Source organism: Musca domestica, unplaced genomic scaffold (assembly GCF_030504385.1).
Source record: "Musca domestica strain aabys unplaced genomic scaffold, Musca_domestica.polishedcontigs.V.1.1 31, whole genome shotgun sequence".
Taxonomy (NCBI): domain Eukaryota; kingdom Metazoa; phylum Arthropoda; class Insecta; order Diptera; family Muscidae; genus Musca; species Musca domestica.
In genome coordinates, this window is record NW_026712309.1 from 6,516,183 (window position 1) to 6,588,271 (window position 72,089).

Below are 72,089 nucleotides of genomic sequence, written 5' to 3' on the forward strand. Positions count from 1 at the left end.
CAACAATACAGTCTCTTTTGAAAAATAAAAATAAAGAACATATCTCAGTATTGAGCGCCAATACCTTTGTATATTAAATTTTTCTTAAAAAATATTTATTTTCAGAAATGGTTTACAAAAATGTTTAGATATCCAGATTATTTAATAATTGAGCCCCATTTGTTGTTCCATAATAATTCATTTAAGACGAAATACCATCATTAGTGAAATTAACAAACATCAACCCTGTTGCTGTTTGCCATCAAACCAAGCGTAATAAGTCAAAAATGACATTTAGTTCAACGGCTGTCTTAAAAACAAGAATTTCTTTGTTAATATTTAGTTATTTGACTATGGTATGACGTTGCAGTTGCTTTCGAACCTTTAAGCTTCGAACTCACATTTCGAACATGATGTTGGTATACCCTCTAGCAAGTAAGTATGAAACACACCATCAATCCGAACCCAAGGCAATAAATAAATGTGTATCTTCGAGATACATTACCTGTTAGTCCGTCATACACTTGTGTGTATGAGTGGCCGTGCAACACATGCACCACACAACATAAACACAACATGCAACAAATAAACATTACTGCCCAATGATGAATGCCAAGCAAGAGGTTCGTTGGTTTGTTTCTGGTAGAAGGCATCAAACGTTAAATACATCTCGAACGTTTAACACACATTCAACGGATTGTCGTCGTAGTCGTCTCGCGTTCTTAACACACCGGACCAAGAACCAAACTCCCATCCATCCATCATTGGCTTGTGGTGGAAAACAAAAACATTGAAGCGAAGCAGAGCAGAGGGAACCTGAAGTTGCGTTCGGGTGTGTGTGAGTTGGTTGCTTGTGTGTGCTAACAAACTCCGGCTGCGACTGCGGCTCTGTGTCGTCACAAACTTCAATCCCATCAGTTGAGTTTTAACTTCGAACTGGCTATGTTGGCCTTTGGCATAGAAGCGCACCGCTGAGATAGATAGTAGATCTGTTCTGCTTATTTTCGATTTTCCAAAAGAGTGGGTTTTTGTGAAAACACCACCAAAGCGATTTCAATTCGATAGTCTGTTTGTTTTGTTGCCAGTGACTTGAATTGACTGTTACACCAATCGACCGGTTTTGTGTGTGATTTGGTAACAAGTGCTAAACTCTAACATTTTTAAATATTGAAAGGCCGGAATTAATGGCCTGGCTTTGTGTTCGTGCGTATTTACGTGGGTTAAAAGCCCGCTCGTAATGGCCCTAAGAGCCCAGTTGTGTGTGGATTGAAAAAAAAAAAGATTTTTTTTTAACTTTGAAGAAGAATAATAAAACATAATAATTGGTGTGATGATATGATAATGCTAACGAAAGCCAAAAACAAAACAAAAAGCGAACGACAAAACAAATCAATGAATCGATGAATGAATTTTATGAATGAATGAACAAAATCGACGTGAATTCAAAACGAATAATTAAGTAAATATTCGAAAAGAAAAAAAATACGTTGGCGTTAGCACTCCATGGCAAGCCAGTGAATTGAAAAGACAAACAACATTAGTTTTTTGTGACAAAAGAAAAATTTCAAAAAATAAATAAAAGTGCTCTAATTTTTCCTGCAATCAATCCAATAACAAAAAAATATATATGGAACCTCTCCAATACAATTGAAAGTGAATTTACCACAACAAAAACAACAATATGGTCGTTCTAGCCATTTAAGGAATAAACTTGTTTTTCACCAGAAAATCCTTAGCAGAGGAGAAAAAAGGGAGACATAATTGAACCCACAAAAAAATACGAACAAAAAAACTTGATCTCCTTCAGTTGCTGTCGTCGTCGTCGTTGTTGCCTGGTGCTTGAACTAAGAAAGACATTCAGTTTGTTTGCCACAGCAGCAGCTTGCAACATTTAATGCCACAAGATGCATCTGCCGTTAACACATTTTCGGATAACTTTGACATTTACGTTGCTAGCGGGTAAGTCATAACATAACTTGTATCAACTCCACATGCAGACAAACGAGCAGATGGACAGACAGACGGACAGACGGACTAACAGATGAAATTCAAGTCAACAGAGTATTGCCAAAGCTCAAATTGCTGGCTAGCTCTCCTCCTGCTGCTGCTGCTGCTTAAACCCGGTGCCCATTGTTGCATTGTGTTGATATTTTGAGCAGACAGGCCAGACAAATGACACCTTCCTGCCTTCGCTTGTTGCTCCCCTTGAGTCCTAACTTTGTTCGTTGTTTGGCTGGCTGGCTGTTTGGTTGATAAGTCGCTTGTCTGCATTGCATATGCGGCATTTGTTTCCTTCTCATGTTGTTTCTGTTGTTGTTTTTGCTACTGCTTCTTTAAGCCATTATATTGTCATTATTCTTTGTTGGCAACGTTAGCAGCAGGCGGCAGAAGCTTTATTCTCACTTTTTGTCCTACTGCCGTCTGTCTGCCTCTCTGTCCGTCCAACGTTATTGTGGTTAACTCAGGGCCTTTTGCCACCAGAAGGGGATACTTCTGTCTAAGTAACAAAAACGCATTAATTTGTATAAAATTATGACCTTTTACATACTACGTACGAACGTACTTCGTAAAACAAACCATTTTCGTTGACGATGGCCAGCCAGTGCCTTGCGATGAGGGTCGTCAGCGGCACCATCACCACCACCACCATCTTTGTCATCATCATCATCACCATCAGCAGCAGTTTTTCAATTTGTATGGGCGGCAAATGTATGATTCGAAGGAAGTTGGTCTTGGCACGTTGTCGGTGTGTGTAGGTGTTGTTACAAAGCTTAACGGAGAAGAAAAAGAAGAAGCGTCTAGCTGTTGTCTTTACAACTAAGAAATTGTTTTTTTTTTTGCGTTAAACGCTAAATTTATTTTTAAAAATGAGTTTTTAATAGAACTTTATGAAAATGAAGTAAATCGAAAAACAAATGCAGTGCGCTACCTGTTACACCGCCAAGGAGAGGGGGTGGGGGAGGTTTGTATGTAACACCGAAATAAAATAGGAGTTACAATACTTGACTAGCTTAGAGCATCAAAATAACTGAAAGACGAACTTTTTACCGTTTGGATTTTGTTCAAATTATCTTGACTAGTCAAATTCGACTTCATTTCATCTTCAATTTCGATTAAGGTGGATTAACTGGCATCTCATTTTTAAAGCAATAAGTAGTGGTTTTACAAAACCCCAAATGCCTTGAACTAAAAAAAGCAGAAAAATAATATTTTCTTTTTGGGATTGAGTTTGCTTCTCTGGCTTTTTGTCGTCATCAAGAGTTTAGCTGAGTTTTGTTAAAAGTGAGCAAAACAAAATTCCCAATTATTTCCACAATATAGTCGCTAAAAAGCTCTTTTATTTGGGGGAAAATGTTGCCCCATATATATTTAACAATAAATAGCTGAAAAATTAAACCATTTGATATAAGGTCCAAATTCTTGCATTCGATATCGACAAATTTGTGTACTGCATTCGTGTACTCGCATTTAAGATAAATAAGAATGTATGATTGAAAAAAAAAACTGGGATTAACTCAAACATCCAATATTCGAATATTTTTTATGAGAAACCCAAAAACCTGTTCCATGGATCACAGCATAATTTTAACCCTTTTGAAGATCATTTAGTTTTTGTTTTTTATTCTTTCTTTGAAAAAAATGTACAAGAATTGATCCGATCCGGTTGTTCCGATTTGATCTTATTTTTCAAAGCACATATATTAACTATTTTTTTTGTGGACAGACTTGATTTTTTCATAGGAAGTAGTATCCATTATGAACTCCAAATACCAAATTTGAAATAATTCCTGTGAAAAGCGTCATCAAAATATGGAATATCTGAAGGTACAGTTATATGGGGACCTATGTACATATGTAGACAGTTCTACATGCTGGAAACACAAACCGCCATTGCTGAACCGTTATAGGGGGTTTTTTTACCTAAACCTGGACCAATTGGCCCATTTTCAAGTCCTGCAGACAATAAAATACATCTGAGTAAAATTTGGTGAACAGACGGGCATAACTAAATCAACATAGAATTTATTTTATACTGATCAAGAATATACATACTTTGTGGGGATTAAAATGTATATTTCGAGGTTTCACAAACGGAATGACAAACTTATGGTTGAGGGTATAAAAATATTTGAAAAGGTGTTTTTTATGAAAAAATTAAATTGAAATCGAAGACTTTACCACACACAGTCCGATCTCAAATATACACGAAGGGGTTCATCGGTTGCACAACATTTATATTTCATAAAAAAAAATATTTTGCAATTGATTTTTTTTAATTTTTTTCGAACCCCTTTAAAGGTCGCCAAATATATGGAACTAATTTTTTGTTGCAAGTTCGAACCAAAACATAGAATTTTTATTTTTGTTGGCATAGGAAGAGGATTAAACATTATAAATTTAATTGTGGTTTTTAAATATTACTTTAAGTCTCTTTGTTGTACCCCCAGAACGGTGGGAACCATTGACGCTTTTGGCTAGTTTTGTAAAAGCGATTCGTTTGATAGAAGTTGTAACAACCTTTACTTTTTTTTAATTTAAATTAAAATAACCCGGATTTTTTTTTAACAATGGGATATAGTCCTAATTCGAATAATTATTCATAATTCTTATGGGAACGTTTAGAAAAACGTGGAAAGTTCAGTATAATGTGTAGTCTGTATAACAGTATCTTCTGCCAAAATGTGGAGGTCAAAAACCTACCTATATGAAGTATTACCTATCTAAAATAATATTACTGTTTTATATAGTTTTCTAGTAAATCTGTACAGTTTCGTGGTTTAAAATCTCGAAGTAGGTTAGAAAGGGGGCCCTACATTATGTTTTCCACCCTAATGTTTTTGAAAGCTATTTTAAGATTTCGAACAATACATAATACAAATAGGCTTCAAAAAATAAATAAATAAATAAAGTAATATAAATATTGAAATAAGCAAAACAATATGTAAACAAAAAATAAATAAACATAAAACAAAGAATAAAACATTAAAACAAGTCAATAATAAATTAAAAAATAAATTAATTAAAAAATAACATTTAATTATTAACTTGTGGTAAAATACTTTATTTCTTCATTGATGATGAGAGCGCATTCGTGGTTTTCAAAATACATTGGCAAATGGACCCTAGTATTAAGGATTATACCCACTCCCCTAATCTATTCCAATACAAGATAGCCGCTTCATCTCAAAGACCCCGTATAAATATAGGTTCAGGCATGATGAGGTACCGCTTCATTATCCATATTTTCAAAAAAACACAGTTTTTTTTCTTAACGTAGCACCCTGTCCAGCCATAACGCCTCTATTAAAACATTTAAATTTTTAACAAATTCAAACTCACCTTCAAACATTTCCCTGTGACATTTAATTCAAATGCAATTTTTCTTCAGTTTTAATTTTCACAAATAGTTTTGAAGCTAGTCTTTTTTTACATTGTGCATAGCCTGTAGTTTTTGTGCTAAAAGTAATTTCCCAAAAAAAAGACGAATAATTTCAATTATTAATTTTTAACAATGCTCGACTGACTGCCTGTCGGTTTTTAGTTTTGCTCCATTTTCCCCGCATATGGTTTTTATGGGGATTTCTGCTGTTGGCCTGACATACGTGAGCAATTTAATTCTATTAAAATTAACAAATTTTCTGATAGGTAAGCTTTGTGGTGCGGAAAGAGTTTTTCCTTTTTGGTTCTGGGAAATCGTAAAAACTATAAATGTTGTTGTTTTTCTATTTTGGTTGCTGTATTTCTTTAGCTATTTTTCTGCCATATTTGTGTACGTGTGTACGTGTGTGCATTCGAAACAAAACATATGAGATTGTTGGAGAAAACCCATTGACAAAAACAATAACAACAACGAGAAAACCGAGTGAAAAATATGCAAAACTCCTAACCAGGGTTCATGACATTATTATCGGCTTTTGAGTGCTGTGATGTTGCCACACCAACACACAATTGCCATGCTGCTCCTCATTGGGCTGGATGCTGTTTCTGCTGCTGCCGTGGCTGCCACCGCATTTCGCATTTGGATGCACAGAAATATTTTTGCACTTTGTCTGCCAGCTATTGATGTTGTTTTTCGCCACACAATATTTACTTTTTTCCCCTCTGTTTGCTGTTATGTGTATTTAATAATTCAGTTGTTTTTGTTGTGGAATGTGTTGTAGTTGTTGTTGCAGTTGCTGCTGCCGTTATTATTACCACCGATCAAATGTTGGCATTTTAAAAAAGTTTGCACCCTGGGCTATGTGAATGACAAAGGTAAATAAAAATGTATTTTTATGGCGGAAAAGTTTTTAAATGTAAACCAAAAACAAAACAAAAAAGAATTGAAAAGTTAAAAACCCTAAATTATAATAAAATTAAATTAAATAAGGTTGGCGTTTTTCCAATTAAAACCCTTGGTGTTGGGAATTTTGTTTTTGGGTGTAATGACAAATTCCAAAGGGCCACTTATCATAGTTTCCACCTCAACCAAATTTCCAATTAATTTGTTTTTTTTTTTTATCTGAATTACAACAACAATCGAAAAGAAAACAAATTTAAATCTTATTTTGCAAAGAAATTCTTTATTTTCCAAATGTTATCTTGTGCGGCTTAAATGTTTAGGAACTTATTTATTTGAGGCTTTATCACTCATGCCCTGCCAGGCCTGGAGGGTCGTCTTCGGTGTCTCTTTCGAATTTATTTACCAACTTCTTGGCAAAGTTTTAATCTGGTTTTGGTAATTGTTAATTTGATTTTTTTGTACAATTTTAATTTTCTTTTGACAGTCGGGGTAATACTCTCTTCCCTCTCTCCATCTCCGCCCCCTGACTTTAGTTGAGCACGTGTAGAAATTTGAAATTAGAAAATTGTTTTTCTAAATACTTGACGTGGTGTTGTTTATTTACAAGATTTTGGTTTATTTTTACAATGTCAACACTTTGCCAGGACATTTTTCTTTAACTAACTTCTTATTCTTCAAATATCTGGGAAATGCAAGGCCATGTGAGTGTGCGTCTGTGTGTGTTTCTCTGAATCCTTGAAGGGCGTTATAATTCAGTGAATGTCACACATGTTGTTCATATGACACTCTCATTCATATTGGGTTTTTGGCCTGGGTAAGCAAATGTGTAAGTGTGTGTGTGTGTTTAGTTTTTGTTTTCCTGTAACGAAAGGATTTGAAATGTCCTTGAGAGTGATGAAAGATCTAACAGATATTTGTTTATGTCAAATGCATGCCACTGAATTGTTTTTTTTTTCTGGTTAGTTTTGACTCGAAATATATTCATAGTCTGAAAGTAATTGAATAGTTTTAAAGAATGTGTTTTTTTTTCTATCTTCTCTTCTATAAAACCATTTAGTTTTATTTATCAACTTGAAGTAGTTGTTAACTAGAATATTCTATCAGAAATTTATATATTTGGAAGTCAAATATGGACATATGTATGTTTAAAAATATACAAAAAGTTCAGTGGTTTATTTTTGTTGTTATTTTGATGAAAATGAAAAAAAAAAACATGGAGTAAATATTGGCAGAGCGAGAGGTTTTAAAGGTTCTAAAAAATTAATGGAATATTTTATTATTCGTCAAGTATTCGAATAACAATTAATGGTAGGTCTTAGGTTGGCATAACAAAGTCTCAATGGGGTTGGCCGTTCCTAATGGCAGTTGCTCCGTACTGAGTAAGTTCGTTATAGAATAGTTCGACTAAATATTGTATAGGTTTAAAACGGTATATTAATTTGTATTATAATTATTAATAATAGGAGTGTACTTAATAATATGTACAAACCAAAATTGTCCGAAACTTCGAAAATGCTCTCAGTAAGAATTATCCATTGTAAGCTGATGGAAAATCAGCTGTGTTGCAGCTGATGTGAAATGTAATTTCTTGCTGGATTTCAGGCATCAGGGACTTATTACACATTACTTGGTAAGATGAAAGAAAGTGGTACCTTTGCTTACTTTAGGCTGGATAGCCCATCGTGTTTATACCCTCCACCATTTTATGGAGGGGGTATTAGCTTTGTCATTCCGTTTGTAACTCCTTGAAATATTCATGATAGACCCTGGATCAGAGTAAAGAGTGTTCGAAATTTCGTTTTTGAATATTTTAATGGGTACTACAGCCTATGACAAAAATTACTTATGCAGATTCGCGTTTTCGTATTTTTCAGGATTTGTTGAAATTTTTCAAGTTCCTTCCAAATTGTGAAGGGCATTAAAAGTTCGGCCTGGCCGAACTTAGCTGTTTTTTACACGTTTCATTCAGTTTTTTTTTGGAAATTAATCCATTATTTTGAATGTAACTACCTTCCAACGAGCTATTCCGCTTTTGTGGCTGCCAATTTGTTGCAGGGTTACAAGTGTCCCTTGTCTTTTCGACAACTGTATCATTTTCACAAACATTCTAATTAAAACACACGCTGGGGGATCTATGGACATTATTGGTGTCGTTGTTTTTTCCTTTTCCTTTGTACCATTTTCCTCCATATTTCTCCCCCCCCCTCCCCTTTATTTTCGAAATATTAGCTCAACAACAAAATTGTTTAATTTTTATAAATTAAAGAAGCTATCTCTACGTGTGCAGGAGCGGAGAATATCATAGCACAACTGGAACGATATGCTTTGATCTCCATTTGGAGGAAGGGGTAGGGGAGGGGTTGATTTTGATATGAGCACTTGAATGGAAATACTTTGGACTGGCCAAGCAAATAAAGACGTTTGTGGTCGATGACAGCCGAAGTTGTTGTTGTTCTATTTGTTGTTGCTGCTGTTGTTTTTGATGATGATGTTGTTGATTTTCAAACGGAATCTCCCACAGTGCATAATTATGGTCTATCAAATGGACGTTGTTGTTGCTGTTGTTGTTTATAGCTGCTGTGTTTCGTACGGGAGAGCTTGGTAACCAATTTTTTTTCTTTTTTTGGTTTTTTTTCGCCTTCGTTGTATGACAGCACTGAGAAACAGCAAGAAGTCAGCAAACAGCATTTATCGAGTTCAGTTTTATGCTTTCATCTGGTTGTAGTTTTGTTTGCTACTTTTGCTGTTGGTGTTGTTGTTTTTGTTTTTGCTGTCGTTTGTCTATACATTATTATTGGCAATAAAATGCAATTGGCAAAGTTATGTCATGCGATGCTGTTTTTCTTTTTTTTTTTCGTTGAGTTTTGCTGGCGCTGGGAGGAGGGGCTGTTGTTGTTTGGTGCCAGTCGCTGTAGCCGAAAAGACGAAAACGCCAAAAACCCAACTCCAACAAATGTTCAAAAACAGAAACTCTCAGAAAAGCAAAAGCAAAAAAAATATCATTGCGGGGGGATATTTTCAACATTTTGGTGCAGTTGATTGGTTTGTGGTGGTCTGGTGACTAGTTTTTTTTTTTTTTTGGGGAGGCCATTGCTGCTGTTGTAGCATCATAATCTATTGGCGCACTCACCACTAGCTAGTGATGCCAGTCATAGAGAGACGGAGACAAGAGCGTTTGGCACTTTTGCTGGTGCTAAAATCAAACACCTCGTGTGGAAAATATGCAATAGCCTGTTTTAAAGTTTTTGCATCTTGAATTGAATTCATGGGTGGACTGGGTAAAGGAAGAGGAAAACAACAACCAACCTTTGCCAGAGCTTTTGGGTTTGTTGGGAACGTTTGCTACAAAATCTGGCTGGGTATGTATGTGTTTGTGTTTCAAAATAGTTTTCTGAAAATGTCATTGGCTTTGATTTATCTAATAAAATAAGTACAGAGATACATACAAACACAAACACACATATACATATGTGTGTAGGTATGTTGGAATGTAAGTATGCCTGGTATGTTTCCAATGACGATGATGGTATTCACCTAATTTAATGGCATACATAAATATTCTGGGCTTTGGATGCTAAACTCTGCTCGTTCTGGTTGTTGTTGTTGCTGCTGCTGCCGTCCCAATTGTTTATATTGACAATTGCTGCAAAACATTAGGCGTGTTTTTATTTGACAGCTTAACATTTTCAAATAGACGAGTGTTGGACAATTTTGTATAAATGTATTTGGAAAATTGTATAACAATAATGAGGCGTTTGTTGTTGAAAGTTTCAAATCGGTATGAAATTTTGTTAAGCTGAGTTGGAATTGTATCATTTTTGAAAATTTGCCCATGTACATATTTTTTAAATTTTGAAATAATTGCAAAATTGGTTGAGAATATTAGATGATCATGAGATATCTGTTTCGTGAAGAGAAATACTTACTCAAAAAACATGGAACTGTTTAGCGGGATTTAGCACAGGCCAGCATAGACTAATTAAGGTATAGTCCTAAATTTTCGTTGCAAACCCTAAAATATATATATTCATGATCAGCATAAAATTCTAAGTCCGTCTACCTGTCTGTTGGAATCACGATATAGCCACAAAATTTGGCAGGAAAATTTGCATTCCGTCTAGGATGGTTGGTATTGAAAATGAGATATGTCGGTCCACGTTTTGGTATAGCCGCCATATAACGGTGTTTTGATGATTTTTATGACATTTTTCCACGGATTTGCCTAAAAATTGGTATTTGTAGGTTATTATGGGTTCTAGCATCGATGGCGGAACAAGTATATATGTAGGTCCACGTTTTGGTATAGCCGCCATATAACGGTATCTCCCGATATTCGGTGTTTTGATGATTTTTACGACATTTTTCCACGGATTTGTCCAGAAGTTGGTATTTGTAGTTCGTAATGGATTCTAGCTCCCGTGGCAGAACATTGAATAGTTAGGTCTACGTATTCCTATAGAACATATAAAACGATACCCACCGATATTCGGTATTTTGATATTCCTAGTCACATTTACCGACGAAATTTTTTCAAACTTGGCATTTAAAAAGATTTGGTAGATTCCATTCCTTGAAGTATAAAATTGTCTATTGAAGTTTCGGTTTTGGTATGGCCCCCATATAACGGCCTCATTCATTTTATGGTTTTTTTAACTATTTTAACAGTATTATTCAAACGGCCTTACCGGTATTTGTAGTTTAAAGTGGAACACGTTTGAATTCAGATTTCTGGTAAAAAGTTGTCAAATGGGAAAAGTTGAAGGCTTTGAAAAATATGTTACCCATGAAATAACTATTCCATTTCCACTAAAAATTGCCATTTTGGAGAGAAAATTAGTTTCTTTACTTTTTAATGGAAAATCAAGGATAAGAGTGAAATGTGAAACTCCATCTGAGAGAAATAGTTGAGAACTGGAAAAAAAATAAAATTGTGTCGCAAACCTTCAAAATCGCCATATCAGCCAAAAAGAAGCTGGCAATCATGTTTCTGCTGTATACTCTGCCAAATTTGCATAGCAGAAGATCACGTCATATTTATTTGTGCTCTTTCAAAATCTAAATTTTTTTTAAATTTTTGAGTAAGAGAACGGGACTCTGGAAAAAATTGTGAAAATGTCAAAAATTGAAAGCTATGAAAAATGTATTACTCATGAAATTACAATTTAATTTCCTCTCAAAATCTCCTTTTTTAAAAAATGCCTTCGCTATGTAATCTCAAAATGGGATGACTAGAATCCCCTCAAGTAGAACAGTCTGTGGACTACACAATAGCTTATCTGACATTTGTTTGCTTCTATTCAAATATTTTACTTCAATTAGATTTCCCTGTAAGTACCTTAGGGTCCACATCACATTTCCCTACCTTTCCACATCACATGTCAAAAACCTTGCCTGATGCATTTCCCTTATGATATTTTTGACCCAATTCATAGTCTCTTATTAAGATAAGATAAGAGTTACGATAAGACGTTACTTTTTATATCAAAATCTAAATATTTTAAATTTTGAGATGCGCTGATGCATTTAAGAAATGAAGCTGCTCAAAAAAATAGTTTACAACGAAAATCCATATTTGTTATGAAACATTGTATACCTCTGAGTTGAAACAATAAAAAATCTCTTTGTTTACTTCCTACTCCAATTTAAATAAGATATGCCTACAAGCCCAACCATTTATTTGCCTACCTGACATGATGACAAATATAAGTTTGGAATGCTGACTTTAGTTTGAAGTTTGATTACTTGCTGTTGTTGTTGTTTTAAAATAAACTGCGACATTATGTTGTGTGTCAACCTGTGATAAGCCATGTCTCTACATTTAAATACCATGAAAAGAAACGTGAAAAAGAAGCGATTGTCTGGTTGGCCCATCAAAAGCCATAAACTTGCCAGAATATGTGTGGAACTTAAGAAATGGAAGGCGGCAGCAATTATGGTTTCGTAGAATTATTGGGAGTCGCAACGATTCCCAAGTCCTTGATATTCAACTGGGTCTTTTGGTGTTTTACTTTGTGGCGGTTACATTAATTTGCTGGTGGCATTGGTTGGGGCCCGATTTGCCCGGCTGTTGGGTGCTGGCGTTGTCTGTCTGACTGTTTTGTTAATGTGCTGAAACGTAATTTTATGCTTATTATTTATGAAAATGAAATACGATTTTAAGCATAAATTATAAATGCGAACACTAATTAAATAATTTATAATGTATATACATACTTTTTATGGTCGCTTGTATTTTTTTTGTGTGTGTGTGTGTGTTTTTGCTCTCATTAGACGCGGGTTGGTTAGTCATTACCCGTTCTCCGTTCTCCGTACACTTCATCCTCTGCCTTTTTACCGGCCACTGGAAAAGCAAGAACAAAACACGTGTAGCTCCATTTGAGGCTGATACTTTGTCACAGTTTAACGCCCAGGCAGGCAACTAATTCAGGTCTTTTGGCCATTGGGTGTTTGGACATTTTTTGCTTTCGTCGTTTTTATGACGACTTGCGATTCTAGTTCAACGTTTGAACGTTGGCGTAGATTGTAATCTCTCATAAAAACGTATTTCTATTATCGGCAAGCCATTTTGATCGACTTGGCTACTTGGCATTCGAATCGATATTCAAAAAACCCCTTCGCCCCACACAAACACACACACACAGTCATAAATTGCTCCCAATCGTTAACTGTCAGACATGGTGGCACTAATGAAAATTTACCCAGTTCTATGAGTGTTGCAGTTTTTTGTTTGCTTCGGTTTTCTTCAGAATATTAAATTCAATTCAATTCGAACCACAACCAGCATCACAACAGAAAACACAACAACAACAATGACCATATTTAAATTACAAAATAACAAAAACCTGTTAACCTTTATCGGGTGTTTATCATGCTGAGAACTTTATAACTTTACTAAAGTTTTAAAGTTGTTCTTTGTTTGTTTGTCGTTTTTTTTGTGTGTGGTTCCTCTAATTTTCGAGTTTTTGTGTGGAGGTTTTTCAAAAAAGAAAAAAAAAGAAAAAAACCTTACAATGGTGCCATAAAGTCAAACTTTGAGACAGTTATGTTAGGGGGGGGGGGGGGGTATTTTGGTATGGCTATTCGATATCCACTTTTGAATTCGTATCATTTGTTAATTAATGATTTATCGATTTCCATGTTAATTGAACTGAAAATTCGCACACAAAACGGGCAGAACAGACCGCTTCTAAAGAATTGAATAGCAATGACCGTTACAAAGGTGTTTCAAATTCAATGAACCATTAAATATGTCAGCCAAAAACAAAAAACACTCAAATAGACACAAACACACACACACATACTCACAAAACAACGAACTGACACAATATGTAGTTGCAATTTATGTATGAATGTCCATATGTAGTTTCGGAGAACAACAACAAAAACAACCTTTGTTGGCTTTGTCCAAAAATGTGTCTCTTCATTAGCTTTAGCCCTAAATTATCACAGGCTTAGTTGTTACAGGTGAATGATAGCTATTTTTTTAAATAAATTGCCCTAATATTGAGTACGAAAAGTTTGTATAGAAATTAAGTGTTGGCCATAGTTAAGAGATTATCCTAGTTTAAAAGCCTGTCGGACACACACACACGGAGCACTGAAGTCAATCAATATTGATGGCAATGAATTAAATGCGGACAATGGCATGGTGTTTTTTGTTTTTTCCCAAACTTAAGTGGATTATGAAATTTTATGAGATTTTTGTCAAAATTCATTAAATGATGGAACACATATCAATCAAAGGTGGGCAGGGAGCATGGGAAGTGATAAATGGTGTCATAATCGGAGTTGAATTGGATAGTTCAAAATTTCAATTCTTAAAAAGGGGAAAAACAATAAAAAGCATTTTTTGGACTTTTCTGAAAATTATTATACACTCTATCCTTCAGCTTTGTCAGTTAGTAGCTTGTAACACTTTGAAATATTTATAATAGACCCTAGAAGGTATATATATTCTGGATAAGCATAAAATTCTAAGACGAGTTATTGATGTCGGTCTGTCTGTCTGTCTTTCGAACGAATTAGGATAAAAGTATTTTGCCAGTAGACAGGTACAATTCGTACATGGGTCATGTCGGTTCACGTTTTCGTATAGCGCCCATATAACAGTACCTCCCGATATTCGGTATTTTTATGAGTTTAACGACATAATTCACTCTAATTGTTCTCGAAATTTCATATTCGAAGTTTGCATTGATTACAACAGCCTATCCCTAAAAAATCGTATGCAGGTTCACGTCTTCGTATATAACCTAAGTCTGGTATACAGGGTGAGATAAAAAAATGCAACAAAGTCAAACGCCATAATTTTTAAATTTTTTTTAATTTTATTGAATGAAAGCAAACAATGTCGGAAATAGTTTTAGAAAAAGTTTAGATTTGTCAGAATTGGTCACCTTTGACACGAATTGTGACCTTAAAACTGTCAATGAAACCGTTACATGCTGCCCTTATGTTGCTCTGCGGTATTTTGGCCCATTCCCGGCGAAGCGCTTGCTTGAGGTAATCGACTATTTGGTATTTTTTAGTGCCAACCTTGCTTTCCAAAATACTCCAGATACAATAGTCCAACGGATGGGTATCCGGAGATTTTGGTGGCCATTGTGCGCTGAAAATGAAACAAGGAATCTCATTGTGTAACCATTCTTGGGTGGCGCGTGCTGAGTGCGATGGTGCTGAGTCCTGAATGATGCTGAGTCCCTCCCGAATATTTTCGCGATAATATTGGACATTTATTCTGATGCCATGGTTGATTAATACAAGCGGAAAGGGACCATCGGCTTTTATGGCGGCCCACATGGCCGGCGCCTGAGTTCTGGTGGCCAAACGAAGGTGCACGTTTTCATCTGACCTCTTTGGAAAGTAAATAGATCATTTTGTTTGTTTAAAAACTGCTGGAAAACGAATGTTTTTTCACCGGAAAAAACCAAATTCGGCAGTACACCACTTTCGGCCAAGCGAAGCAACTCTTTAGCTCTTTTGAGTCCATTTTCTTTCTGTGGCGCTGTAAGTTCTTGCACTTTATGGAATTTCAATGGCTTTACCCCAAACTCATTCTTTAATATTTGTCGAATGGAATATTGCGATATGTTCAGCTCACGAGCCACTTTTCGGCTACTTCCTTGGCGTCGGTCTATGCTACCAGTACCACGGTAACGAGCGATGGTCGAGACACAAAATATTTATTCACATTTAAATGATGGAGTCATCTAACGATAGCCACTTGTGGTTTTCCAGCCAAATAGAAAGAAATCACACTGTCACGCTTGAATTCCATCACGATTAACTTTTTTTCTGGAAAATTCTCACCAAAGTGCTTTTGTACACTTGTAAACAATATAATGAGCTGTCACTAGAATAATTTTAACAGCTGTTGGACGAGTGGCTTTGAAATGACAGCAGTCTGAAATTGGTTGCAGTTTTTTCATCTCACCCTGTACAAGGTGACATGGCAGGTTAGCTGATGTTGTTAACATTACTTTGTAATGGGTTATATAAGCCATATATATCTGTCGACTTTGTGTTGTGAACAAAGGTTAAAATAAAATCGCAGCAAGAAATAACTGCTTCGTCCTTATAAAAGTAGTTTGTTGGAGAGAAGTCTTTTTATGACACCCAACGTTTTAACAGCAAAGCGTTCTAAAAATAAAGCAAAGAGGCGATGCAAATGTTAACCAATATAATTTCATCATTTATCCTTTATCCCGGCTCATAAAAATTACTCTTAATACCTCACCCTTCCTTTCTTCCTAGCACGCGAAAATCCCCTCTTTTATGTCATTGCCCCGCAACTTGATCTAATACATCCTAGCCACAATTAAGAGCAACATTCACTTGTTCCAGTTTTTATTGTCTTCTTATTCTACCTCTCCTTAGATGTGGTTACACTTTGCGAAATTACCGGCAAGGCTAGAGTTAATTATTGGATTAGCATTTGAGCGTTTTTTATTACCAATACGAGCAGGGAGGAATGTGGCTCCCTGTCGCAGCCCCTTTGCATTAATCTCCTTAGCTTGGAATATAGCATGACTTGTGGTTGGAAGCCAGCCGACTTGGCCGATGTCTTGGTACGCACATTAACAACGCCGACATTGCGACACTATTTGTTTGGCTAAGTAGTAATTAAGTTGCATGTCAGTCACTCACTTGCCTGCCTGCCTGGCTTCCTTGCCACTTCTCACTGTGGCAAGTAGCAAGCTCGCAAGAAAGAGTAGAAGAAATAAAATGCCACATATGTATACACATTTACATACTCACATATTTCTGTGTGTATATATATTTACACTAAAAATGCAAGCAATAAACCACACAAGTATATACATATATTTGTATATACCTAGCTGTTGTCCAATCTATCCATTTGCCATTTGTCCGCCTCGGCATAGGCGCTGGCCGGCCCGTAAGCCAGCAACAACTCCATGGTGTTGCTATTTTTATACGCAAAACACACCTCGAAGATAAAAATTCTTTAATTAATGTCGATTTTCTTGCCTTTTTTCTTTATGTCAATTTGTGTTGTTTTTGTTGTTGTATCATTTTTTTTTTGCTGTTATCACATCAGCATTTATTTATTCAAGTCATTTTCCTTACACTGATGGATATAAGGGCTGCCAGCCTCTCCAGCAGAAACGGCAAAAAAACATCAACCCAACACAGATGGATACACCAGATTGAGATTCATTAATGTTGGTCAGGCTGTTTTATACACATGTTGTTATTGTTGTTGGCGTTCATGAGAAATAACGTTTTTTTGTTGTTGCTGCTGTTGTTGTTATTCCTGTGTCCAACCTATCTATAGACACATATGTTACATGTGTTGCCCTAACCATGTACATATGTAATCTGACCTTAGCCATACAGCATGTGAGAGCCTGTTTATCTTTGCTCTCATCCTCTTGAGAGACATAATTAGCTACGACTATATTTACAGGATATTAAATGACCCCTTTTTTCTTTCCCTGTTTCTGATGTTGCTGCGTCTGCTGCTGCTGCGTTCAAGCCTCAGTACCGGGAAACCAACATTTAATGGAGATTTATTTCTTTCAGTCATTGTTTGTCATAACAACAACTTAATACGATTTTCCAATAACTTCATCATCATCAGCAGCAGCACCATCAGCATTGTTTTTATCCTGTTCTTCATACACATGATGGTTTACCTTGAATCCCAAGGAATTTGTATGGCCATTGTTGCCACATATATATTTTTGCGTTTTTAAGAGAGAGCAACATAAATTATTCAAATTTAATTGTTTCTCTCCGTTTTTGGTTTTTGTTTAATTAAATAATTAGCCAGCTAATAAAGAAATTAAATGTGAAGTCCATCTATCTTAATTATGTTTTGGATTTTTTCTCTCGCTCTCTCTCATTCCCTCTCACATTCTGTCCGCCAGCTTTCAATACTCATTTTTATCAGATGCCAATTTGTAAAGGTGCGGAAAGGTCAATATACATCCTTTCGCCTGTTATTAAGTTAATATTTTATTTATTGGTGGGGTGAAGTGCTGTTGTTGTTGTTTGGTTTTTTTTTGTTGTGCCTGGCCATAAAAGGATGTGTTTACATCAATGTAATGTGTAAAGGAAAATATGCAATATCCTTTACACGATGGCAATATTGAAATATGATCTGTCAACAAACATAACACATAAGTGGAATGGAAAATCAGAGAAAAAATAATGATGATGATATACTTTCGATGTGTGTGTGAGTGAGTGAAGATGTTTGCGGCAGATGGGGAAAAGGCAAAAAAGAAAATGGGGAAAATTAAATTGTGTACAATTTGTGTGCAAGGTTGCATTAAAGGGTCTTGATTCCAATGGAAATTGAAACAATTATGGCATTGAATTTTATCTTCAGATTTTAAGGGCATCCCCTCTGGGAAGAGGAGTTTTATTACGAATGATGAAGTCTAGAAGTAATAGCTTTTCCATGACAAGTATTCAAGAAATTTCAGAAAAGTAAACATTTTCAGCCTATGAGCTGTTGCATATGTTTATACCAAAGATATCCGATCAAAATATGTGAAATCGATTATCAAAGAACTACAAAAAAAAAAAAAAAACTACGTGAATATTTTAAAACAATCTTCATTCTTTCTTTGCTTGGTATTCCTTGAAAAAGTATTTTTTATAAAAAAATTATCCCTAAAAAAATTGTTCTTATGCTAAAAAGTCCTTTGTAGTAATCCAGTAATTTGTTCAGGGATTTATATCAGGAATTCCCTACGATTATATGATATTAAAATATTTGAAAAATTTTAAAATTCCTGATTTTTGGAAAGGAGAACCTTGGATTTGATTTTCTAAAAGCTGAAAGATGTTTGGTCAGGAGGATATAAAACTTTTTGTAAAAAATCCGCTATTTTTAACAGGAAGTCTTTAAAAATATATTCGTAAAAACATATAAGGATTGAAAAAAAATTAAGAAAAAAAATTACAGAGTTCCTCCCTCTTTGAAAATAATACAAATTGATAAGATAAAATCGAAAAGGTTTCACTTTTCCTTCAACTTCGTGTTTATATATCATTGGACCAACTTAATACACCACTCTAAGAATTTAAGCCCAAAACAAAATCCACAACAACAAAGTTGACAACTAGAATTATTCCACTGACCTGAAGTTACAACAATGTTGTTGACACATTATCAACCTTTATGTATAAGCTACATGGCTGCAAAAATATATATACCTGCGGCATCTAGAATAGTTCCAACTACTTAGTGGCTGGTTGGTTATACACATACATATGTACATTGAAATACATACATATATACATTTGTATGTCATTGGAGGCGTGTGTCTGTCTGTCTGTCTGGCAAAAAGGAATTTAGATCTAGAATTTGCAAGAGTCTCTTTTTTTTAGTCTCTGCTGGTGTTGTTGCACTGCTACTTGTGTCAACCAAGTTGTTAAGTTTCATAAAATCCAACGTAAATAAGTATGCCTCAAGCCTACCTACAGACTCATGCATAATTTGGGGACACACACTTACGTATACTATTTCCATATGTATGTATGTGTGGTTGTGCTCATATCCGGTGTAGATGTTGTTGGTTAACATTAAAGCCAACTGCGAAACTAAACTAATGTAAAACAACTTTTTTTTGTTACTGTTGCCACAACTAAATAATGTTGTTAGTTGTTGAAAGTCTTTTGTTGTGTTAACGGCTAATAAAACATAAAAAAATCTCACAAAGTCACTGACAGTGTGTGTGTGTGATTGTATTTGTGTGCGAAAGAAGTAAGCCCAAAAGAAACAACATAAAAGAAAAGGAACACAGAAAACCAGAATTTTTGCAAATTCACTTCCGCTGAAGATGTAACCAACAAAGAAGCAAAAAAATCGAAGAAGAAGCAAAGATATAGCAACAACAACAAATACAAAAAAAGCCAGAAAACTTTACATTTTATTATTTACACAATCACTGCGGTTGGAGTCTTTGGTTTGATATTTCATTTTGAGGTTATTTTATGAGAGAGTTGAGGAAGACCAAGCAACACAAAAAAAAAAAAAAAAAAACGGAAAAAACCAACACACACACACTCATACATAAAGGATGAGAGAGATATACGTTGCTATGCTAGCCAATACATAGAATAGAAAACATTACTTTATGGTCCTTTTTTAAATTCTATTGAAGTTTTTTCTTTATGATTTTTTGCAACTATGCTGCCGTAGCTGCTCTGCTTTTCTGCCATTACACCCCAATACATAACTTATAATACGATTTATAAAAGTATATTTTTGTGTATTGTTACTGTTTTGCCATTTCTTTTTGCTTTTTGTTGTTGTTGTGTGTGAAAATTTGCCAAATAACTGACTTTTCCTGTTTGCTGTTGTGCATAACTATTAAAAAAAAGACAGAAAAGAAAAACAAGAAATTTTGTAAGTCAACGTAGCACTGCACAGTGGGCGATTATTGCACACATGTTTTAGCTCGGTACGAAAAAATGTAGCTATTACATATGTATTCCACATGGCAGGGTGTTATTTTTATGTGATTCCAAAAAGAAGGGAGGCGCCAGTGGTGGTAAAAATGCCAGCCACTTCATTTTGAGATTTATTGTTTTATGCAACAACAACAAAAACGATATTAACGATCGGTCATGGCACTGCAAAAATTTGGTGGCTTCACAGACATTTGAACATCTTTGAAAATTCTTGAGCCCCGACCTGAGACTGTCATTTTCAATTGAAGCTCCAAAGAGGAAGACAATTTCTTTTTTGGGGAAATTAAAGAAAACAAAGACATCAATCAATTAAATAAAGTTGATTTTTGTAGAATTTTGCATCTTTTATTTAAATTTGTATATTTATGAACTGAACAAAACAAACTGTCATCGTCAATCATTTGTAGCAGATTTATCTCGTTTTTTGAATATTTATGAGCCCTCTGGCATTCTTTGAATGACGAAACTAGTATTTGTTCGAATTGATGATCAGTTTATGCATCGTTTTAATGGCTCAATAAAGATATTTTAAATATTAATAAAAAAAAACTAAGCGGATTACCAAATACGATTTCATGTGGAATTTTTACAATTTGTCTATGTGTCGGTGTGTGTGTGCGTTGAGATTTTTTTTTGTTTTTACAAATTTGGATAAATGCGATGTATGATAACTGTTCAGTGGATGTGAGTTAGAATATCAGATTTTTACCAAGTAAGGTGAATATTGAAATTTAATTAGATTTTCTGAGAGAGAGAGAGAGAGAATTTCGAATTTGAAATGATATTATTCGAAATAAAAATTACAAGTAAGAACGCCCTCAATTAGAATGATTCAAATAAAAATAGAAACATTCGAACAAAAATGAAATACTTCGAATTTTAAATGGAATTTTACAAATTACAAATTGAATTTTTGAATTACGATTGAAATGTTTCGAATTATAAATGGAATTCTCGAATTTCAATTAAAATTTCACGAATCACAAATGGAATTACAATTAAAATGTATCGAATTACAACTAAAATGTTTCGAATTACGTCTGAAAAAGATGTACTTATGATATCTGTTAATAATGATATAAAAGTTTTTGTGGGCCTCGAAATTTTACTTTGAAACTATCTGTTTGCAAAAATGTCAGCATTGGAACATTCACGAATCCTTCCTATGGATTATTTTTTAATGAAGCAGTCTTTTTGGGATCTTAACCCGATTTTCTTCCCCTTTGCTCTACTGTGTATTGAAAATATTATACATTTCTTTACATTACGTTTATGTCTTTTGGACAAGTAATTTCCAAGGTTTTCTTTTAAAATTTCTTACTGGACAAAAAAGAAGAGAAATTTTTATTTATTTGTTTTAATTTGTGTACAACAAGTAAAGTAAAAAACAATAAAACAAATACTTGGCCGGAACAAAAAACGTTATTGCCAAAAAATGAAATGTTGTTTAGTTTTTAAGGTGTTGACATTTTAAATATTCACAAAACAGAAAAACACACACACGAACTCCATGGGTGTTCCCTAGCCAAGTGAGTATTGCAATAACAACAAACTTGGAAAAAACATTTAAATATATTTTAACATACTTTCATATACTTATGTAGGTATGTAGAACATACATTTGCACTTACTCAAATCAAGGGCCCTCTTTCTTTTTTAAATAACGCCCTTGTGGAAAGCAAGAAAACGAAAGAAAAACAAACAGGAAATACGATATTTGATTTACATTTGGCAAATGAAGCTTAAACGTCGTAAAATTTTCAATTCCGACAAGTTGCTCTGTGTGAGTGTTAGTGTGTGTGTGTGTTTTGTGTTTGTACAAGTTTCGATTTCATCGCCATGGCAGCCTTCCGACTTCAACATTTTGCATTTGGCAAAGTGTGAACTTGTAAATGTGCCTGCATCGCCGAATGAAACCTGGCAGCAACAGCAGGTTGCAAAAGTTTACAATTTGATTGCGTTGCGTTTCATCAGCCAGCGAAAAAAAAGAAACACAACATCTTTTCTGCTTGTTTGATTTATTTACATCTTAAAAGGAAAAGTTTAACATGTTCCATGTATTCGTTGTTGTTGTTTTTTTTTTTTGGCAAAGAAATTTCTCCCAGCTTTTCGTTTATTTTCATTTGGGCAAAAGTTTTGTTGCTGCAGCCTCCATCATCAACATCAACATCATTCTGTGTTTTTCGCTGGTACCCATCAAAAGTTATGGCAATTTCTTGTTTTTTTTTTTTTTTTTGCTGTGCATTAACTTTTTTCCATAAACACATTATGTTCACCCTTAAGAAATCAAACATATTTCAGATATTGCGGTTGCCAAAGTAATTGCTTTGCAGGAAAGGTGATGTCGAAACGAAAAATGCCGCAGTATTAATATTGTTACCATCACCGTCATCATCATCATCATTGCCAAGGTAACTTGCTAAGGCTAAAACCTTGTAAGCAGGGAAAACATACGCACACACAGCCATAGACGTACACACACACACACGCACACAAAGTACATCATTTACACAATATGTAATCATGAATGTCCAAAATAAATACCTTGTAAATACGCAACAAATTCGGGCACATTTATGGCCAACGGCAGGCTGGCAGTCAAAACCAGCATTTCAAAAAAATGTTTTTTTTTTTTTTAACAAGACGTGTACTTTCCCCCTCCCCCTCCTTTCCCTCAACCATTATTTGCCAGCGAAGTGGGGTAAATTTCATGAAAAATATCTTTATTCTGGGAAATTAATGTAAAAGTCAAATATATATTTGCAGCATATGTAAACATATGTATGTGTGTGTATGAGTGCGTCTGTGTGTGTGGGCATAATATTTCATATGTTTGCAAAGGTAAATAAATCGTCCTTTTATATAGAATTTTGTGGTTTTAATAAATCGTATTTTAAAACAAACAAATTGAAAATTCCATTATTTATTGCGTAGTTTTTTTTTGGGAAATATAGTCGGGACTTTGTAGAACAAATTGATGGAAATTTAAGTCTTTTGGAGGGAATGAGGCATTCAAAATCAGTGTTGAGTCTAAATATTGCCAGTAGGGGGTTTTCATGATGTAAAGTTAAACATGTAAAAAGGCGTTAAATTCGACCGCCAGAAGGTAAATAATATCGCGAAAAAAATAGTAGATTGGATAATCGCAGGTGTTACCGTTAAGAGGGAAAAGACTACGTCTGGGATATTTGCAAGAATATTGACTACTCTCTAGGATATTACAAACATCTAAATAGCAACCTATTCATCAGGATCTTAAAATATCATAAAGCAACAATTTTGTTGAAAACAGTGCAAAAATCCACCGATTATCAGATGGACTGTGGGGCCTCAGCACTGATCTATATAAATTATTTTAAATAAATTATTTCCTTATAGATTAACAAATTAAATTAAAATTTTATTGCTCTTAAAAACTGTATAACAAGATTATTTCGAGGAGTTACAAACGAAAGGACAAAGCCCATGAGGGAGGATATTAAAATATGAAATCCACTCTTTCGAGAGAATTTTAAAACATTGAGTTAGTTTGAGGAGAGTCTACAAAATCTTTTTAATTTCTTTAATTTGAAGTCTTATCCCAATAAAAACTTCCATTACCTAAAAAGGGATTTCCTTTTCATTTTGAGCAATCATAACTACTTACAAATCAGGTTACTAATCCATTATTTCTAAATGTGCCCGAAATTTCGAAATATAGCCCCGAAATTTGTATTTTTTTTGTTGGCTTTTAACCAATGTTCCATTTTCCTATTTTCACTATTAAATTTGTCCTCTGCCGGTACAGAACTCGCAATCTTTTGATTAGTTGTTAAACACCCTACACACCGCGCCACCGTGTAGAATATTACATCTATATTTACAAGTCATCATATTCTACACCGAGTCGCAACCATCGATTTTGTAGACGGACACGCACACTCTGTGCCGACTTCATTCATTACTTGTTAATGAGCAAAGTAAGTCCTTTTCTTTGTACTTTTTAGGAATAACCCATAATATTCAATCTACTGAAGGATTTTTCTTATGCATTAACTTGGACTATGTTATTGACCAACGATTATATACAAAAGTTATAGTATGATGTTTAGACTTGATTACAATGGACCGAAAGGTCTTTGAATGTCATTCTGTAGGCTAATTTCTCTCTCTCTCTTTCTTTCTCAAATCATCAGCAAAGCTTTGTGATTTGTTTTGGTTTTCATTGGTTGGCTTTAGCTCTTAAGTCGTGAATGAGCAACATAAAGAGGAAATATGTGTTGGTTGTATATAATTCTCATATATATTTTACAAATCACTTGGGTATACATTTTTGAGGAATTTTTAAATTTTCACATAATGTTATAGCATGACTTGAGAGGCTATTCTTGTTTTACATAATTATATAATACCATCTCTTATAAAAAATACAAAAGTCTTAAGAACATATTTGTTATTACAAATTTTCTTAGAATAAAAAACCCCACCTACGCTTGGCGTTGGGAATGTTGTTCTTAATTTCTCCGTCTTGGAAATTTTTGCTTATATGAGGAATAGCGGATTCCGACACACTCGGTAAATGCTCAAACCTTCGTCTTCATCCATGGTCAACACACACAGGTAACTCCAATATCAAGTTCTCAATTATGAGATAAATTAACAGGCGATTCTGTTGTCCAGAAAAAAATAGTATTTCAAATGTTTATTAGATTCCGAATCAATATTAAACCAATTATTGACATATTTACATCTTAAAACCAATTTTTTTCCAAACAAAATGTTTGTGAAAACGTTTCATTTGGTCTCAAAAAACAACCAACTTTGAAAATATTAAATATTGAATAATAGCTTCTCCTCCCATATTAACTAAACAAAAAATATTTGCAATGATTGACACTGAGATATTGGGAACATCTCTTTATTACCAATTCCAATACCGCATGCTATTGTGTGTGGCTGGTATTTAGAGTCCAGCATAAGCGACGCCAACATCAACCGCAACACAGCATCATTACGAGACATGATTGTTACAAAGCGTTTGTTTGTCGGCTGGTCGTTTCAGTCGCTTGCTTGGAAATGTTACTCTGGCTTAATGTTTATTTGGCTCGAATGGGTTCGGTGCTGCTGCATTCAATGCGTGAATAAATATACACTGCTTAATGAGCAAAAACATCGAGAAAAGAAACAACAAAAGAAAATGCACATTGTGCCACAGTCAGTCACTCTGACCGATCATCATCAGCAACAGCAGTGGGCTCTCTGTTATTATTGACCATCATTTAACGGTACATTCGTTTTTTCTTTAATAAATACTTAAATAATGCCATGCACGCGCAAAACGCTCCATTAAGCAATTGTTGGTTGGCCGGCCGGTTGGTCGGTCGGTCTTACGGTCACACATATATACATCATGCAAATGATAGTGGCACAGTAATCATCATCTGCTGCGCCTGCATTGCTCCCCCCCCCACCATATTCCTTGTTCATTGATTGTTTTGTTTTCACCATCATTTAATTGGCCATATTTACTTTAATTATTTTAATGGATCCAATAAACTATGGCCTTTTACTACCACTGGTAACAATTTAATAAATAATTTCACAAGGCAAAGAATCAATTTTTGTCAAAAAAAAAAAAAAAAAAAAACAACGAAAAGACCAGTCAGCTTCCAAAATCTTTAAAGCAGCAACAACAACAAACAAACAAACTTGTTCAAAAGGCTTCTCAACTGCCGTCATTGTTATTTACACAACAGGCATACAAAATTAAAGTTTTTAAAACAAATTGCAAACTATTAAATTTTGTTCACACTTCACAGGTATTAAAGTATTTCAGTGTGTATGTTCGCATGTGTGTATATGTTTGTTGGTGTCTGTTGAAGAGGATATTTTACATGTGAAGTGTAATTTGCCCTGAAAAGATGAACAAGAAAAAAAAATGACTTGAAAAACTTTCCCAAAACGCACAGATTCTCATTCAGCTATACAATCACTGGCTACATACACATACACAATTACACTAACTCATATACACACGCATACATACATACATACATACTTATTGCAGTCAGTACAAATGTCCTTATGTTGTGTTATATGAGATGAAATGTAAGAGTATCTCAACGGATCGCATCGCAAGGGCATGGCAGCAGAGCAGAGCAGAGTACATGGTATCGCATCGCATCATATCACATCATCACTTAGGGGTTTATAGTATTTAATTTAATTTTTTCTTGTTAATGTTGTTGTTTTTTTTTTTGCAAAGCAACACCAACAACATCTAAATGCACAGATTTATGTTATCAATGCCATTGGATAGTTTAAGGCCATGTTTTGCCAAGGATATTTTAAGTGTTGCATGTGAAATTTATGACACCCTCTTATCGGCCCATAAATGTTTAACTTGCACGACAAGCTTTAATGGTAGGCCATAATAATTTATTGTAAAACAAGAAGTAAAAAATATTTCAAAATCAAAAGTAATATTTTGAAATTGCATAAAATTTGTGATTTTGAAAGCACTTTTTGTGATACTGAGGGCCAATGAAAAATTTGGCATTCACTGGATAAAAGATATTTTCCATTTATTTTTCAAACTTCTCCCCTCTCTCAACATCTTATGTTAAATAGACCACTTGTTCGGCCCATTGAGAGTATATTTTCCCTCAGGACTTTCTTTAACAGATCTCGCGAAAGTTTTTTTAATGAGTAGACATTCGAACCACGCACCATTTTTTTTCTTGAAATATAGCCACGAACTCATTAAGGTTCTTTAAATATAATATTATCTCCTGGCATAATATTCGAAGGCATAATCGCAATAAATTTCCAGTTAAAGGCTGGCCAGTAATGTCATCAATTACCAAGCCATTGTTAATTAGCACCTTGTTGTGAATTATGAGATATTAATGTCCTAAACTAATTTTAACACCACTTATTCGACTGACAACGACTGGTGGTAGTGGTAGTGGTGTTGTGGTGTCTGTGTCTTGGACTGTTTACCACTTCTTGAAGGCAAGACAGACGACGTTTATTTTTGGCGAAATAAAGCAAACCTCAAAACAAAGTTATTAGCCTTTTCTCATCATTTGTCAAAATAAAATATACATTTTGATGGAATATCGTTAAACTTGGTACAGAAATAAAAACGCCAACAACAGCAACAACAAATAAAATCATTAACAAATTCACGAAAAAGACCGTTAAAACTGCAGGTGTTGAGGAGGATCCCGATGAACTGGACAGAGGGGGGAATACGACCCTAAAAAGCATTAACAACGGCCATTGTCTAACAAAATATTATGTTTCATTTATCAATGGAAGAGCGAGCAGCTTGGCCAAAACAAATAACCACCATGGCCAGAGCCACAACCAAAGCCAACGTCTAAAATGGAAACGGAACTTGGGGTATATTTAAGTATCATTATGACTGTTTGGTGCCTTAATGGTGGTATTTATTGACGCAGAGGAACTGCACCTTGCCTGCTTCCTTAAAGTCGTAATAAAAGAAACTGGCAACACACAGCGAGAGATATCAGCTAACCCTTATAAATGTGTCTATGTGTGTGTGTGTGCGTGTGTGCCTGCGTGTGCTAGGGAAGATCTTTGCCATTATGGAAACAAATACCATCCCATTCATTAAGTCAGCTAGTCAGTCAATGATAGCGCTACTATATCAACCCCATTTTATGACCTTTTTCCCTTTTGCTTCTTCGTTTTTTCTTCTTTTGCTATTTTCTTTGTTTTTTTTTTCTCTGGTTCTCGTTCATCAGAATTATTGAATAATGTTATGCATGTCTGCTCTCCGACAGTTCCCATCCATTTACTTTGCATATGAGTTCACTTGGCCAGTACACACACACTGGCACAGGCACAGGCACACGCACATGTACATAACACTGACAGCTTTTTAAAGGGATGCATGACTCTCCTGACAATGACTTGTTTGGCGCTGGTGTTGCTGTAGCTGTAGCTGTTGGTGCTGCTGCTGGTGCTATGAAGAAACTTTTAATTGAAGAAAACGCACTGAATATTTACTGAGAACTGGGCGAATGCACAAGAAGTCAAGACGCTAGCGAATTTATAATTCATCGTCTTGGCAGCAAACTGTAAAGAAAAAAGGAAAACCGGCTTGCATTTGGAAAGGGGCCGGGAGGGGGGAAGGAGATACAGAGCTACAGAAGTGGAAATAAGAGTGCAACACTTGTCTGTTTAAGTTTTCACTGCACATGACTTGGACATATTGCGGGTTGTTTAGCAACAGCATGGGTCCAAGGAATTGGGATAACGTAGTTGATGGACGTGTTTGTGAAGATGTTAGTTTTGTTAGCGTTTTATGGATTAAAATGCCACTGGGACTTGTTTAAGACGTAATTTTCTACGAAATTTTTAGGGAAATTTAAGTTTTTGGGGGCAACTCAAAGGTTTCGAATGCCTTTACGAGACATACAAATATGAATGTGAAAATATGCCTAAAAACTACTTTTATTCTTTCCATCGATGTTGCGAATTCAGATTGGTCCTTAACCAAATTCTGATAAAACAAGTTCTATGAAAAATGATCATAGAAGAGCTTTTCCATAAGAAAAAATATCTGACGAATTTTTCTCAAAGAAAACTGATCAATAACTTATTTTTTTATAACAAAATTCATGCCAGATAAACTTCTGCCCGGTATATATCATGTCCAATAAACTTTTCTAGAATAAAATTATGATATTTTCTAGTTTTAAAAGATATTTTCTATAATTTCTATAAAAAATTAATAAGTGATAATAGAAACCTATAAAAAAGTCGTCAAATATTAAATTTTCCTAAAAATTAATCGACGAGGAACTTTTCGACACAAAATTATAGCTTTAATAACCTTTCTATAAAATGAATGAACTTTCTATAAAAATACGCTATCTTGGATATGCTCTTATTAAATGAATGTCAACAGTGATGAAGCGTTCTAGGCGGGACTAATCATAAATTATATTTCCAGTGAAAATTTATCTCGGATGAATTCTTCTACAAGAAAGGTCATCAACGACGAACTTTCTAGGAAATCTTGAAATTTGGTCTGATGCTCCCTTTTTGCCTGAGTTGCAGTATTCCTACAATGTCCATAAGTAAGACCAAGTCCACAAAACATCCTGTAACCAAATTATAAACTTTTTATAATTTTTTTGGCAATAGGAACTACTTACAAATAAACTTATTTTATTTGTAGAGTCTACTCTTCTCCTTTAGGTTTTTTTCCGCTGCTGCTGAAGTTAAACACGCGCAAAGGCCAGCAAAAACTTTCCTCACCAAAAATGTTGTTCCCTATAATTTCCTTTGAAATCGTAACTCATTACACATCACCCTACCAACCCATTACTTTTACAATGGTATGACGCCGGAAACAGACAGTGGTCCATCATCAAAAGTCATCATTTTTTAAGGAAGGTGCAGGAGGTAGTTTGTTTATATTACCCTTTATTTGGCTTCAACTTAGCCGATTCGAATACTGACTAACTCCCTCTCTCTCGCTCTCCTTATATTACTCTCTCTCTCAGAAATGTAACAATTTCCAAACTTTTCATAGATTTTCATTAATTCTCGTAGTTAAGGGATTCTCTGGACTTTTTTTTCCTTTCCAGGAATTGTTCCTATTTTAATATGCAGGGTCCTAAGCAACTTAGCTAGTGAATATATAAGGCATTCGTCTTCCATGTCCACTACTGTTTAAATTAAAGTTGCTATTCTTGTTGTTGTTGTTGTTGTCTTCGCCTCACTCCCTGTGTGTGTGTGTAAATGATGTACATATGTTTGTTGTTGACCGGGAGATTATTCACTGTTGGTAATAACACATTGGCTATCTGTTCCAACAATATTCCTGATGCAGTTGTTGTGCTTGCTGCTGTTGTTGTTGCTGTTGCAGTGTTATGGAAACTTTTCGATGTGCACCTGCTCAAGTTTAGTGGCCATTGGTAAACATGTTGGTCAGGTCGATTGGTCTTTCGAGCTGTCTGTCCGCCCGTCTGTCTGCCACTCTGTCGCTTGGTTTCTTTCTGGCAATTTTTTCTCGTTTAGCTTCGAATCTGGTTTAGACGTTCATTGATGTTTTCAGCTTTGCTGTTCTGTTTTTCATTTTGCGCTCTCTGTTCACTTTTTTTCTGGGCCATCGAATATTTTTCTCCAGATTTTTGTCAGTGTTTTTTTTTCTTCTGTGTTTCTGCGTTTCTTTCGCAAGCAGTTTATATTGATGGGAGTCAGATTTTTTACTTGCCGAGGATCATCTGTGTGTGTGTGTCTGTCGGTGTTTCAACTTTGCTGACTGTTCCTGTTATAGTCGAACGGTATTTCATATAGCAAAACTAAAAAAGGAAGACAGCAGCTCCACCAAAGTCCCAAGAAGTTAACACATGCTTCATTCAGTTCAGCGTATAAAGTTACTTTGAAACAGAGTAACTTTTTTTTCCTTTTGCTGGCTCCCTCTTTGCCTGGGAATGGCAAGGATGATGACGCTCAGATGCTGATAATGATGATGGTTGGTAGTGGTGTGGTGGTGATGGTGGCAGTGTTGATGATGATATAAGGAGTTGCAGTGATTTTGTGATACGTTCCTGCAAACAGTTGCTCTGTATATATGTGTGTGTGTGTGCGTTTGAGATTCTTTTTTCAATTTCCTTTAATTTCCTTTTTGCCCGTCTGCATCTGCTGCTGATGGTGTTGTTGAGATTGAAGTTTGTGTTTTTTTGGCTTTGTTTTGTTGGGTTGCCTGTTTCTTTGGCTGGGTATGGTTTAGGTTTACAACTTGGCTGCTTTTCTGCTTCGTCGGTTCGCTGGTTGCTTCGTCGGTTGGTTAGCTGGGTAAGTTAATATGAAGATGATAAAAATAATAATAATAATGACGTCGACATTGATTGCTTCCTGTGCTGCTAACGACTTGCATCGAAGCCGGTACTTCTTGTTCGTATGTTGTAAGCTGCTGGTGGCAGGTTTTTGGGCTGCCTCTTGCGTATCAGTCCCATGTATCATTAGCGCTTTTTAAGCTTACAAGGGCCTACCAATAGTGTTTTTGTTGTTATTTTATTGATGGTCATGTTATTGTACCATTCACTGAACGCTTAAGTGCCTGTGCATTGTCCAGTTGTTTGGTTTGTGCGATTGGCCCACATGCATTTGTATTTGTGTAGAGTTGTGTTTTATTCTGGTTCTTGGGCAATTTGTTGGATTTCAGCATGTTGCAAGTGCGTAATATGGACGGGATTTTTATGAATGAACTGTTGGGGATTAAAGAACGCACACATACTTTTGCATCCATTTCAATATCGTCATCAATGACAAAAACTATGCTTTATTATGGCAAAAAAAAAGAAGGAAAAAAATAAACAGCCAACAAAACAACATTATTTCAAGTTGGTATTAATGCTGTTGCACTGATAGCAAACCGCATTAAGTTTGTTGTTGTTTGTTTTTATTGCTTGCAACAGCACTCGGATGCAGAGGAAGTAATAAATTAATGGCGATAACTTTGGCTATAAATGCAAAAAATCAACAACAACAATAACATCGCAAAAAACGACACCTTAATACACTTGAATGTTGAGTTTTACCCTCTTGTGCACACATACGCACAATCACACGTACACACACGCATATATACACCTGATTGTAAGCTAATACCCAATGCAATGATCCGGCCATACATCCATCCGACCGTCCGTCCGTCCATTCATCCATCCATCCACCTGATCATTGATTACTTTCCCATGTTTGGTGGTGGCACATAAGGCCTATGGTGTTAATTAAAATGAATTTTATTTAATTCAATATCTTTCCGGCTGCATAAATATGATTTTTTGTTTAATGCTGTTGCATGTTGCTGCGGTATTGACGGACAGACAGACAGCCATTGGTCATTGAATTAGTCCTGAAAACTATGGGAATTTGCGTTTCTGAGAACAAAAGTTTTGGTTTGCCGAAGGGGTGTAGGATTTTTCTTAGGATATTGGAAACATAATTGATGTTGAGAATTTTGCTTTAGATGACCTAACAAGCTTTCCATATTTGCTTTTATTGAATTTAAAAATAATTTTTTGTTGTTGAAATTTTCCTTTGTTTCCACTTTTTTAATTAATTTCAATAATCTACCGAAACGATCACAGGAAGGACTGGATTTTGACAATTAATACCATTTTGATTGGTTATTTTTAATGCTTCTCACATTACTGCGATAATTTGCATGGCATTGTATATTCGCAGAAAAATAATGTCAAAAACTGCAACAACAACAACAACAACAGCAATATCCTCATGTCGAACATTGCAATCAACAGCAGAATTGAAATTCAACAACATGTTTATGTTTCCCATATTAATAACAACAATGATGCCGATAATGACAACTGAACAACAATTAGCATCAATCACGGAATTGTTGGAATTCGATTTTGTATCATTTGGTTTCGTTTTTCTTAATTGATTAATAAAAATAAAAATAAAGAAAAAAATTAAAAAAAAAACCGGACAACATTACTGTTTGGCTTGATTGAGATCAAAACGTTTGATTGTCTACCGGTTACAACGACCGGCCGTCCAACCGACCAGGGGTGATTAAATATTCAATATTATGTTGGCCGGTAAAACGATGGGAATTCTCTGTGTCCCTCATTCAATAAAACTGTGTTTGGTTTAAGGTCAATACACACACATATCCGCTACTCACTTGTGTGTGTAGTTTTTTTAATTAAAGCGCTAGAAAACCCCTTATCAACATCTTCATCTGCCATGATAATTATAATATAAATTTAAATTTTTTCTTAAAGGGGTTTTTGAATTTTTATCATCGATGCTAGATAAGACCCATCACAAAACAGAAAAAGGAAAAGTGAAATAAGAAGTTCGTGCCGCAAATTAGTACCGAAACATATGGTATTTCCTTGGCAAAATTGCTCATTACCGATTGATTCTTAGTCATCACTTTTTCTTTTGGCCCAACATAAGTTCGCCTTTCATCCTCATCAGCACTAGCCCCATTTATTATGATTTGAAAATTTTATGATTTTTAATAGTTTTTCAAACGGAAGCAACCAGTGAGAATTCTATAAATACAAAATATGAAGAAGAAAGGGTGTACATGTTATCTCATGATTAGAGCATCCGGTGATTGCCGAACGTTTGACGTTCGCTAGCAACGAACTTAAAGCCAGTCAGAAAATTGTTTGGCAGACAAACCGACTGACTGGCTGACTGACTGACAGACAGGTAACGAAAGCATTGCACGTGTCTAACTACGCATAGCCATGGCTTTTAATTTATTCATAAGAATTGGCAGTAGGTAAATGAAGAAAATTGTGTTGAAAAGAAAACTTCAGAATTTGTTGTTTGAAAATTATTCTCGTCGTTCTTGTTGTTGTTGTCGATTGGCAAGTTTTGTTTGGACAGTGTTTTATGTTTTTACTTCCGGAAGTTCTGGGTAAAGTGAAATTTTGTAACAAAAATAGGAAATAATTTAATAGATACGTTTTTTTCTTCGTTCGTTGCCGAAATATGTATTTTGTATTAAATGTTACGTTTCGTTTTTTGTTTCGAAACTTTTAAAGAAGTGTTATGGCTAGCAGGCATTCTTTGAAAATTGTTTACAAAGTGGAAAATGGTTTTGGAGTCTTGAAGTTAAGTTAATGCTAAATTTTATATGTAAAAAAAATATGAGGAAAAATATTCTTTTAAAAATCAAATAATGGATATTTTTCAATTAAATCAGTGGTAGATAGGAATAGAGTGATATTTTTCTTTGGGGTTTGACTTGGAAAATGTCACATTTTGTTCAGTGGCCAACAATTTATGGATGTATTATAGAGACCACAAGGGATATTGTATCTGGAAATTTTAAAAATATTTGAGCTATTATTGATCTAAAAATATGACATTGATAATTGGAATCTAATCAGTATGCGATATGTTTCGATATTGGTTAGGGGCTAGACAAAGACCAATTTCGGAGAGTCTTTGTCATTATGTCATTTGTCATAATGCTCCTCATTTAATTCCACGATTTTCTTGAAATTGAATATTGAAACCAAGATCTTCATCTAGTTTCACAGCATTTCTTATTGATGTAAAACATTTTCCCTGTATTAACATTTTTTTAACATCTACCAGTTTTTGCACTGAAACAAATTTATTTCCTTTTTTATTTTTCCATTTAATTTGCCTAATAATAACCACAAGCCGTTAGAATAAAATCTTGTTTTATTTATTTTCTTTTTCGGCTGACCATAAACTGGAAATATTAAATTTTTATTACACATCTCACAGAGAGTTCTACAGGGTTTTTTTGAACTAAAATTATGATATCATTCGGTTGTTTAACACAATTATGGCCAGTCATGGCAAGGCAAATTCTACTAAATGCTCTCCAAGCCAGACTTTTATGGTCATTTCAAGACGACAACGGTCGATGATGATTATTTTCATTTGGCATAAACAAATTATTTCATAAATTTTAAGCTCCAACTCATATTTGGCATGGGAAGATTTATAAAATCAGAGTTGTTGGCCATTAGGAATAACAAAAACAACAACAGCAATAAAATAATTAATACCAACGCATTATTCTTTCCAAACAGACAAAGAAACTGAATGTTTTTTTATTTTCAAATGTAATATTCATCATTAATGGCTATCATTCACTTACAGTTAAATGATCTGTTAAAAACTTAATCAGAGACCAAAAGGCCAGCACCAGCCCCAGCCCCACCATCTTACCTTTGCTCCAACAGAATTGTAAGCTCAAGAAGACGACCCAAACCAAATAACTAATTAACATTTCCACACGGCCAAACTATTAATCAGTTGGTTGGGTGACCATCATTAGGATATTCCCCCCTGCGCTTAATTTGTACGCTAGATCCATGGCACACACATGTGCCAGCTATGTGTAGCTATCTTGGATACCCGCACCTTAACTCGTCGTCGTGAGCACAGAAATGAAGAGACAAAAATTAAGAATTATCTTAACATTTGCAGACGTAATGTTGCAGAGGAGACAGTTATTAGATGAATCTCTGGGCCAATATAATAGCTGGATTTACATCATTATGTTGTGGCCACACACACACTCTCACGCACATGAAGAATCAAGAAAACACACAAAAAAACTTCCATCGGATGCTTGAAAAAAAGAGCTTTACAAAAGAGAAGAAAAAACTCTAATCAACAAACACTCTATGAAACCAGTCCAACAACAACCCACGGATTGTTGCTATCGAGTGTGTGTGTGTGTGTGTGTGTTGGTAGTAGTGCGAGTAGTTGAAAAGCCTGACTCTGGTGGCAGGTTTTTGTGCCATATTCTGAAGCCGGCCACCACCACATTCAGCCATAATCGTTTACTACCAAACGACGGCATCAAGCCGTCGTTTGTTTTCTGGCCTTTATGAATGAACAAATGAATGAATCTCTGTGTGTGGATGGAGATGGTGAGCGCGGGCATCGCTGCTGCTGTCTTAAATATCGGTTACAAGCAAACAACAAATGCTGATGAAAAAAAAGCACAGCAAGCAAGCAGGCAATCAAGCGGGGAACAGTAGAAAATAAAAACACAGTGATTTGTAATGAGTAATCACAGATGAAGCGGATAGATTTGAAAAGGTTTAGATATTCCGGAAGTCAAATTTAATTTTAATTTTTAAATGAGTACAAGTATAATTTTCTTTTGTGTGTTTTGGCCGAGAGATGGGTCAAGTGTTGTTTTGTAACCTTTTGGAATGGTGGGGAGGGAAAAGTTAAGATGGGTGAAGGTTTTCGTAAAAATGAGGAAATATATTGGAATAAATACTCTGGTCCGTAATATGTTTCAAAGGATATATTGGGTTCTGAAGTAAGAAATATCTTGCGAAGACAACCTGTTTTGAGGCAAAGAATCAATCAACCCAACTCTTTTATATTCTCTTTTGGAATAAAATGCTGTTCATTAGGGGTATAGGGGGAAGTCTAAGTATGGATCATTTGTCGTCGAAGCAACAAACATTGGGTCGACTTTATTCATTACTTGGTAATGAGAAAAATAATTTCTTTTGCTTTGTATAGTTTTTTTTTAATGGGCTGTTTTCAACTACTGGTAATACAGAAGCTAGAGTGTTTAAATTACCACCACCCCAAAAGCTTCCAAGTTTATCTGGCTGGTCCTATCGATTTTTCATTTCTTGCTTTAATGGAACGATCAGCTCCTCTGTGATCGTCTGGTCCGATAAGTAGCACTGGCTTCATTATTATTTATATTAGGCTTTGATATGCCTCTTTGATTGGGCCTTAAAAACTTACTCTTTTGTGGAAAATGTGTATAACTGCTTACAAAGCCTATTACTTTGCATGTTAAATGTAATGCATTTGAAAAGCAACCACTGTCTCCAAACCAGATTGTGTCAAGATCTCTTTCTCTCTCTCGGGTTATCGGTGAAGTAATTTATAAACGATTGACTCACACTTTTACAAAGAATAAATCACATTAGTCATATCTCTCGTTCTCTCCCTCCCTCTCTTTATCTCCCTGAAGCGTATTAAAAAGCTGAATTTATTTCTCCTTATTCTGAAGCTGAATACTAAGAAAAAATCGCATTACCAAATTATTGTTTTATCAAGTAATTTTGACAATGGTGACTTCTTACCAAGTAGCATACCTTACCCATTCTTTCGAAATGGATTTGTCATAGGAAGCAAGTCTTTTGTATTGCTTCTATTTCTCGTGCGTTTAATTTTACCACTGATTTCAGATTTGTAGTTTATCACATTTTTTTTAATAACTCATTATTGTTAAATATTTTGGTAATGAACATTGTAGATATTTCACATTACCTGGTAAGGGATACGCCAACTGCTAACTTTTGGGACATATCTATATGAAAGTAGGAAAAAGCTCTAAGAAAAACTTCCCTAAATTTAATTTCGTCCAAAATTTCCAATTTGATGGATCTTGTCCATCCTGTGTAATGCACTAATGTGTTGGCCATGGGTTCTCACCGAGCTTAATTTGAATTTGAAAATCAAAGAATATGAGTGAATAAATGTGCCCAGCACTTTTTTTGCCAACTTTGCTGGCCTAGTAGTCGTGTGTGTGTGTGTGTTCGCTTTTGGTTCTTTTTCTTTTCTTGTTTCATGCTATAGCTTCGCCATGTCCAATACGCACCTGGCCATAAAAAAGTATAATGATGCCTTAAGCCATGGCTTGGGTTCGACGGCTGTCTAGCTGAGCCAGTTGTTGCTGTTGATTTGGCTTAGAGTTTATCTTGAATGGAAACGGGGGGATGTATGTATATATGTACATTTGGGCTAAGCCGAGCTTCTTGGTTTTTCTTTCAGCTGTGTTATTATGTGTTGGTTGTTGCTGTTGTTGGATTTTGATGCTTTTGCGCAACAACTAGTAAAACATGTTGTAGTTTACAAATGCGAAATGTTTATATCTTTGATTGTGATGTTATGGTTGCTGCTGTTGCTGTTGTTGGGGTTTTACTTGTAATTGTTTTTTTTTTCGTCGTTGTTTTTTGTTGTTGCTGTTCGTTTAGAAAAAAGAAGTGGTCTTAAATTGTAGCGAAATTTTGCTAAAGATGTTGGGAGGTCAACATCTGAGAATGTTTTATTCATATATTACAGTTCTTGATTTTGTTCTGTCATAGTTTGTTGTAGTTGTTGTTTTTTTGTCTTGCTAAAGCCAGCTTACAAATAATTTGCTTAAATGGTGTATCTGTATGTCTACATAAGTCCAGTTTTATAGCTGGAAGCTGTATTTAAATTCAGGTTTCTTATTCATGTACATGAATGAGCAAACATGTAGCACAATTTTTGTAGAAATAAAGCCAAATTCTTAAAAAAATACGGAAAATATCTAGGTTGGTCAATTTGATTCCATACACAACCACTCTGGCTACGTACAGAAATGGAACAATGAATTGGAATCGATTTTGATAACATTATTCTATTCTGGGGTTTATATGATTCGACGTACCAAAAGTAATTGATATTGGGATCGTATAACGGTTTTCAGGGAGCATAAAGTTCATACCAGCTGCAACATATATGTAGGAGTTATATTAATATCTGAATCGACTTTCAGCAAAATTTGATAGACTTACTTTTATGCTAAATTCAAATTCATGTGTTGAAATTTATCTCATTTTGGTCATGCATTAGGCATTCGGTGCGCAAATAAACATAGAATCGGATGAAGATATATGTGAGTTCTTCTTTGGGCCAAAGAAATAAAACTAGAATTATTTTTAAAAAATCCAGAATTATTTTCCTTTTCAAAATTTAATAAGAATATAAAATGGCGGTATCATACCTGGCCTATGACAGAGGTATTATCTAGTTACTTTTTTTGACAACAATAAATTTTGAATTGAGCTCGCAATGTGTAAACTATCCAGTATAAGTTTTCTGGTATGTGAAATGGGGTACTTGAGAAATATCCTCATGTTCAGTTTTTCCTAATCATCTTTTCAGAACATTACTGTTGACCGCCCGGAATTTATTGACAAGTTCTGGTAGGTCAAACGCTCAAAATTCAAGTTGGGCCTCATTTCCGTCGGAAGTTAAGTCCGCGCGATATTCCTTATATGCTCATCTGTATTTTCAACATCATCACTTGACTCATTGCATTTTGAAATAAAGTCATGTATCATTTTAATTATTTTGTCCAATTTCCTTAATTTTCTTTGGAATTAGTTTATCACATATGTAGATGTATAAGTGTGAGTGTGCATGTGTATGTATATATTTCGTGTAACAAGTGTAATTGATACTTGCATCGGTTTGACCAGCGACCATACCCATGAGAATTTATATGTTCTATTTGGTGTTGTGTTTTGTTTGGTCTGTTGTCTGTCAATTCTGTCCTCGGCCATTGTCGGGTCGGCTGATTGCTTTAAAGCTTGTCTCAGTTTATTTACCATTGAGTTTTACTCTTAGATACCGTTGCCATATTTACACCAATCGTTCGATGATTGCCTGCTTGTATGCATGCATGCCGGCCAAATGGCCAGACAGTCAGCCATCCAACTGCATTTGAAAAGTTAATCGCATAGAATTTATTTTACTATTCCAACAACATTCAAATCACCTATTGGCTCTAACACTCACACACACATACACGTATACTGTGCTCACTGGATGACTGGCCAGAGATGAAACAGAGCAGCAGTAGAATAGGAAAAAAGAGCACTTGTTGTTGTGTATTTAGGAAATGTAATGATTTTTAAATGCCACTATTGGTATTTAAATGCTGCCTCCGGCCAGACTAACTAACGCTGTTGCTGCCGCTGCTGTTGGATGTCAATTGCCATTCAGCCAAGCTAGCAAACAACCAACCAACCAACAAACAATGGAGAAAAAAGGCCAAATCAAGCAAAAAAGCAAACAAAAAAAGAAACAATGCCAATAAGTAACAAATAAACGACAAGCTCGGAAAAAACAATTGAAATATTTATTATGGTAAAAAGACCAAATGTTCAATGTTTAGAATACAGTGGATGCAAAATAAAATCGTTGTATTTTTGATTTTTAGAATCAGGCAAATGGCGGTAGTTTGTATTGAGATGTTTGGTCTTCGAAATGGCAAGGCAAATTTCCCGGCAACCCCCACTGTGTGTGCCTTGAGATTTGTCTTTGATATTTCCATGGAATTATCAAATTTAATGCTGCTTCATTATTTGAAAAAAAGTATCTGCTGCTGGTTGTTAACCGCTGTACAAGCGTGGAAACAACTGTGGCCGCTGGTGTTCTGGCGAACATGGCGTTTGCATTGGTGGTGGCATGGTCACACAAATCGTCATAAGAGAAACTTCAATTAAAAGGTCAACTGTTTTTTTTCGTTTCACGACATAAAACGCTTCAATGTTTTAGTTTTCAAACCAATCGCCCCTCCTCCCCTCCACCTCCGGTCTCTAGAAACCAAAAGCAAACCAAAAAAATGTGAAACATAAATTTAGAGTTCTTAATGGCAGCAGCGGAACAATCATCAACCGTTGCCACAACAACCTTGGACTGTAAGCGTTGCATGCTGCATTCCTTTATGGTTGTTGCAGTTGAGCGGTATGCTTGTTGCATGCCTGAGTGTTCAAAATGCATTTGAGTTTTAGTTAAGCAAGTGTTTGGCTTTAAAATACCGCGTGTGTGGTTGCCACAATGAGGATGATGATGATGTCGATGTTGATCACTTTAATGATGATGGCAGTGGTGGTGGTAGAAATATTCTAAATTATTTTTATGGGTTCACACGAAAAGGTCATTTTTTAATTTGTTAAAGTCTTTCATATTTCGTCAGTGGTGTTGTTGTTGCTGTTGCTGCAAACCGAGCAAATGAAAATAACGTCTTTTGGGTTCACTGCTTCTCAAAGCATTAATTATCTTTCATAAAGTTCAACAGTGTTTTTGTTTTTGTTGTCGTTGTTATTGTTATTGTTGTTTTGTTTCATTTCAGTTCCTTTCCCTTAGCCAGTTGCTGGTTATTTTTTTTCTCTATTTCATCTCTCTGTAATTAGTCCCAAATCTACAGGCAACAATGAAGGGGAAATGGACTTTTCATATTTCCATTTCAAATGAACAAAAAAAAAAAAAAAAAAGCAGGGAATTAAACAAAACACAATTTTCCCAAAAGGTACAACAAAAAAAAATGTTATTGAATTGAATTTAAGAACAAGTTGCTGCCACTCACCCCTACTGCTCAACAAGTGGCTATTATCAAACGAAGAAAGCCACCACTTATACCAGCTACCACCACCACCACCAGTAACAGTAGCGGCAGCTGGCCGCTAAGATATGGCCTAAACCGTTGACGGTTTTATTTTTCGTTTTGTCCATTGACCGTAGAGGGAAACTCTGTAGAACTTTTCTTTTTTGGGGTGATGGATTGTTTTTATTGTTCCCATTATGTTCGATTATTACGCTGTTTGCTTCTGTCCCCCGATGGCGATGATGATTTAATAGAAATTTAGAATTTTGAAATTTTGGGATTCTTTGATTCTCTTCTATTGAAAAGATTGAAATTGATTTATCAGGGAAATGTCATAACCAGAATATAAAATGAAGTTATGCCATAGACTTTGTTGTAGTTTTTCTATTTTTTTAAGGGGGATATTCATCAAGGCATCAATGGGCAGCTGGCTGATGGATTGATATGCCATGACAAAAAATGAGACCACCAATTGTTGCCAGTCAATGGGACCAATGGAGCATTTAAATGAAGATATCATTGAAGGGTTTCATTTTCTTAACAAAAAAAAGAAAAAAAAAAAAACACAAACAAAGAAAACCAATTGGAGACATTCATCATGGAGTTTCCATAAAAAATATAAAGCTACTATTTGAATGCCATATGAAAGGGGGGAAATCTCCCTTTATATTCAGCAATTCTTTAGAAAAAAGGCAATATGACTTTATTTCTTTTATTTTTCTGGATAGATAAAAGGGTTAAATAAATATAACACTGCCTGTATGAATTGAAGGTAATGATACTCTCTCCCCCTCTCCCTCTCTCTCTCTTCACAAACATATTGCCACGACTTGAAGTTACTAGTTACTCATGCATTTCATGGAGATAACTCCCCATTCAATTTCTTCTCAATAAAACTACTTAATTAATTTAATTAGAAAACTATGCTTCTGCTCATCAACTCAGATTTAAATTCTTGTCTGTCTGGCCTAATTTGTTTTAAAGTCACAAAAACCCCAAGTGACTGTCAATCATTCAAATTAGCATCAAAATATGTATTTCACATAAATTCGTTTCAATAAAAACTCCCGCCCCATTGAACGAAAGCGAAAATAAAATTTCGTAGAATTAATAACGCTAATCAGAGAAGACAGGCGAAATTTGCTGCAGGCAAAGAAAAATCATGTGGTAGCTCAGCATACTTTAGATTATTAATAATAAATAAAAACTAATTTAAAGATCAAAGTTGAACGGAGTGCTGAAGAAGAGGCCGACGATGAAGGGGAAGCGGTACGTACTTGCCAGCCGTGGCAGTGGCCACAATAATTGATTCATGACTGACACTCAGGCCGACACCAATCCACGACACACAACACGACACAACGCCACATCACACCAACGCCAGTTAAGTTTCATGCACGCAATCTTTCAAAATGCCACAAAACCCACACACACATACCCCCTTGGCATCTCATGGAGCATCATCACCAACATTTTGGCTGGTCGGTCGAAAACGCAAGTTAGGGAAATTTAGGCTGACGAATACAATGTCGGTCGGCCTGTCTGTCTGGCTGTCTCTTTGTTTCACAGCAAAGTACCCCAGACTCCCAGACACAGTGACTTGGTTTTGAATGCTGGCTGGTGATGTTGTTGTTGTCGTTTTTGTTGACTTGTCTTATACGCTTAATAACGTGTTGTTGTAATTTCGATGGGAGTAAAAGTTAATGTAGCCTTACGCTCCCCCACGCACATAAATGGTGTAAATGTACTTACATACATACATAAACATATATCAATACTAATTGAAGGTCTAATGAATGGATATCAAATTGACAAATATCTGTGTGTATTCGTCATTATTATTATTAAAGATGTTAATGTTGAAGGCAGTCAGTCAGTCAGTCATAAAGCCCACAATGACACTTTAAATAAAATTTAAAAACAATGTGGACTTTGAACTGTCAAAGCAAAAAAGACATGGAATCTCTAGACCATAAAAAGAGGGTTCACTTTCTATTGATTTTTGAAGGAAGGGTTAAGTCCACGGGATATATTCATTCCAATACTCCAATACACTGAGTTAAATACTGAAATTCCTATTTCAAATTGAACTTAATTTTCCTTTGGAATTTATTATTTTAATTAGTTAGCTGTCTGTACTCTTCAAATCTATCCGGCTTTGTTGAGGGAACTTTTTGTAGATGTATGTATGTTTGTTTTTATTTGCGTATTAGCGGTGGAGGGTGGAAGTAAAATGCCTACATAAATAAAGTCAGTAAGTTAAAATAATTATTTCAATTTGTTAAACAACAACTACAACAAGAAGAACATCATTAATATTCCTCCTTTTATATCCCCATGCTGAATGGGGGAAGAGGGGGCGTTTGAAGGCTGTAAGGAATATCCTCTCCGTAGGAGGAAGAGAATGACAATATTTGCTATAACAGCTCAATGGATAAATAAATTACCGCTCTCACTCGTTGTTGCTGTTCTTATCGTCTTCGTCGGTGGGGTAAATGAGGGCTGTGGCCCTCCAACTCCAACACCATTGTTTGATTCCAAATAAAGGCAAGGGATGCTGACCCAGTTTTATCTAATTACCAATATTATTATTAACATTATTTAGGCAGCAAACAGAAATTCCCATCCTCTCGTTACAAAGCAGCTGCCTCATTAGGCTTATTAATTTTATTTCATATGTTAATGCGTTCCAGGGGAAAAGTAAATTTTTATGTGGAAGAAGAAAAGTATTCAAATGGGATTAGCTGGAGAAAAAAAAGGAATTGACTTGACATTCAAAGACATTACAGTTTCCATGGGTGAAAATCATAAAAACACACACAAATACTCAAGTGTATTTTCCACACGTACTTCTCAGTTCCGATATGTTTGTAATGGAAACAATGGTTAAATATTGGAAGAATCGACTCTGTGATACCCTCCAAGGACTAAAAAAATTAAAAACATATCACAAATAAATATTGGGGATTTAATATAGCTATTTGATTTGATATATTTAAAGTACCCATTCATAACTTCATTCGATTTCACAACCAACAATTTGTCTCAGATCGCTTTGAAATGTGATGGACCCACTCAAGCATAAATCGAATCAGAATTTATTATTATTGTATTAAACCAAATTACACATCATGTTAAAGTCATATGTAAAGTAACATTTCCCACATTTATCTTTAGCAATTTTATAACATATTTTTAGGCGCTTCCCAAAATTTTTGAATTAAAAGGAAGCGCTTTATATTATTATATAATACATCTGTACGATCACTTTTATAGCAAAAATTACTCAGTAAAATATACTGAGACAATTTTTTCTCCCGCGTGCAAATTTTGAAAAAAGTTATCGAACAACATTCAGTAAAATCTTGCAAAAAAAAAAAACAGCTGTTTTGAACAATTAATGCGTTATATTTTTAAATTCTTGAGAAAAGTAAATTTAAAATTTTGTAGTGAAAACTTTTTAATGAAGAAATAGTTTTTAATGTTATAATATTATATTAAATGCCTATTATCTGAAAATGTTATGTATTGCTTGAAATTTAACAAAAATTGCATTGGATATTGCACCTGATGTTAATGTATTAATTTATTCACTGAGTAAATTTTTCCAGTAAAAGCATCTCTTCTAAGTCTAGAAATTTTTATGAGCACTCGTTAACATCATTGGCTTGCTACAAACCCACAGTGATGCATCGGATATAATAGAAAAAATAACTATTTTTAACTTGTATATTTCTATTAACTAGTTGCTTGTCAATATTTGATAACAACCATAAATTCTGCAGCTACTGCTACTGAGTAAGTGGCTGATATGAGAGGAAACATGAAATAAAAACAAAATCACAGAACATTACATCAGCTAACCAGTTCCTGGAGGATATATAGCATCATATGCAACATTAAAAAAGGAAGCTTACACAGATAACATGTAAAAATCCCAACTACTTGCCTGGCTACCTTTGCCACCAAGCCAGTCATCTTCGTGAGGTGGGCTGCTGCACTGCTCTGCACAAATATTAAGAACAGGTTTCTTGATTACAAGTGAAATTAAACGGATTTCCGGTGATATAAGTATGACCAGTATATTGAAGAGCAGGAGTTAATAACACTCATGAAGTTTGCTTTGCCGGCCACAAATCATGTAGATTTAGGTGTGCGGAGAGAGTGAGCGGAGAGAGAGAGAGCAGTAGAGAATATAAAAGATTTTCATTAAAATCAAAAGTTTTCAAACTGATTTTCAATGCAAACACCAATCCTGGGTGCAGCTGTGTGTATGTGTGTGTGTCTGTGAGTAGCGGGGGTCCCTAGAACTTGCTGACACTGGAAGGAAACACAATCAAGCCTGTAATTTCAGATGCAATGGACAAGTTTTTCTACTTTTGTTTGGTTAAAATGCATAGCTAGTTTTCGCCCCTCCCCCCCCCCCCCCCTTTCTCTCTTTTCTCCTACACACACATTCAGCATCTCTGGTTAGGTACCATCTCGGGTAAAGCTTATCATTTGAGTGAGTGTGTTTTTTTCCTCTGTAATAGACACTGAATTGCTTACTTCCCTGGCTTGCAATAATAGTCTTCGCTTTTTAGAGATACACACAAACATACACACATTCATATATCAGTGTGTGAGTGCGATGACTCGAATACATGTAACTACTTTAATAACTATTATGTCCTGGCCCAAAGACCACAACCGTCCATGCTCTGTGGACATGAACGAACGCACACCAAGACCGCAATGAAAAGAAAATCCAAAAACAAAAACGGAAAAAAGCAAAAAAAAAACACTAATAAAAAGACGATGGAGATGAACAGCAAAAGAACAAAAACTAGAATCTTCCAAACCATTAATGAACCTTAAAAGCAAAATAATGCAAACGAATGGAAAAACCACTGCTGCTGGCTTGCTTGGCAGTGCGTTGCAACTTGGCTGGCTGCATGTGTACGTGTCCAAGTCATTAACTCATTTCATAGTCACTCGCACCCAAAAGAGTCCATTGTTGGGCTCTTAAATGAATGTTCTCCTTCTTGCTGTTGTTGGTTGCACGACTGAAAAACCTTACATTTCTTTAACATTTTGCAACTTCTTCGTTCGGCCGATATTGGGACAGGTTGAGTAAGATCACCCTGCTTGGCCTGTTCAATTTATATTCGTGTATGCGTGTGTGTGTGTGAGCGTATTACCACTCTACTCACTTGAAGTAGTTTATGAATGAATTGGCCATAACCATGTTGTTTAAAGGAGTAATACTATCAGAGTTGTTTTTGCTGTTGTATTTTGGCCAGTTGTTTTTATTTCCATTGTGTCGTTTTGTTGTTATTGTGGTATAAATTTTGGTTAATGTTTTTGTGTGTGTGTGCGTGAGCGTGTGTGCAAAAGTAGCAAAAAACGCCTGCACGACCGAAGCTTAAAGAGCAATGCGACACTGAGTACAACTCTCACATAAACTCCAACTAAAAGTGACCATTAGTGTGACATCCGGTCTGTTATTACCATGCCCGTCGTTGTTGTTGTTGCCGTTGTTGTTGTGTGCAACTTTAGAACCCATTTGTTGTGTAGTTGTTGTTTTTATGCTACAATTTGCATAGAAAGTTTCATATGTGGTTTGCTGCCAAAGCAGGGAGGAGGGTTAGCGAGAACATCAACAACAGCAAAAACGTTTGCGGGTTTTTCTCTTTAAATCCAAAAATGGTGTAGCGGTTTCAATGGTACATCAAAATTGTTGAGTCAATCTATTTTTAGTAGTTGCTACCTTGGAATTGCAACCAAGAACTTTCAAATCCACCAAATTAAAATTATATCCTGGCATTTTTAACAAAGAGTTAATTTGAGTCTGATACTACCAATACTCTATTTTTCTCCCCCCTCTAATACATGTGGTCGTTTGCTTTTTCAGTTTTAAAGACAACTTTTTGTTTTGGGGTTTTTCTTTGTCGATTTTGTCATCTTCGTCCTTCGTCTTTCTGGACATTGTCATTTAGGTTTTGGTTTTAATGGTAATTGCTGATGTCGTCTTTTTTGTTGCTGTTGTTTATGGCTTATATACGAAATTGTTTAGAAGCTGTTTGAGTTGATATTGGGGAGAGATTTTTTTTCCTTTGCTCTGTCCTTGTCTTTGCTTAGTTTTTAAGGGACCAAACGACGTGCATTCACACAGAAGCTGACTGGCTAGCCAAACTGACTGACTGGTGATTTGAAATAGTCATATGCAGATATCTACGTTGCTACTCCAGCCTTAAGCCTGAAAATGTGTGGAGTATGTTTGCGAGTGTGTGTCCACTTGTGTGATGTGTGAGCATTTGCTGCAAATCGCCTGTCTTCTGTTCCAGGTTTTTATGTCATTAAATATAGTATGTGTTAGGTATGTTGTCATTGTCACTTTTTTGGTTTTGCAACTGGAATTGTAGTCCTTTAACTCTTCTCCACTGCAGTCGACCGTTGCAGTGTTAAGCAAATGAATGCAGAGGGTCGGTCCTACATAAGTTGTCTTGAAGAGCACCAGCAAAGCAAAAAAAAAAAAAAAAAAAAAAAAAAAATCAACATAATTAGACAAGTTTTCTTGGCTCCCTCATGCGTTCTAGGCATTAAAGTATATTCTAGATATCAACAGGATGTTGAACTGTCAGACTTTCTTACGGCACTAATGACGATGAATTTTCATTAAATTTCACAATTTATCACAATGGACGGCATAAAAGTGGATGATTTGTTTCGCACCCTGTGCGTCATGGGCCATATGTGTTTGTGTGTGTGCATGTATAAACAGCAGTTGCTAGTTGTGACCCTAACAAGAGTCCATCAATAGAAGAAGAAGAAGCAGAGGAAGAAGTTCTTGTGTCGTTTGTGGTTAAGGATCAACAACAAACAATTTTCAGTAATTTTTGGTTTCAATGTTGTTGTCTTTTAAATGCTACTTGTATTGTTGCAGTTGTTTTTATTAATGGTGGTGGTTGTGATGGTGATGTTGGTCTGCCTGGGCCATAAGGCCAAATGCTATTTGAAGAGTATTAACGGAGAAAGCCTTCACACACACATAAACATGTTGCCTGTATCCACCTCAGCTATAACAAATGACCATAAAACCTTCTTGTGACACTTCCCCCTAAGTTTTTGAAAGACTATTCATTGTTTTTCTTTCGTTTTTTCTTCTTTTTTATTGTTCCTTATGAATGAATGAAGTGAAGAAAAGGAAGCCGGTTAAGTGTTATACTACGGTTATATTACACAAAAAACACAGGCACTCACTCATTCACACACACACACACACACAAAGGCAAAAAAGAACTACACGAAACATGTCACATTTAACATTTCTGCCTTAACTTGTCACAGTTGAAGGAGTTTTTATGGCAACAAATACCCTCTCTCACGTGTCCATAGGGTCCGTCTTAACGCTTGACCATAACTTCTATGTTTCCATTTCACATTCTCCCTCTTTTCCTTTGCGTTCACATTGGCATTAATTGTTTTATGAAAACTTAGACCACAAAACACAGATGACAAACTGTCCATCTTGTGGTCTTAGCCACTAAAACGTAAAGAACTCAAAATTCGAGTAGGGATTTGGAAGATACTCTAATTCAATTGACAGGAATGCCGAATACAAATACATGGATACTACAAACACACATGGATACATACACACTCATATATCAAAAAAGTAAAACAAAACTGTAAATATGGTCAAAACAACACTTCAGCACGATTGTGAACTGAATGAGTGAATGAATGAATGAAACGAAATGAAAACAGAAAACAGGGGCCAAACTCGACTCACACGTTTTACACGTTCGTCCAACATTTGGCAATGTGTACCCAAAATGGACACAACTCTTTGCCCGCCTGCCCAGAACCCATTCGCCCCCCTCCCCCTTTCGAAAGATGACATTTCCATTACAATTACCATAAATTATATTAAATGCTCGTCTCAACGGAAATGAATCGTGCCGACCAAAATCGAGTTGATGGTTTGGTCATTATATTGAGGCTAAAAATCAATTAATCCAATGATCAATGTTATTGTTGTTCTTCTTGTTAAACGTGATTGGTCTCTTATCGAGATGGGAACGCACAATATGTGGGGAGGGGGCAAATGTGGGCTTACACTGTGAAAAGAGAAGGAGAGTGGGGTTTCTTCATTTATAAGAAATTCTTTATTTTGCATTTTTTCTTAAATCATCGATATCTGGGATTCGATATAAGACGTTATATAGCCAAAATATTAGGTGAAAATGTATTGAAAATATATATTTTTGCAATTTTTTTTTAAATTCCTGGAGAAAGTTGTAGCCATTTTTCGGAAATAATTGCGGAAATAAGTTTTGCTTTTTGTTTACTTAGACTGGGAGGATTATTGTCTTCAAGGAATGGTAAACTAAATAAATCTGTCACTATTTTCGGCTTTAAATTCAAATTTTTAAATTCAACAGTAATTTTTAAAGAACGGAAGTTATGGTTTAATCTTTACTTATTTTTTTTCCGATTGAGATGAAATTTTCCAAACAACATTTGCTTGGCCCAAGGACGAATTTCATTTGAATTGGTGAGAATCGATTCAAATTATATATAGCTTCCATGTATATCTTCAACAGATTTCGGGATAATTGTGCACCAAATGGCCAATATCAGTCCAAATGACTTGAAGTTTGGCACATCCGATCGAATTCAGTCTAGAAGCAAGTACATCAAATAAGCTATAGCTCCCACATATATGTTTCATCCGACTTGGTCATAATATGCATTCGACAACAATGATATATGGTACCAGATACCATATAGAGCTCGGAAATACCTTTGCCAGATTTTCTTCTTCGATATATATTTTTGTTAATATAATTCTTCTCGAAGTGATATATGCACTCTAAAGCAATGTTATTTGGTATGAAAGATAAAAATGTCTCCGTCAAATTTAGTGAAAATCGACTTGGAATTGGATATACCTTGGTTATTAGTTCCCTCGGAAACCAAATTAAAACTACTCTAAAGCCAAATGTTGAAAGGTGGTATGATCTACTTCAAATAAATTATTTTGTTACGGGAGTTCTTCTAAATATGAATAGGGTATTATATAGTCGACCTCAACAGACTTTCGACTTTCCCTTACTGGTTTAATTATTATGTTTTTATTTAAGAACACTTGAAAAAAAATTTAAGTTGTGTTAAGGTCTAAATCCGTTCCTCTAAAGTCAGTGGATTGATGTTTTATGAAATGCAAATTAAGTAAAATTTAGAATGGGAACTGTTCAAAGAAAAAAAATGTTGAAAGTTTACCGAATTTTAATCTGGAATAATAAATCCAGGAAACGCAAGATTTAAACAATTTTGAATACTATAACTTTTACCGACTTTTGATATTGATCGTAAATTGTACCGTTTTGACTGAAATTTTCCACACTAAACTTAGCTTCTTTAATTCCCCAGTATTTTGGTACAAAGAGCTACAAACCATGTACAGAAACATTTTTTTTAGATTTGCTTAGTATTTCCCAACCGGAAGTGTTGTATATTCTAAAATTAGTATTGAACATTGAATATCAGAATACCAATCTACATTCTAACACCCAATTTTCTTCGAGTGTACACACCTTGGATGACATTGGGTGTGGTATTTGTTGCAGCTAATAAAGCCATGGGAATTGATTTGTTTGTCGTCGATGTGGATGGGATTTGCTTGTTGGACACTATAATATTCTTGTTGTAGTTGTGGCTGCTGGTGGGGTGGTGTTGTTGTTGTTGTATCTGTTATAGGCCATACATTAGGAAAATGATTAGTGAGTCTTTCGTACCTTAATATCCATTTATACCCCACCCTACCCACCTCATATCAATTCATTCGTTCATTAGACGCCTTCATAGGGGCCCAAAACTATGGGTGAAATTATGTGGATATTTGACCACTAGCCAGCCAGCCATTCGGCCGGCCGGCCAACCACCCAATGTTGTTGATTGCTTTAGTGGGATTTCAAATCATTGATTTCTTCGTTTATTATGCTAATCAGCTAGCCTGTTGCCTTACTCTTTGACCGCTGCTCTTGGCCGTGTTGTTGTTGTTGCTGTAGCCTTTGTTAATGGTTCAGATAACATTGGTGGATGAATAAGTCAATGAATCAAATCGAAGAACATGTAGGTTGGGAACGACAAACAAACAAACAGACTGGCTGGTTGGTTGGTCAGAATACACAACAGCGTTCGTCATTGATGCAGGTATGGAATACGTTGCATTGCCTGCTGTTGTTGTCGTCGTATTTGTCTGGTGTTAAACGCTGGAAAATTAGTTCACCAAACATATTCAAGGCTTATCTGACCCGGACATAAGCTGGGTTTTCTCATGTGGGTGTTTTTTTTCTTCTTCTCATATTGTCCAACAAAAAGAAATCAACGTGGGTTGTCCGGGCGAGGGGAGGGGAATACAACAACCAACCGTGGTGACATAAATGACAATTTTGTTTTTGTTTTCTCGTGGAAATGATCATCGAAATGAACATTTCTAAAATACTTTCATCTTTTTTAAATAACTAAATTAACAACGATTTTCTCTTCTTTCTTTCAGTCATTGCAACGGTCGCAGCACAATCCACGACCCCCATACAAAAGTTTCGAGTTACCCCCCACGATTTACAGATTTTAGAGGGCACCGATACACTGCTGCGTTGTGAGGTGGCCAACCGGGCCGGCCAAGTTCAATGGACCAAAGATGGCTTTGCTTTGGGCTTCTCGGCCGTGATTCATGGTTTCCCCCGTTACTCCGTTCTGGTCGATGCCGCAAACGGCATTTATAATTTACAAATTAAGAATGCCTCGCTGGAAGATGATGCCGAGTACCAGTGTCAGGTAGGACCTGCTGCTGGCAATCCAGCCATTCGGGCCAATGCCAAGCTGAGCATTGTGGCTGCACCCAGTTCGATTTCGATTGACGGTTATGCTCCCAATACCAAAGTGGAGGTAATTGAAAAGCAAAATCTGACCTTGAAATGCATTGCAGAGAATGCTAATCCAGCAGCGAATTTGGTGTGGAATAGCAATAATGTGCCGATAGCTGGTGGTAAGTGGTTTAAGTTTTCCATGTCACATGATTACTTTTTTATATCCAATCAATCTGGAATAGTGTTATTTAGGATGAGAAAGAATTTATGTTATTCCCAAATAATAATTTCATTTCCCCAACCCCCATCCATTCTTAGTAAAACCCCATGTTGAAATTACCGAAACTGCTCCGAAACGCTTTACCACGGTCTCCATCATAACCATACAACCCAAGGCCGACGATGATTACAAAGACTTCTCGTGCGAGGCCAAACACAAGGCCCTGCCTCCCGATGTACCCATGCGTTCTGGTGTACAGCTCTCGGTTTTGTGTAAGTTATTATTTTTGTTTTATTCTTGGTTTGGAAGAGATCTCAACCAAACTGTCATCCCCTCATCACAGATCCTCCCGGTCCACCATTCTTTGAGGGTTACACACAAGGTGAAACCTTACGCAGAGGACAAAGTGTCAAAATAGCCTGTCGTAGTCGCGGTGGCAACCCGCCTGCCCAATTGGTGTGGTACAAAAATGGCCAAGTTATCAATTCGCCACAAAGGTAAAGACTGGAACTATTTTTTGTTGGATTTTTTGAAATTTTATTTTTTATTGTTTTTGTTTGGAATAGGACATCTGGACGATTATCGGAAAATGCATATAGCTTTGTAGCCGAAGCCTCAGATAATGGCGCCCAATTGGTGTGTGAAGCCAAGAATATTTTATCCAATACCGCTTTTAAGGCTGAACTCAATCTGACCGTTTTGTGTAAGCACTCTCTCTCTATCAATCGCCCGCGTGAAGCCTTTAATTAATTTTAATTATCTCCTCTCATTGCGCGTTTAGTTGCCCCCAAAGAAGTTACAATTTCCGGCGCCACAGAGGCCAAAGTGGGAGACAATGTCCAGTTGACTTGCATCACAGCGCCCTCCAATCCACCGGCCCGCATCAGTTGGTCGCTTAACGGACGCCCGCTGAGCAACTCCACGTACAAGACGCAGAAAAGCATCGAAGGTGGTTGGTTTTCCACATCGAATGTTTCCATAACCATTGACTCCAATTCACGAACATTTGTGGCTGTTTGTCATGCTCTAAATGTGGAACTGACACAAAACGTGGTGGGTTCCCACAGTGTCAATGTCTTGTGTAAGTTGTTGTTGTTGTCTTCTTGTTCTTCGTCTTCTTCTTGTTTTTGTTTTATGACGAAGTTAATTGAAATGTGAATCGAAATTAAATTTATGTGAGATTCTCCCCCTTTTGATTTATTTTGCGTTGCACAGATCCACCCTCGCCACCCTTGTTGACAGGGTATAATGACGGTGATGTCATCACTTCGGGTTCTGTCAAGAAATTACAATGTTCATCCTCGGGTGGTAATCCCCCACCAGCCCTGACTTGGTATAAAAACGACAAGAAACTCAATACCCAGGCGAAAGTTGTGGATTCGAAAATCATATCGGAATTGACCATCTTGGTGAATGCCTCGGACAACAACGCCATCTACAAGTGTGAAATACAAAGTCCAGCCATTGAAATTCCATTGTTTGCCACAAAAACCCTAAATGTTGATTGTAAGTATGGCCCAGAAAGGTTTGTCGAGGGATTTCAATTTTAAAACGTAAATTTTATGAATTTTAGTTCCACCGGAAACCGTTAAGATATCGGTGGAGCCCAAGAACTTGGTACCTGGTATCCGTGCCAAACTCATTTGTGACTCAAGTTCCAGTAACCCCCCAGCCAAAGTGTCGTGGTGGAAAGATGGCATACCTGTTGAGGGTGTCAACCTGTCCACAAAACCCGGTCTGTGGGGCGGTTCGGTTTCCACTTTGGAGGTGTATGTCAACATTACCCAAGACTTGGATGGCATTGTCTACACCTGTCAGTCCATCAATGAGGTCCTGCAGAGAAGTGTTCACGAAACAGTCAATTTGGATGTTTTGTGTAAGTATTGGGGAGAACAAGGAGTGTTTGCGGGATGGTATATAAGATTTCAATTCATTTTCCAATAGATCCTCCCAAATTCGATAATCCCCAAATGACAACCTATTTGGGCGTTGAAGGTGAACCTTTGCGCATCGAACTGCATGCCTCCGGCAATCCTATGTCCATGTCCTATACCTGGACCAAGGATGGCCTACCCATTATGAGCAATGCTCCTAACCAGCGTATCATATCGGATGGGGCCACCCTGAACATCAGCAAACTGTCACGAAATGATGCTGGTAGCTACATTTGCGAAGCCATGAATTCTCAGGGCACAGCCATTATGGAGATACAAGTGGTTGTGGAATGTAAGTAAAGGATGCAACGAAAAGCGAAACAAAACCAACGAATTATTTTCATTTTTTTTGCTCTTAGTTCCGCCATCCATTGAATCGGTTACAGATGGCTCCAGTTTTGCCGAAGGCGATGATGCGGTGTTGGCCTGTTCCATTATGGCTCGTCCTTTGGCTGCCGAGCATGTTACTTGGATTAGAGCCGGTTATGACATGTCAGCCAGAACAACAATAACCTATGACAATGGAACCTCGTACTTGCACATTAGCCGAGTACAACGTTCGGATATTGGCAATTTCACCTGTGTTGTTGACAATCAGAGAGGACCACCTGCCCAAAGGGATGTTTTGTTGGTTGTTCAATGTAAGTCTTCTTTTTTATTGTCATTTTATGTTGCAACTGAACACATGTGTGTGTGTGTATGTGAGAGCACACACACACACACACACGTTTTCAAGTTAATTGAAATTGCTAAACATAAATACATCAACATCAATTATCTTGTGGTTTTCAGCTGCTCCCGAATTGGATCATTCACCTGCCCTGATGCGGTTTGCCGCCCGTATGGGTGAGCGTGGCCGTTTGGTGTGCAAAGCCTTGGCTGCACCACAGCCCAGCTTTGTGTGGCGTCGCAATGGCAAAGACTTGAAAATGCGTCGCAGTAAATTCAAGGCATTGGAACGCAAATTGGACGCCTTGACTCATGAGTCAACATTAGTCATAGAGAACACCGCGGCCGATGACTATGGCCAGTATGAGTGTGTGGCTCGCAACACCCACGGCCAGGCCAGCACAAGTGTGGAATTTTCCAAGCCCACCAGACCTGATACACCCTTGGAACTGTTGGTGAACAATGTCACCGACAATGGTGTGGATTTGGCATGGATTCCCGGTTTCGATGGCGGCCTACCGGTCTACTATCGGCTGCGTTTCAAAATCCACAATGAGGACAAATACAAGTATGTGGATGCCAAACCGGGCAGTTTCAACATAAGCATAGATGGCCTAAAGGCGGGCAGTACCTATTTGTTTTCCGTGATGGCAGCCAATGAGGCGGGTGGCAGTAAATTCCTGCCGGATATTAAATTGACATTAACCAAAGGTAAGTGGAAAGGGAGATAAATCACCGTTATTGACTGAGTGACCTTTTGACCTTTTTGCTTTTGCTTGTTAAATTAGGTTCCCAACCCTATTCGGCCGAACTGAATGAAAAAGACGAAATGCCCAACATGATGATTATCGGCATTACCTCTGCAGCCATGGTGTTGTTGGTGTTGAATGCTGCCTTGGTTGCCTGGTTCGTGATACGGCGCCAAAACAAGAGTTCAGCTGAAACGGAAGCCCCCAATGATGATGCCTACTCGAAGGAGGACAATCAGTCTGTCTACAAGGTAAGACTTGATGGCCAATTATGCTCTAAAATGCTCTCACGTTAATCACCTCTCACATTCTCATGATCGTAACTTTCATATGCTTGATGCTAACCAACTAACTCTAACTCTCATTGATGTGATTTTACACACAGTTGCCCATTTCTGCTCTGCAGGCCGATGTCCAGAAGCAGGCCACATCCACGTACCTGGTGGAGAATGTCGATATCATACAGTCCACAGCGTATCCCCCAAAGTATCAGGAGAGTTCCATGTGCACCCCGCCGTACATGTGCAATCCCGACTTCACACGCACCCTGCCCAATCCCAAGCGGCACAGTAATCGTTCCGGCATGCCCGAGCAGATGAATCGTTCCAAAGATGATCACATGCTAATGTCCAACGGCATGTACATACCCTCGCCCTCGCCCGCCTCCTCGCTCGTCATCAAGGGCAGCTACATATCGTCGCCCTCGCCAGCCCCGCCGCCGGATGGTTCATACTTCAATATGAGCGACAAGTACATCTCGTATCCACCTGTGGTGAGTATACGCGTTTGAAACCAAACGTGCATCCCTATTACCAAAATTACCAAAGAAAGTTCCTTGTACTAAAGCGTGGCTAATTTAGGCCTACTGAAGCATTGCGGCTGTAGCTGTAGCTGTGGCAGTAGTGTCAACACAAATGGCCCGCAACGCCCCCTCATACCAATGGTGGAAACTCATAGAGCTTCTAATACAGAATAAGTAGACTGACGCAACAAACACACACATACACACAATTTTCACAAAGATAGCAGAAAAATCCTAAAACAAAAAAAAAAAGCGCCAAGCAAATAGCAAAATCAAAACGAATAGCAACAACAACAACAACAAATCGAATCAATTACAAAATGTACAAACCTTACGAATTAAACGAAATGGTGGACGGCAAACTTGTTCCGCCAAACAACTGGAAGCAAATCTCGTTACATTACCAACGAACTTCAAATGTGAGCGAGCGAGAGAGAGATAGAGAAGTTATGAAAATAATTCCAAGTTTGTGCTTTAAGGCTGTGATATTGAAAATACCTGCTCGAATGTTTAGCAGCGGCCACAACCGAGGAATGAACATGGAAACATGGAAAGGGCGTTATCAGCAGCACTTTTAACCAACACACACACACACACACAAATCCGCACAGTGTGTAAGGCTCATCAATCATAACAGGCGTTCCCGCAATGTTGGTCAGCCGTACAACAATCTTACTTTGCTGCAAGACATGATGGCAGGTTTATTTTCACCCTGTAGTTTTATACTTACTTTACATACATTAACAAATACTTACATACACACACACACACACAAATACAATATCCAAGCGGTCCCACAGAATCCACAGAATCTCGACAAAACAAAAACAAAGACAAAAGTTTCCAGCAAAAATGTTTTAGATGAAATTCTATGGCCGATGGCCGTTTTGGACAACGATGATGCAGATGGATGATTACATTTTTAGTGAACGAATAGTTATAGGTCATAAATCATTTCTCTTCTTATAAATAGAGTATAACTTTTTAGCATTTTATTGTAACAAACACACACACATACACACACTCGAATATACATATATATATAACAACAAGATGAAACTCTCGTATATAAATAAAAATTTCAACTTGCGATTAGTTTTCTTTATCCTTATCTAAAAGAAAATATTATTAAAAAAATATGAATATCCTATATCTTCCTTGAAATCCTTTCCATTACCACAAAACCGAAACTCTTCCTGTTGCAAACAATTTTATCTCTATTTACGAAAAAAAAAACGAAACACAACAACAACAACTATACAAAATTAGCATTTAAGAAGATACAAATAAAGTTAGAAAACGGAAATGCTGTCACAGAAAGCTGAACAGTCGCGATGGTCGTTGGAAGGCCAAAAACAAACAACAAAAGTTATTTCGCCAAGTTGTAATTTCAGTGATGGACAGCAGCGAAACGATAAGAAAGAAGATACGAATGAAAATCTCTAGCATAATTATATTTACACCGAAATATACAAATGAAACATTACTGTCAATCCATCCCTCCCCTCTCCCATCCTCCTCCGCCTCCCCCTCATCCCCGTCCCTTTTATTGAACATCACTAGCATTGGCTTTAAGCAATGTTTATTATTAAAGCGAATTATGTGTATTTAGCATCTAATCATTTTGAGATTAAGCGGAATTTTGCAGTTGGCAGCATTGGCGAGGCAGCAAATGCTTTGAAGGGATTAAATAAATAAGCTAAATGTGATAAAGAAATTATTAGTTCAATTTAATTGTTAAATATCTTTGTTTCGCTTAGTCCGACAACACGTGCAACAATTTTTGCGACTTGAAATGTCAAGTTGTCTGGCAAATATCTGACCAGACATATTTACCTGTTAAGTCGGCATGTGTACAAGGACATTTATTCGTTTTTTTATTTTTCATTTAAAAAAAGACAAATTCCCTTTAAAACAATGCTGCCGACAGTTGGGCAACAGCAAGTCTCAGACATGTCCACAATTTCATATTATTTTAAAACATAATTTCACAATGTCATTTAGTTTAAGTTTTATTGTAAATCACTAATTGTTTATGTTTTTTTTAAATTAAAAAAAATCCCCCCATAGAATATCTCCTGTCCTACTCCCCGTTTACCCCCCATACACACACACATACACTCAGACTTTTCCATGTACTAAGCATGTATTAATTGTAAAAAAAATAATCTAAAATCTCCAAACCTCTTAATTGTTGAAATGACAATAAATTAATTGGAAACGATAAAATGCCCCCCCATTCGAAGGAAACCCTAAAATCACAGCAAACAAATGCATGAATGAATTCAAGTGTTTCATTACTTAAGGCCGTCAGTGTAAATCAATTAAAAAATAAATGTAAATATGTTTTTTTTTTTTATATATAATTATTACATATATATTTATATTTAAATATAGCAGATACGTACCTATTATATATGTGTATGTATATTACGAATTAACATTAACAGTATAATCATTTAATACTTTCTTTTTTAAATCAAAACAAACAAAACAATTATAAATTCAATTTTAAATATTTAAGAACAAAATACAACAACAAAAACATGAAAATCAACTTCAACATATGTGTTTTTTCTCTCTCTCTTGGTGTCTTAATGGTGGTTGCAACACTTCAAATGCCGGTAAGTATGGTTTGTCAGATTCTAAGGTGTGATGAGGAGGGGAGAAGAGGAGATCATCAATTTTCCCAGTACTAACCAGAGTTCCTGTTGCACCTGTCCTCTGCTCAAGTTTAAATCTCCAGGCATTACATCATTGTTTTTTAATTATTACAAATGTTGTTGTGTCAGACTTGTTGTGCGGCGATTGCATTTGTGTGAATCCCGCTCGAGGCCATTTCCAATTCGAAAGCGGCAAATTTCACTCTATCTGAAAGAAAAAAAACTTTGCCGCCTTGGCGGTATTTTATAAGGCATTTCTTTTTTTATACTGTTTTCAATAATTACACAATCATTAGCGGCATTTAATTAATTTTGAATGTTAATGAAATAAAAATATCGGAAAATGTACGGAAGGTTTACATTTCATTTAAACATAAGTGGTTGCACCTATATCTACATTATGATGAAAGTACAAATAGATGATGATTTTTAAATCCAGAAGTGTTGCTATTTTTGGAAAAGGAAATCGTCTTGGTATGGAAATTATACATTTTTGTTGATATACAAATACCAGTAAACGTTACGCTATAAAAACACTATAAAAAGACCAAATATCGGGAGGTACAATCATATGGAACATATAAAAGAAATTGGACTTATATATTCTGCCGCAGTAAGGAGAACTCGTTATGAACTGTAAATGCCAAATAATATGCTATTCCGAGGATAATATCACCAAAATACCGAATATGGGGATTTACGTAGACTTTGGTGTGGCAGAATTACTTTGGTGAGTTACAAACTAACTTTTTATGTTTGCTTTTAAAAGGGACATAATCCCCACGGGGAATGTGGCAGTTTGCTATGGGGGAAGAAAACAAGGCTTAAGTTGAGTCTAGAGGCTCGGATTGACCTGAAATTTAAAAAAAAAAGTTATAAAGTTTAGGAGAACTATGGATCGCGTTACCGGTATTGGACACAGCCTGGACGAGAAAATCTGAAGCCCCGGCCGAAGGTAGGCTACTTATAAAAGTTTAGAAAAAATATGGACAGAATTTTCAAATTTCAAACAATTTCGTCCCAAAAATTAAGGGTAAGCCTTCAGAATACCGAATGTGAGGTGGCATCGTTATATGTAATATATATGACAATTTTCACCTATACAGGGTGAGATAAAAAAACTGAAACAAAGTCAAACGCCATAATTTTTCATTTTTCTTTCCAAAATACTCCAGACACAATAGTCCAACGGATTGGTATCCGCAGATTTTGGTGGCCATTGTGTGCTGGAAATGAGGCTGTTATGGCGGCCCACACCATTACCATGGCTGGCGCTTGAGTTCTGGTGGCCAACCGAAGGTGCACATTTTCAGCTGACTTTTTTTTGGTAAGTAAACACGATAATTTTGTTTGTTTACAAACTGCTGGTCAACGAATGTTTTCTCATCGGAGAAAACCAAATTCGGCAGCTCACCACTTTCGGCCAAGCGAAGCTACTCTTTAGTTCTTTTGAGTCCATTTTCTTTCTGTTGCGGTGTAAGTTATTGCACTTTTTGGAATTGCAATGGCTTATACCGAACTCTTCTTTCAATATTTGGAATATTACGATATGTTCAGCTCACGAGCCACAAAAGATTTATTCACATTTAAATGCTGGAGTGTTCTAACGATAGCCACTTGTGATTATCCAGCCAAATATAAAGAAATCACACTATTACGCTGGAATTTCATCACGAATTGGAAAATTTTCACCAAAATGCTTTTGTACGCATGTAAACAATATATTGAACTGTCACTGGAATAATTTTACAGCTCGAACGTGTGGCTTAGCAATGACAACAGTCTGAAATTGGTTGCAGTTTTTTTCATTTCACCCTGTATATGCGTTGTTGAGTCTAGAATGATTATTTTAATAAGTTACAACTGGAGTGGCAAACTTAATATAGGGTAAGTGCGCCTAAGGTCGGCATGTCCCAGTAGTCGGCAGTTTTGAAATTTAAACTTAAATAACTAAGAATAGAATTGACCAAATAATGAAATAATTACAAAAAAAAAAAAAAAAAAAAAAAACGTCAACAGCGTTCTCTGCTCTCTTTCTGTAAAAAAACAAAGAGCTCCGATCATTTATTACTTCCAACGCATGCGATAGTGCTTGTTTGTAAAGTGGTGGTGTCAACTTGATAATCGATTTAAGTAAATTAAATTTAATACTTTTGGAATCAGAAATATTTTATTAAAGTAAATAACAGCCTTAAGAACATTTTATAGCTTAAAAAATATACAAATCGGAAAAATATAATTTTTGACCCATTTTACCAAAACTTGAGAAAACTATTAAAAAATTATCTAAAAACTCCACAAATAAAAACATATTTTTGTGTCGGCAGTTGTTTTTATTTGTGCTTTTTGACCAACTTTTCTAAATTAAGTAGAAAGGAAAGAGATCATTTCACAAATTCCAAATATAAGAAAGGTACTTTTTTCTTTTTTATTTAATCTAATTTTTATTTTAATTGAAAATCCATACGTTACTGAAGGTAACCATACTATTCTTGATTTTCCACCTATATTTGGTTTAGAATGATAATTAAATAAAACACTATTTAAAAACGAAATTAATTAATTGAACTGTGAATTAGTAATATAGCATTGTTTTATACTATTAGAAATAAAAAAAAATACAAAATAATATTTTTTTACTGAAATACTATATGCCGACTACTGGCAAATAGACATGCCGAGCCTTGGAAAATGGTGCCGACTACTGGCAAAAAACTACTATTTTAATAAAATTGCAAATTTTGTCAATTTAATAAAAACAAATTCTATTGTTGTTTATTATTTCGAAAACAAAACAAAATTTGGAATCTGAACAACTTTATTCTTCTGCAATTGAAAGATTTCACTCAGAATGTTGAAAGATAGAAACATTGAAAATTCTAAAAGTGTCGACTACTGGTACACTTGGAATGGAATAATAAACGCTTAACCAATGCATTGAAATTATTAAACTCTACACAAAAAAAAAAAAAATAATAATAATAGAAGTAAAAAAGTTCGACCGGGCCGAAATTTTGATAACATCCACCATTATATGTGCAAAGTCAAAATGAGGACCTTTAGCAACAATTAGAAACTTCAAATACAAAGTTTTAGATAATACCCTCGATGGATAATGGCCGTTATAGGCCATTTGAGATCCGAAATGCATGTGTACCAAATTTCAGCTCTCTATCCCAATTCCTTCAGAAGATAGAGTGACGGACATCTAAGGCTAATTCATGTTAGTATTTTACGCTGATCACAAATATCGAGGAGTTACAAATGGAATGACAAATTTAATATACCCTCTATGTTATAGTGAAAGGTATAAAAGCAATGAGGTTCGGTGGGGCCGAGCTTTTGATACCTTCTCCCGATCGAGACTTGGTATTCGTATTATATATATTGTTTCGGGTACACAATATAGATCAATTATTGCGAAACTGTTATTTTTGGTAAGAACTTTGTGAAATGTGTGGTGAAACCTAGTCGTTTGGATTCTAGCGTGATTACAATCGATATATAATAAAGTTGATAAAGTTTTTTTTTTACTTTGTTGGATCTAAAATTATTATTTCAATGATTTACAAAGATTATTAAAAAGAGAACACTGCTACTGTAGTACAATATGTTGAAGGAAACCTACGTGTCTCCGTATTTTGCATAAAACTTGAGTCTAAAGGCTTATGGAATTCAGTTAAAACAAGCCAATCATCAGCAATGTGATTGAGTTCTTAAAATGCATCGAAATTAACCGGAATTCCATCGAAAATTATTTCGACGGAATTGGTCCATTTCGCAAATAAACAAAATTGGCTACGCAAATAAACAAAATTGTCCGTCCTCAATGTGTGACTATTTCTTGCGGTGTATGATACGACATTGAACCGTGAATGGATTACAATATCGAGAAATAATGATCGGAGTAGGTGGGAATTGATCTAGACAACGTTTATTTTCATTGAAAAAAATGATATATATGACTACTTATTTTGAAAGTCTGCTGTTCTTTAAAACCCCTTAAAAGCAGCAAGTTTTGGTAAAGAACCCCTAATGTGGACATCTTAGGTCCATATACGAACGTGACCTGCTTGCATGAATGATGTGCTGCCTATAATTCCATTATATCCCTAATGAATATATTGATTATTAATACCACACCATAATATTGAATTGTTACCTTCTTCTCGGGTGTTTCCGCAAATGTGGTGGTTATCTAATTAAAGTTTCAGATGCTGTTATTGGCTTCCACTACACCAGTATCTGCGATAAGTGTTCACTTTTTCAGTCGATTTCGTTGGGAACAGATATATACTCTCGGACTATTTCCGTTAACCTGATGGCGTTAATTATTGAACCTGACCTAAATCGTATGTGAAGTGATACTAATTTCACATTTTACAAAAGTTACTGGTATTCAAAATGTTGATCTTTTTGAAAAAGTACGAGAAACAGTGGGCCAATATTGTGTAAATTTCCTCCTGACCTAAGTCTGATAAAAATATTACCACAGGCGGGAATCGGGTACCCGATTAGTTTTATGTAAAAAAATGTTGCGATGTGCTAGGTTTTAACAATAACATACACTCATCTTATAGATTTTTTAATTTTGGCAGAAGAAGTGGACCGATAGGTCCCACATTCGCATAGGATCTAAGGTTGGTAGGCATATTGATGTCTATTAAGTTTGAGAGAGTATTATTTCGTATGTTTTTATTCATTTTCTTATCTGAGTAAAGGTAAAACAAATATCAAGATGTGCAAAGTTTGTATGAAATCGGATAGCCCTTTGTTTTTGAAGGTAAGTTAATTCCTTTAAAAATCACTAGGCAGCGAATTTTGACTAACGAGTTGCACATGCATTCAAGGTTGAATTGACTCAGTAACCAAAACCCACCTGGCCATGGACACCGAAGGGAGTTCGTTAATTGGGTATTGGGGAGACAAGATAATGCTGATATTGCAGATAAAATTATCTTCAGTGGCCAGGCTCATTTCCAACTTCATGGCTTCGTCAATAGGCAGAATTGTCGCATTTGGGTCGAGGAAAATCCTCGAATGATTCACGAGAAGGCTGGTCAAATAGTGAATGGTGTTCGGTATCATGAAATGATAACCCGTGTTTTCGGCGGCACATGTCATATAGCTAGAGAAACCATTTTATTGTTGCTTAAGTCATTTTCCGGTCGTGTTATTTCGTATTTTGGAGACCAGAATTGGCCGCTTAGATTGTGCAATTTAACACCTTTAGAGTTTTTTCTTTGGGGTTCTTTCGATATTTCACGCAAATAAGCCAACGACGACTCAAGCCTTAAAAGAGGAAATTGGACAATGCATAAATGAAATACAGCAGTATTTATGCAAAACGGTCATTGAAAATTTCATTAAAATATCCAGCAAAGCCGCAGCGGTCATCTTAAAGATATCTGTTCCATACATAACCTCATTCTGTCTACTTTACGATATAATACACTTACACAATTTGTATATATTTATATTATACTAGCTGGCCCGGTCCGCGTTGCCGGCCCGTAGTTTTAGTCTTTAATGTAAATTTTGTATAGCATAATATTTCACAAATCTGGCTCATAAAGGTGAACAAATTTTAACATAAATATTGAAATAAATACCTATGGAAGGAGGGCAAAATAATTTCTGAATAGTCAAAGCTAATTTCGCTTTTACACCCATTACTATAGCACCTCAGATTGCGCTTTAGAGTCCCCAAGAAGTCTATGTTCTTGTTCATAGTAAAATTCAATGACGAATCAACAATGCCCGTGTTGTTGTCCGCCAATCGGTAAAAATCACTATAGATTGGCGGCCCTGGGGACTATATGGGGACTTTACCAAAATATTTACCTATGTTGGCATTTTTCTGTAAGATAGTTCTCTACTCACAAAGTAGCCTAAATACAGCAAAATCGATTGGAAAATGGGGTCAAGACCCTCGAAAAAGAAAAGCCAAGATGCCAAATAAAGGCCAAATCAGTTGAAAAACGTGGCCAAGACCACGGTCATAGCTGAAATCAGGAATACATTCATATAAGGGTTATACCAAAACGTAGCCCAACCAATATTCTCTTGGGGGGTTACAAATTCAATAGAATACAACATTTTCTTCTCTGACCACATATTAGATGAGAAAAAGGACTTGGGGATACTCCATTGTGGGGACTTTACATATATAAATTCCGAGGTGGCAAATATCTGTATGATGGTTCCCTACCCCAGGTTAACATAAATACAATTTTTAGCCAAATCAATTGATGAATGTGGTCAAGACCAAAATGGGCCCTACTCTAAAAATTTAAAATTTTATGCGAAGAGGTTCTTTACCCCCTTAGAAACAAAGATGCCAAATAAGGGCCAAAATATGAAAAAAAGTGGCCAATACCCCAAAAATAGCTTAAATCATACGATGGTTATATAAATATGAAATCGCGTTGTACCCTTATCCGTGAGTTATGATCGATATCATGACCTGCAAAAGCGATTTAAGGTATCTTAAATGTTCGGGAAGAATTTTTGGAAGGATAGAAATCCTTTTCTTACTAAAAGTCCCATTCGCTCTACTATTTTGCACCCTTTAAATTTGGCATTTTACTGACTGTACTCCCAAAGAATTTGCATTTTGAGCTCTCATTGGACGGATTATTGTCACATAAAAGAAGTAGGTCCACGCTTTTAAATAAGCCCCATTAGGCTTTTTCGGTCATTTTTGTTTGTTTAAATGTATTCGCATCTTCCAGCTGAACCACGATGTAGGCCCTGGAGTTGAAAGGTAGATGTCAGTTAACATCCTATTTCGCACTTATTTCTTTTTTTTGTGAAAAATTGTATATAGTGAAAAATTGTTCTTTATTTTGTTCACAAAAAAAATTAACTGAACTCAATATGATAGTACAAATTGAAAAAAAAAAGAAAAAACGCAAAAGAAGAATAACAAATTGAAAAAATCTTCCACATGTTCGCTGATTTTTTACAGCAAATGTTTAAAGATCCTTACAAAGTTTGTCAATAAAATGTACTATTATTTTAAAATTCGATTCCATTGAAATTTTTTTTCGATTTCTTCCCGATTTTTGCAACGAGATCTCTTTTTCGTGATTTTTTTTAGCGATTTTGAAAAAGTAATAATCTTATAACTTTGGTGTGACCACATTAAACTATTTCGATATCATCTATTCCGTTTCGCCATTACATAATTCAGTACTACACTTCCATGTAACCCGCCATCAATTTCAGTTCTCCAGAAATCAAGTCAATTAAATAAATTGGTATTAATATTTAAATTCAAAAATAAAATATAAAAAACAGTATTAATGTACATTAGAAAAAAGTAAGTCAAAATGGAAAAAAATTATGCAAAATAAAACATTACTATTGTACATTTCAAGAGTCAAAATGAAAATGTTAATATATCACATTTTTACGCGATTTTTTTTGGATATTATCCTTTTCGGACAGAAGACAATTCCGAATTTGTACGAATCGTTAAAATCAGTCTAGCGGTTCTTAAGTTATAAGCGTAGTAACTAACACATCTTTCTTTTATATATATAGATTTAAAAATCTGTGTTTTATTTAAAACAGTTTAAAAATCTATATATATAAAAGAAAGTTGTGTTAGTTACTACGCTTATAACTTAAGAACCGCTGGACTGATTTTAACGATTCACACAAATTCTGAATTGTCTCCTCTCCGAAAAGGATAATATCCAAAAAAATCGCGTAAAAATGTGATATATTAACATTTTCATTTTGACTTTTGAAATGTACAATAGTAATGTTTTATTTTGCATGATTTTTTTCCATTTTGACTTATTTTTTTCTAATGTACATTTGTAGTGTTTTTATTTTTTATTTTTGAATTCGAATATTAATACCAATTTATTTAATTGACTTGATCTCTTGAGAACTGAAATGGATGGCGGTTTACATGGAAGTGTAGTACCGAATTATGTCTTGGCGAAACAGAATAGATGATATCGATATAATTTAACGCGATCACACCAAAGTTAAAAGATAATTACTTTTTCAAAATCGCTAAAAAATCACCAAAAAGAGATCTCATTGCAAAAATTCTCAAATCGGGAAAAAATCTAAAAAAAATGTTCAATGGAATCGAATTTTAAAATAATAGTACATTATATTGACAAACTTTGTAAGGATCTTTCAAGTTTTGCTGTAAAAAATTAGCGAAAAAGTTGAAGATTTTTTCAATTTGTTATTCTTCTTTTGTCAATTTTTTTAATTTAATTCAGTGGATTTTTTGTGAACAAAATAAAGAATAATTTTTCACAATATACAATATTTCACCAAAAAAAATGAAATAAGTGCGAAATAGGATGTTAAGTGACATCTACCTTTCAACTCCAGGGCCTACATCGTGGTTCAGCTGGAAGATGCGAACACATTTAAACAAACAAAAATGACCGAAAAAGTCTAATTGAGCACATTTCAAAGCATGGACCTACTTCTTTCATGTAACAATAGTCCGTCCAAAGAGAGCTCAAAATGCAAAATTCTTTGGGAGTACAATCAGTAAAATACCAAATATAAAGGGTGCAAAATAGTAGAGCGAATGGGACTTTTAGTAAGAAAAGGATATATATCCTTCCAGAAATTCTTCCCAAACATTCAATATACCTTAAATCGCTTTTGCAGGTCTTGATATCGATCATAACTTACGGATAAGGGTACAACCCGATTTCATATTTATATAACCATCTATGATTTAAGCTATTTTTGGGGTCTTGGCCATTTTTTTCATTTTTTGGCCCTTATGTGGCCAGAGTAGGGCCCATATTGGTCTTGACCACATTCATCAATTGATTTGGCTAAAAAAAAATTATTTATGCTACCCTGGGGTAGGGAACCATGATGCAGTTAATTGCTACATAGGAATTTTTTTAAGTAAATCCCCCACATTGGAGTATCCCCAAGTCCACTTTCACATCTAATGTGTGGTCAGAAAAGCAAATTTTGTATTCTATTGAATTTGTAACCCCCAAGAGAATGTTGGTTGGACCACGTTTTGGTATAACCCTCATATGAATGTATCCCTAATTCCAGCTATGACTGTGGTCTTAGCCACGTTTTTCAACTGATTTGACCATTCTTTGGCACCTTGGCTTTTCTATTTCGAGGGTCTTGACTACATGTTCAAATCGATTTTGCTGTATTTAGTCTACTTTGTGAGAAGAGAACCATCTTACAGAAAAATGTCAACATACGTAAATATTTTGGTACAGTCCCCAGGTCCGCCAATCTATAGTGATTTTTACCGATTGGCGGACGACAACACGGGCATTGTTTAATCGTCATTGAATTTTACTATGAACAAGAACATAGACTTTTTGGGGACGCTAATGCGCAATTTGAGATGCTATGGTAATGGGTGTAAAGGCGTAATTAGCTTTGACTATTCAGAAATTATTTTGCCCTCCTTCCATAGGTATTTATTTCAATTTAGTCGGATCAATTTGTGAAAGGGCCAGCTAGTTATTTATAAAATTAATGGAAAACTGATGAAATATCACTAATTTCTGCAGAGCAATCATTTACATGGCGCGCTCGTTCCTTTGAATCGTAAACATGGCAAGATTCTTGTACCTCTCTTTCTGGACTCGAGAGCAACTTTTCGGTGTCTACGAATCTTAGTCACCTGGATAGCATTTTACGCTACATTTAACACTTTGAGAATCTAGTAAGAATTCATCACGGTCATTATCAACTCGGGTTTAGCGTACAAAACCGTCGGTTTCTTTAAAGCGATAAAAACCGTCGAATGTTTCTTTGTAATCTTTAAAGTTTCAACTCTGATATGTCTTCATATTGCTGTCCGATGCAGATATCCTAATTGGATGCAAATGCTGGTGCATGTGTTCGCATTTAATTAGAATATGAAAGTATGAGGCGAATGCGATTAGATCGGCAAGTCCTTAATTCAGCTCAATGCAAATTTCATGTGAGCGATGTCATGGCTATAGGGACAATAATGAATCCGACTGAACACATGGTATCCTTGTTGCCGATGAAAACCGTCATCGCAACAAACAGAAAAAGAAACAAAAATAAAAACGAACACAACAGAACCGAACTGAGGAGAACAGAAGAACGCGCTGTGTCGCATGATATATGTTCGTTGTTCGTCTTGCACAAAGGCAGCAGCAGATGAAACGAACATGCCCACATGTGTATGTGTGTGTGTGTGTGTGTGTGTGTACAAAGGACGACACTGACAAACAAAGTGAATTGAATGAAAATAAAGAAAAAAGAAGAAAAAACCAAAACAAACATGCAAGCACATCCTTCATGCGATGGAGATACTCGTAATACACTCTCGTACTCTCTCGTAATCTTATCCACATATATAAGCCAGATATTGTGTGATTAAAGTCGAATGTTGCAAATTGGACCAGTGACAGATAATATAATGAATACATCCAATGTTGGATACCCCAATGGGTATATGTGTTGTGCTTGGATGTGTGTGTGTGTTACGGGAAAATATGCATACATACATCGTTTGGATGTATGTATGTATGTTTGTAAGTGCGTTTGCACCACAAGTGCAACTCCAAAGAATTCATTAAGGTGGCACAATGACTTTAATAGAAGCCATGACATTTTTGTTTTGTATGCAATAAACTTGATTTTGCTGCTGCACAAACGCAAACACACACACACACACACGTGTACGCAACCACAGGCACTTGGACCGAGGCGGTTGTTCTACAGATGTTGTTCAAATCAAGAAAGGATAAAACAGATAAATTAATGATTTGATTTTCATAGAAATATGCTGTGTGAAAAACAAAAAACGCCAACCAAACATTTGTTTGAAGAACATTTTAACTTTTTTTTTTTGAGATGGTGACTGTGACTTCTTGTTTTAAATTATATTGCTTAGTTGAATACTCATATTTGATTTATGTTCCAACAATTCTTATCTCATTATTACAAATTGCTTTCCAACAACATTGAACAAGAAAAAAATTTAAATCCTGCTTCCAAGCTAGATCTAACACTAAGGCGAGAAGACCAGCATTGGTTGTGAGAACTACAAATATCTAGAATATGACAATTAAAAAACAGCTATGTTCGGACAGACCGAACTTTTTATACCCTCCACCATTCGGACGGAACTTGAAAATTTTCTAAAAAAATCCGTTAAAATACCGCTCTAATAGAAAACTTTATATAGGGGAAGATGTGGTGCTGAATTTTTAATTTTTTGTCATAGGCTGTAGTAACTATTCCGAACTTCGAATACGAAATTCGAAACAATTTCGGTGAATAATTTCGCTAATATCATCAGACCTGAATAGACAATTTTCCGTCATAGGTTGTAGTACCCATTACGAACTTCAAATACGAATTTTGGCGCAATTCCGGTAAAGTCGCAAAATCCTGGCAATACCGAATATCTCGGTGTAGCGTTATATGGGTGCTACACTAAAACGTAGACCTATATAGGCAATTTTCTTCCAGGGGGTAAAGTACTCAGAGAGAACTCCTTGTGTGGATTTTCAGACTATTGCATTAAAAAATGTGGCTAAAATCATCAAAATACCGAATATGGGGGGTGGGAATTGTATGGGGACTATACAATATCGTGGACCTATATAGAAAATTCTCTTTCCGAGGGTAAAGTACTCATAAAGAACTCCTTGTGTAGAATTTCAGACAAATTCATAGAAAAATGTGACTAAAATCATCCAAATATAAGGGATATACAATGTCGTGGAACTATATAGACAATTCTTATTCAGGGGGTAAAGTATTCACGAAGAACTCTTTGTGTAGAATTTCAGACAATTCCATTGAAAAATGTGGCTAAAATCATCAAAATACGGAATATCGGGCATAACGTTATATGGGGCCATTCGATATGGTGGACCGATATAGCCCATCTGCGAACTTGACCTGCCTGCAAGCAAAATACTGATGACAGAGGGATAGAAGGACAAAGGGTAGACGGGCGGACGGACAGAAGGACAGAATTTTACGCTGATCAAGAAAATATATACTTCGTTGGGTCTAAAATTATTATTTCAATGAGGAATGGCGAACTTAATATACACTCCATACTATATATGGTGGAGGGTATAACAACGGTGTAGAAATAAAGCTTCTTAAAGTGGTAAGACTTATAACTTTCCTGTGGAATAAAAAAAGTCATCCAAAATCTACGATTTAGTTAGTTTTCGGTGCCAACGAAGGTAAAGTTTGAACATAATTCAGAACCGTATTTATTAGTGTAAATAATGAAATTAGTTTTCCATGATCAGATTTAATACGGATATTAGATAATACATGATAAAATGAAAATTACATTTTCGAATAATTTCGGGAACTGAGTTGGATAATGCCTTCACTGTCTACAAGCAAAGGCTATAGACGGGCGGGTCGACCATTTGATATCCCACAACACAGCAATTTATGGTAAAGTTTCTGCAGATCTAAAACCCTTTTGACTAGAATGGAGATTCCTCCAAAAAAATCATCCCATATCTACTACAAAATAAAAACAAATGTTGCATCTAAATGCTCCTCTTTTCTAATAATTATCATAGATCTGAAACCAATATTTTCGAAAAATATACGATCTCTAAAATAGGTGCATATTGCACATTTTATTATCATTTCATTTTTGCAAATCTTCGTAGCATTTGCCCTATGTCGTGGTAATGGGCTTCAAAACAATATTTGAAAATTTTGATTCCTCTACATGATTTCCTGTGTCTCCTATATTTGGCTATATTCGTCAAGCATAACTGTAAAGGTCAGAGGTGGGTCTTGTATGCATTTCTGATTTCATTAATTTTGGTATTTTCACAAAAAATTGTTGTACATTTCACCAGCGGAATATTATCCTAAGCCGTCCAAAATGCAAAGGCTTCAACGCTGTCCTAAATTCAAACCTCATAAAAATTTCATGTCTCTTTGCCCTTAGTTTCTAACTGTAAGGTGACTGCAAAATCGAGAAAATTTTTAGGTTTTTTCTCCTTCAAACCAAAATATTTTGTGAATATCTTCTAAACCCTACCCCATTCAAAATTTCGTGAAGATCGGACGATAATTGCGAATTGTATATTATATCACACAAATTTCGAGCAGTTATAATTTGCTTTCAGAGGGAATTACATTGAAAAATATACATCTTATCCGAGCTGCACAAAATGGAAACGTATGTCCCAAAATTTGCTCCATTTGGGCAAATATTAGAGAGTAGGTGCATAATTAACCTGAATTCGGATAAAGATATATGTGGGAACTATCTCCAAATCTGAACCGGTCTCGATAAAACTTGTTAG

General features: G+C 35.7%; 1 protein-coding gene across 3 annotated transcripts; it reads left to right on the top strand.

Annotated features, from left to right (window-relative positions):
- Positions 1-631: 631 nt before the first annotated feature.
- On the top strand, positions 632-58,682 carry LOC101897340 (nephrin). 3 transcript variants are annotated; one of them, XM_011293249.2, is made up of 14 exons: positions 632-1,938; positions 51,433-51,924; positions 52,064-52,237; positions 52,309-52,462; positions 52,532-52,668; positions 52,747-53,046; positions 53,181-53,471; positions 53,539-53,841; positions 53,910-54,191; positions 54,259-54,540; positions 54,692-55,279; positions 55,357-55,568; positions 55,703-56,089; positions 56,178-58,682. In XM_011293249.2, exons 1-14 carry the CDS (start codon positions 1,884-1,886, stop codon positions 56,184-56,186), a joined length of 3,666 nt encoding a protein of 1,221 aa, XP_011291551.1. In that variant the 5' UTR covers positions 632-1,883; the 3' UTR covers positions 56,187-58,682. The 3 variants fall into 3 exon arrangements, with proteins under 3 accessions (XP_011291551.1, XP_011291550.1, XP_011291552.1); XM_011293248.2 differs by lacking the exon at positions 56,178-58,682 and having other exon boundaries at positions 55,703-56,168; XM_011293250.2 differs by lacking the exon at positions 56,178-58,682 and having other exon boundaries at positions 55,724-56,168.
- Positions 58,683-72,089: the final 13,407 nt, after the last annotated feature.

Coding starts and splice junctions, on each gene's coding strand:
- LOC101897340 (XM_011293248.2), top strand. CDS start 1,884: ATGCATCTGCCGTTAACACATTTTCGGATAACTTTGACATTTACGTTG. Junction 51,925..52,063: donor TAATGTGCCGATAGCTGGTG/GTAAGTGGTTTA, acceptor ATCCATTCTTAG/TAAAACCCCATGTTGAAATT. Junction 52,669..52,746: donor ACTCAATCTGACCGTTTTGT/GTAAGCACTCTC, acceptor TTGCGCGTTTAG/TTGCCCCCAAAGAAGTTACA.